Genomic DNA, 72,089 nt, shown 5'->3' with positions numbered 1-72,089 from the left:
CTTAACTACCCTCCAGTTTTCGGTGGGTAGGTTCGGGTTTCCGATCTTCAGTAGCTCCAGGATGGTTTCCGGATCGGATGGCTCTACAGGTATTCTTGCTCTGCCGCGGGGTTTGTTGGGAATTTCACTCTTTTTGATGAGTTGGAGATTCGCTCCGGGCCATACCTCGCCGAGTCGGTCGAGGGCCTTGCCGTACAGGCTGACCGAACGTTGATCCGAGCACGCGATCAACTTGACCCTTGCCTGGAACCATCCCGCGTCAGAGCAGAAAGGAGGAGGCCCTGGGTTCTGCTTCAGAACGTCCAGGTATCCCAACTGGAGTTTTCTCTCCACAATCTTCCAGTTTGATGGAGAGATGAAACCGTCAGGGTGGCTGTTATCCACCACCGCCATGACCAGACTATCTCTGGCAACTTCGCAGAACTTGCGTAATTTGACCTCAGAGGAAGCTTTATGCTTCTTGGGGTCGTTGGAGCTAGAAGGATCCTCTGAAGACCGCTGCCGCTTAGCTGCACTCGGTTTCTCTTTGGACGCCTCATACTTCCGAAGAAATTCCCGGGCCCAACCGAGAGTTGACTTTTGTTGGTCGGACAGCTCCTCCTCAGGGGTTTTGCCGAACTTTTCCGTAAGGAAAGTGGCGCGTCTTCGATCTCTGTATCGACGGAGATGAGGAGGGATGGGTTTTCTGGAGACTTCTGTCCGACTTGTTTTCCCAGTTTCTGGCAAAACAGATAAGGTGATCGATGGGTTCTCCGCAGCCGAGTCGGTTTTGGAGGAAGTAGAAGCCACCTGGGAGTGCGGTGGTGTCTCCTTGACGGTCTTGCTCTTAGTGAGCACTTTAGCCACCGAAGGGGTGGTTTTTGACCCCGCCATAAGTTTGGTGGAGCCAACGGGTCTTCCGCGTCGGGAAGGAATTTTTTGTTGTGTTGTTTGTTTTATGTTAGTTTTGTTCATTTTTGCGGGGCGGTCACTCAGCTGACGAGTCAGCAGTCGTAACCAGAGATATTCGTAGGGAAATAATGGGGTTCGCCACGCCAGAGCCCTATGCCGTGGTAAGTCGAATTTAAACTGGGGTGCGACAGGTGCCCCAGAGTCCGCATACTAGCGACTTAGCTCACCCTAAGCCATGCATCCCTCGGCGTATGCTGTTCCACCTTGGATTGGTAGCCTTTGATATAAGGAAGTGGCCTTCTCCCCGTGAGTCCATGTTTACTCCATTCGTATTAGCAGAGACATGACCTACTAATACGAGTGGCTTCTCGCCTTCCACCGAAGTGGATATGGGTCACTGCCAGCAATTATGGCAGTTACGGCACGCGTGCAGTAACACTGCACTACATGTTTTTCCCCCGACCATAGTTGTTGGTTGACGAGAACTAGGCTGGTTCGCGAGTAGGCTTTTACCAAGGCTATGACCTACTTAACCACAGAAGATAACTGTGGCGTACCCTATCCACCACCTGGGACGCGCCGCAATAGGTGCCCAACCAAAGGGCATTATTTTGTTTTGCTTCCTTTTAATTTATTATTTGATTTTTTTAAATTAATTTTTTCTTTTTAATTAAATATTATTTTTATTTTTTTTATGTTTTTAATTCCATTTTTTTTATTTTTTTTTTTAATTTGTTATTTTTTTATTTATTATTTGCTTTTGTTTAATTTATTTTATTTTTTTATTTATTTTTTTTTTTTAATTTTTTTTTTATTTGTTTTTTGTTTATTTTTAATTTGTTTTTTCTTTTTACTTTATTTTCTTTTTTTTTTTAATTAATATTTATTTTCTTTTAATTTATTTTTTTTTTGTTTTAATTTATTGCATTTTTTTTAATTTATTTTTTTTTTAATTAATTTTTTTTTTTATTTATTTTATATTATTTTTAATTCATTTTTTTTATTTGTTTTTTAATTTGTTATTTATTTTATTTTTATTTGTGTTTTAATTTTTATTTTTTTTTTATTATCTATTTTATTTATTTTTTAATTTATTATTATTTTTGATTTATTTATTATCATATTATTTGTTTTAATTTATTATTTGTTTTTGTTTTTCATGTATTTGTTCCTAAATAGAGGACTCATAGTTGTATATCGTCCTAACGGTAGGTAAGTTTAATGAGAACCCTTCTTGCACTCCTAAGTGCACACAGAGCTTTACCATTGTTTGTCGAGAGTCAATCATAAAGCCACTCGGACAGTTTAGCAATTATTTGCTACTAATTTTATTTGATTCGAAACTTGCCACCTTTCAAGCTACACTTCAAATTTTGAATTATCGCCATATAACTTGCCACCCGTTCATTAGAAGGACTAGCATCTAAAGTCTTCTTAATTATTCCAGCATTTCTCATTTTCTCTCGGTGAACCAAGAATTATCACGTCTCCTACGCATTTGCATCGATTTCTACAACAACGCATTGACTGTTATACAACTGAAGAACTTCACGCCATTACTAGACAAGTTCGACTACACTTCACGAAAGTCATTGGCGCTCTATCTGGTAATGAATGTGCTCGAATTCGAAACTCTTATACCAACAGCTGAACAGGGTGAACACGTATTGACCATCATAATGCCACTAATCAAAGATGAGGAAGTGCCCGTAGGACCCGATGGCAAACCTGTGCCACAACCTGCCAATGCTAACAATGTCGATCCCGAAGAATTCGCCGAAGAGCAAGGCGTTGTAGCGCGGTAAATTTTATTTAAATTTTACCACATACCTGGTTTTAAGAAACCGTAATTATTTTTTTAGGTTCATTCACTATATGAAGTCCGATGAACCCGACATGCAATACAAAATTCTCCAATCGGCACGCAAGCATCTGGGTGCCGGTGGTCCACAACGTATCAAGCATGTCTTACCGCCGCTCGTATTCTCCGCGTATCAGCTAGCCTACAAGTATAAGGCAATCGCCGAAGAGGATGAAAATTGGGATAAGAAATGCCAAAAGATATTACAATACTGCCACAGTACGATCGCGGCGATAGCAAAAGCAGACTTGGCCGATTTGGCGTTGCGTTTGTACTTGCAAGGTGCGCTAGTCATTGGTGAAATTGGCTACCCAAATCACGAGACAGTGGCTTATGAGTTCATGACGCAAGCATTCTCATTGTACGAAGATGAAATATCTGATTCGAAGGCACAGCTGGCAGCAATTATGCTGATTATGTCCACATTTGAACAAATGTCGTGCTTCAGTGAGGAGAACGCGGAGCCTTTGCGCACGAATTGTGCACTTTCAGCGTCCAAACTGTTGAAGAAGCCCGATCAGTGTCGAGGTGTGGTGGCGTGCGCTGCGCTCTTCTGGAGCGGCAAGTAAGTGCTCTGGACAATATTTACTGTAAATATATTGTTAATTTATGACTTCCTTTTTTTTTGTTTTTTTCCTGCTTTGTAGGAAAAATGGCGACGAGATGCGCGATGAAAAACGCACGCTTGAGTGCCTAAAGAAGGGCGCACGTATAATTGCGCATGTATGTAACAAAAAAAGTGTATACTTAATCTTGCCATAAATTCTGTGACAATTTTTACAATGCATACGGCGAGAACAGAGAAATATTCTTTTCACAGATGCGACTGTTGAAGTAGTTGTAAATAAGCAAAACGACGAAATCTATGCTAAAACTTCTAAAGACACAATAAATGTTGTTCCAGAGGTCAAGCGTGGCGACCATCCAGCCTCCGTAATGGTTTGATAGGGAGTGTCTTACAAAGACGTTACATCTCTTCATTTCTACAAATAAGGGGTTAAGACCTCCTACTCCCACTCTTCACGAAACATCTAGCCCCAGCCCCACATCAGCATGGTTTCCGACGAGTGCATAGCACCACCACTGCATTCACCGTCATAAACACCCAGATAAGCAAACCAAAACCGCCCCTGCGAGAGGACTGTCCTAGTAGCTTTAGACTTGAAGAAGGCTTTCGACACTGTCAGCCATTCCATGCTACTAGATCATATTTATCAGTCGACGCTCCCGCCAGGGCTGAAGAGGTAATCCGCGTACTATCTGAGCGGTCGTCACTCGTCCGTGATCTTTTGAGACCAAACTTGCAAGGTGTTCCTTAGGGTGGTGTCGTTTCACCCTTGCTGTTCAACTTCTATATCTCGAAACTCCCGCAGCCACCAGAAGTAGTATCCCTGGTCTCACACGCTGACGACTGCACGATAATGACTTCGGGCTATAACATCGATGACCTGTGCTCCAAAGTGAACAACTACCTCACCGACCCTTCTCGCTTTTTCACTTTCCCCCATTAAGTCCACGGTGACCATCTTTACCACCTGGACAAAGGAGGTCAAACTGCCTCTCAAGGGAAAAGTCTATGACACACCAATTACCAATTCCGACTGTAAACAATCCCAAAATTTTGGGTGTAACCTTCGACAGTTTGCTCTCCTTCTCTGCGCACACAATCGCAATTGCAACTGAAGTCCAAAATCGCAACAAGGTCCTCAAACTGCTTGCCGGAACACTTGCGGCAAAGTCAAAGAATTGTTGCTATCGACATTTACGGCAATAGGCCGGACGGTTCTAAGCTATGCTGCGCCTGTCTGGTCGCCTGGAACCAGTGAGACGCAGTGGATAAAGCTTCAGACATGCCAAAAAATTGCCATTCGGATAGCGACGAGTTGCCTCCTGATGTCCCCCCTTCAACACCTTCACAATGAGGCACAGATGCCCCCTGTAATGGAGCACAACAAACTGCTTAGGAAGCAGTTCCTGTTAGGGTGCTACCGCAGGTTTCACCCTTGCAGACACCTGCTTGAGCGAGAGCCGCCTCCCAGGCACGTCAGGAGACACCTATTAAACTATGCCTACGAAATCCAGGACAAAACTAACGGACATCTACTGGACCAGACAGTGTTTAGACAGATATTAAACGACATTCACCGGGAGACCGTTACCACCTTCTTAAGCTGCCGTCCACGGAATGCCGTAATCGGAGTCCAACCACCACCTACAGCAGCTTCCCCGTGAGACCCGCGTAACACTGGAACAATTACTTTCTGGATATTGTAGTAGGTTAAACTCCTATTTATCCAGAATCGATCCCGACATACCCAACATATGTCCAGTATGTGAAGGCACCCCACACGACACTACTCACCTTTGCACATGCCCCTTAAAACCTACTCTTGTAACACCCATCTCCCTCTGCACCCAACCTGTCGAAACAGCCCGTTTCCCAGGTCTACCTTTAGATGCGTGCTGCAATAGCTAAATGACCTAATCGTTTGAAGGCCTGTGCAAAAGCAAATGCCGATCATTTCGAATGAAAATTAAATTTTTTTAATTTTTCCATGATGAAATGGCAAGAGGGGGATCTGCTATGAATAACGCTCTTACAGAATCGGTATTCACACCATTAGGTGCAGTCAAGAGTACAATTTCCCAAAAATACCTCCGAATCGCGGACTGTAGGTGAAAAGTCCAGACGAAATGCAAAATTAGCAGAACGTTATGGCCCACCTACAACCTCAAGCAATCGTCGGCATTAATAAGAATGAAACGACGGGACGCCTGGAGGCTAACGGCAGTCATAACTGGCTTTTGGTCTATCGGAGAACAAGCAGCAATGGGTATCCCTCACAATACATACTGTCACAGTTGCTAACAACCGGAGAAAAAGGAGACAATCTTGCATTTCCTCTGTGAATGCCCTGCCCTATGGAAGGACAGAATGTTAAACCTGGGCCAACCGCTGTTCGAGAATCTCGAACAACTGTCTGGCTTAGACGTCAACAACCTAATAAGGTTCCTTAACCGCACAGACTGGATATAGTTATGCTGTAAATAACCGTTAAACAAGTTGGTAAAGAGGATGTGGCAACAAAATAGTGCGGAAGCGCTAGTTGGATTCTGGAAGAATCACCACTTTAACCAACCAACCAATGATGAAATAAAACTAACCAACTTCATTAAAAAAAATATAATTTCATATCTATAACGAACTCAACTTGTAACAGAACTTATGGCAGGACCAAGTATGTAGTAGAATTATTTAAATATATTAATTTCTTGTACTTTTCCAGTGCTTGGACATAGGTGTACAAGTGCAATTATATGTCGAATTGCTGAATCATTATCTCTTCTATTTCGAACGTGGTAATTCGCTAATTACTGTTGCAATGCTAAATCAGGTTTGTGAATTTTGTAACTTTAACCCAGACATCGTGCAATGTGTTTACCTCTATCCATTTATTCTCAAAATTTGTCCAGCTCATTGCGAAGATCAACGAGGATTTGCCGAATCTGGAGTCCACCGAGGAGACGAAACAAATAGAAATGCATTACAAAAATACATTAGCGCATATTAGAACTCGCATGGAATCAAACGATGCGGGCTTGGAGGTTTCATTCGCTGGCATTTCCATCAATTAGTAAAAAATAAAGTTATTACTTAAAGCGCATAGGGTGGTGAAACTTGCGTGCGCAATACGGTTTTTATTTGAACTACCTTTATACGCATACATATACCTAAAGTGATCGAATGAAAGGCACCTGTACACCTCCGGCAGCAAGCAACAACAGTCACTCAATTTAAATGCACATCCCCCACTTTATTTTCACCGCTTAAGTTGCGAATACAGCGCTCCTAGTTTCTCTCGTAAATTTAGATTTTTTTATAATTCACTAGAAGCCTGAAACTCTAAATATTATGTTCAGTTAGTTATGATAACATTTATGTAAAAAAAAGTTGTACTTGTAATGATTGTTTACCAGATCAAATTATATCGAAATTCCATTTATTGTGAACCTATTGGAGGAGGATCCTATAATTCCACCAATTATTATATTGATGTATTGTTTATCGTTAAAATTATGCTCGATTTCTACACACATTTATATATATTATACAATAACAATGTGCGGTATTGCTTATTTTCTGTCTCTCTCTCTCTCTCTACAAAGCAACTATCTATCGTTTGATGCTAACTTTTGGTTTAGAGAGTAGGCATAAAAACATATTCACATTCACGATAATTGTTTTTTTTTTTTTAATTAAGTATTAATGAACACACAAAAGCAATGGAAGCAAAATTAAAGCATACTGGAAAAATCCTAGATATTTAAAAGCAAAGCAAAAATACTATTTGGCTAACAAGCGTGCATAACTTGTGCAAAAACTACCGAAACTGTCGTCGGCACGGCTTAAAAAAAATACAAAAAAAAAAAATGAATGAAGCACCATTGCGTGTTGGAAAGGAGATATTTGCTGATTATGATAAATTCTTAAAAATGCTAAAATAAATATTGAGATAACAAGTTTTAGAAAAAACATAACAATTGTGTGCTTAATTTGGATGGTGGCTACAGCAGTTGCAGTGGGAAAAACCACTTCCATTTTCCAGGCGGAGATACACGCCTTAGAGCTGTGTGCCAGAGAATGTCGACGGAGAGGCACGCGCGGTGCCAATATTAACATTCTCTCTGACAGTCAAGCAGCTCTAAAACGGCTGAATAGCTTCTCATTCCAATCAAGGTTGGTCTGGGAATGTTTCAAAATCCTCAACACCATAGCATCAAAAAACTTTGTTACCTTGATTGAGGGATCCGAGATATGAGGGGCACGAAGGGAATGAAATTGCGGACACTTTAGCGAAAAAGGGGGCAAACGCTCCCTTCATAGGTTCTGGACCTTTCTGCGGGGTAAACATAAGTTTCAAAAGTGTCTTTCTACGTGAGCAGGAACAACGAGGCCTAATCGATTACTGGAGAGCCCAATCGGGCATGCGGCAATCGAAAAAACTCGTAGATCCAGAGCAGATAAAGGCAGAAGCAATTCTTAACCTAAGCAGAAAGGACATAAAACTTTACACTGAACTACTGACAAGACACTGTAAACTTAATTATCACATTAAAAAGATAGGTGTGATAGAAAATGATTCCTGTAGAGTGCCTGCAAAGAGGCACAAGAAACAGCAGAACACGTTCTATGCGGCTGCCCACTGTAAACTTAATGATCACATGAAAAAGATAGGTGCGATATAAACGATTCCTGTAGACTCTGCAAAGAGGCACACGAAACAGCAGAACACGTTCTAAGCGACTGCCCAGCAGTGGCACGACGCAGGCTAAATTACCTGCGAAATGGCGGCCATAAGTCCAAACCTCCTGGTAGAAGTTAGGCCTACAGCAGTTTTAGGATTTATTAATAGCGTAAAACTGTTCGAGTAGGTTACATGGCTGCACAATAGATCTATTCTGGACGCAGTGCACAAATAATCAATCAATAATAATAATAATAATAATAATGGCGCATAAGCGATGAAACTGGACCGGACAGCATACAGACAGACGCTAAATGACATTCATCGGGAGACATTTACTACCTTCCTAAGCTTCGGACCTGTGAATGCCGTCATCGGAGTCCAACCACCACCCATAGCAGATGAGCTTCAGCTACCACGAGAGACCCGCGTAACGTACGTTCCCACGACAATCGACTCTACGTAACCGGAACGACCCGGATTTATATCCGGCCAAGGCCTGTCACTTCATGAGCTTGTATGGGGGATGTTTCTGCTGCTGCAACAACAACAACAACAAACCACGTAACTTCGGCCCAATTACGTTCTGGATACTGTAGCAAATTAAACTCAGACTTATCCAGAATTAATTCCGACATATCTAATCTATGTTTAGCATGCGTTACTAACCGTCTTCCTACATGCCCCATCAAACCTACTCACCTAACACCCCTCTCCCTCTGGGCCCAACCTGTCGAAACAGCACGTTTCCTGGTCCTGCTATTAGATGAGCTAGACGAAGACCACCAGCACTGACAGCGTTTAGTAAGTTGCTACAACAACAACAATAAGCGATGAAATTTGTGAAAAATAACGGTAAGGAAGATGTGTTCATGCGAATCAATATTGGAAATGCAAACGACTATAACATTTCCATCTAAAATCCTAATGCGGTGGTAGCTCCCGGAGTACAGAAGTGTTTTCTTTTAAATAAGATGAGAGAAAAATCTTCTCAAACTTTAAAGAATAAAAAAAATTTATCAATTGAATTAAAATCTTAATGAAGTATAAGTCCGATTGTTTGAATGCATCGTAAGGTTAGGTTAGGTTGAAGCGGTTGTCCTGTGGGACACAATCAGGCTCATAGCCCATTGTGATGCCGCGTGGGGCGCTTTCTCTATCTCTCCTAAAACCAGAGCGAGATTTTCAAAAGTTTTAGAATATCTCGGATTTATGCAGAACTGCGATTTTCTGTTTTTTAATTTATAAACTCTAGAAAAGAGCGGAACAGTCCGTTCATTTGTTTATTTTCAGTGTTGTTAATGGCATCGTTGACTGTCCAGTTCTACTGGAGCGGATAAGCTTTAATGTTCCACAAAGAAGTCTCGCAATTTTTATGGGAAAAAACTTTAAGACGAAATTTGCGAGTAATTCACCTATTGCTGGCGCATTTCAGCACTATAATTCAATATCCAATTCCTATAATTCAATATCCAATTCCAGCCTGCTTGAAAAAATTAAACATACAAAACAAGCAAAATACGGTGAAATTACGTATTTATAAAAATTCAGTGAATGGCTCGGTAATATTGTGATTTATGAAATTTGAACTGAGCAAACTAATGAAAAGGAAGCGCCGCTTGTTAAATTGTGAAAGCAGAAATTAATATAAAGCCTCCAAATGCAATTTTTTTTCTTTGTTTTTATACGAAATTTCTTTTGCTTCGTTGTTGTTGCTATAGCAGCAAACACATTCCCCACAAATGCACGGGGAATGGTGCTGGAGTGGCAAGTCTATAGCCGGATATAAATTCGGATCGTTCCGGTTAAGTAAAACCGACTGTCATGGAATGTCTAGAATGTCTCGTGGTTGGTAGTTCCTTTTCACATGCAAGTAATTCCCCTTCCTTTTGTTTGTTTACTCATGTGCTCTGACGACACAGCGAGCTCGGAAGGTGCAATCTTGTATTTTATGAACCCCTGCATTCTCATATACATCTAGATTCGACTACCCCCCACAAAGGCACCAACAGCCATAATTCGCAGCCGCCATGGATGTCAATATCAAAACAAGTTTTTCGTAATTACCAGGCAAACAGCAAGTAAGAGAAAACTGAGGAGGCGCGAAAAATACCATTTAAGGTTTATATGGAAAATTTAGTAAAATAACTGCATAGGGAAGAAGCACTCTTTTTAATTATATTATATGTAGATATTAATTTTCTTTGAGGGTCATTAAAGAAATGTAAAAAATCGAAATGTTGAACTGAACGTGCAAAAATTTAGTTTCCTAAGAAATCTAACTGAAACAATTTTGATAACTTTCGTAGTCAGATTATTCGTCGTTTAAAGGCCGCCGAAAGGGTTGGCTAATGACTACCATTTGATAGTGTTCAGGTTCGAAACCGCAGACATGAAACACGAACTGATGGGAATTTTTTCTGATATCGGTCGGCGCTCGGCAGGCAACGACAAACCTTGTATTATACTTCTGCCATGAAGAAGATCTTCATAAAAAGCCATTTGTCGTTCGGAGACTGCATAAAATTGTAGCTGCTTTCATTTTTGGAAAAACATCAAGACACACAGCACAAATCGAAGGAAGAGCTCGGCCAAGTACCCAAGCAAAAGGAATAAGCGCCAATTATAAGACATGGGCTGAGAAGTCGCGGGACTAACTCATAGATGGCTTTAGTTTTATTGCATTCACATCTTTTTCAGTTAGTACTAACCTTAAAAGGATAGCTGTTAGAATTTCGTGATACTCTACAAGTACTCATTAGTTCGTGAGTTATTGTGCTAAGAGTGACTCAACTTTTGTTATTTCAAAACAATGCATCAAAAATAATTTCGTGTTTTAATTTTACACTGCTTTTTTATGGGGAAAATACCGTTCAAACGAAGAAGTATTTCGAAAATAAAATATTCGCAGTAAAAATACTTAATAACGAGTAATAAATCAGGGCGTCCGGTGTATGAATACACCTTCTAAAGTATTATTGTAACATATTGAGGAATACAGAGATTTCTAAGATTTATTACTAATTTAAATTCCAAAAATCATCGTTTCATTAACGAAATCGATTATAAATATATACAAGAAAAAATTTGGTTGATTCTTCGCTAAAAAAGTTACCATATTTTACCCTTAACTTTCCCTTCAACTTTTTAACTTCCGATCCAGCATTTCGATTTTTTTCCTTCCCTGCGCCATAATCAAATTTTGTTCAACTTCCCCTTCGATCACCTGTTCAAGCATTAAATAAAACTTTCTGCGTCTCCGGCGCTTACTCAGACTTTCTGTTCGCCTGGTGTTCCGACAAAATTAGGTTTTGAAATTTTGCCGATATGTGACGTGTGCTTTGGTGGGTGGGGAAATGCGTGAGTGTGTAAGTGAGTGTGGAGTGTGTGAGATGAGTGGTAGCTAAATATGAATGTAAATGTGTGAGAAAATGTTTGCAGCTAACTGCTGAGTGCTGCTCGCCTGTTGTTTTGTGGGGTGAACAGCTGTGTGCAGCAGCATTTGTTTTCTCTTGAAGGCGACACCTGTTGTTGTGTTCGTATGTGGCTGAAGTATTTATAAAACAAATTTACTTCCTGATCAACAATAATTTGAAATAAAATAAAACGTCACCTACAACTCTCGCATTTTTCGAATATTTAAGGGTAAGGGGGGAGGGGAGACTTTTCATGAGAGCAGCATTCCATACGGACTTTGCGATAAGTTGGATTATTTCAACTGCTGGCCAATGCTTGCGGCCACCTGTTGTATTCCTACACTGTGCACTGTAAAAAAAACATGCAGACATACAATAAACTTAAATTAGCTTCAAAATTGCATAAATCTTGAAATCGGTTGGTTCGCACAGCCTTTCGTAATAAAAATAATATTTAAATAATAATTTAAAAAATATCTTAAAAATGCAAATTCTATTTTTTTGTATCCGAAATTTAAGTTATATGATAAAATGAATTGAATTGATGAAATGATATTAGAACAACAACAACAGCATAAGATTCTTTTAGAAAACTACCGCACTTCGTCTTCGGTTCCGTTACAAAAATTCAATTCGGTTTCCGTGACGCTTCAACCAAGTAAGAGCCGAACATTTCTGTAAATGTTTTATTCAAAAATCGTATCCACTATTTGTTTTTTGTAAAATTTGTTGAATACTGGTACCAAACCCACATTTTTTCAAATTTATATTAAAAATTAGTTTTTTTGTTGTTATTTTTGTTCTATGTTCTATGCTTCATCAGAACTCAGAATGCTTACAAGGAAACCACAAATAATTTTTGTATCAGAAACCAAACCTGGTGCGTGACTACCATTCGGAGATGCGTAAGTTCGAATCTCCAAACACTACACACCAAAATGATAGAAAAAGTTTTTTCTGTAGCGATCGCAAACCTCCGGGTATATGCCATGACAAAGCTTCTCATAAAAAACCATCTGTCTTTCGGAGTCAGCTTAAAACTGCAGGTTCCTTCATTTGTAGAACAACACCAAGACGCACGTCACCAATAGGAGGAGCTCGGTCAAACACCCAAAAAGGGTATACGCGCCAATTATATATACAGGGTCCAGCACTCCAGGCGTAACAAGCTGACCGCTCGAGCAGCTGACGCACGGGCATCTGTTAGTTGGCTTAATGACAGTCCAGAGTATTGTTTATAAGCGCGCGGTAGCATTTTGTCGAGAGTAAACGCGAAAGAAGGAAATCAGTAATGGATTTCAAACGTAATAGTGTGATTGCGTTATATTTGGCTGGGAAACCACAACCAGCGATTGCTCGCCAGCTCGAGCACCCTAAAGTAAGTAAAGTTTTTGTTTATCGCCCCATTACTCGTTGCAAGGATACTGGTAGCATCGCGAAAAGTCATGGAGGTGGTCATCAAGAGACTGCAACTTCGCGTGAAATGGTTCAAAAAGTGAAGAAGCGACTTGAGTGAACTCCCCGACGAGGTGCCAATGAAATGGTGAAAGAACGGAAAATATCTGACCGTAGCATCCGCCGCATACTGAAAAATTATCTCAAAGTCAAGCCTTACAAGACCCAAAAGGCGCATGATTTCACACTAAAGCAGTAACAAGTCAGACTTGAGAGAGCGAAGGAGTTGCTTCCCTTGGCCGAAAGCAGGCAATTTCCGAACATTCTGTTTTCTCACGAGAAGAATGTTTAGATTGAGCAATTCGTACACTCCCAAAACGAAAGGGTTTATTTAACCGACCGTTCATACGATAATTTGATTAATCGATTGGCCACCCGCCACAGGTAATGGTTTGGGCCGCTGTAACCGCAGATGAGCGCTCCCTTACCGTTTTCATCGAGTCTGGCGTCAAGGTAAATGCGAAATATTATCGGGAAAGTATTCTGGAGGTTGCTTTGAAGCCATGGGCAGACAAACATTTCAGTGGCAGACCATGGACGTTTCAACAGGACTCGGCACCATCTCACAAAGCTCGAGTGATTCAAGAATTTCTAAAAAACTACGTTCCGAACTTCATAACGTCCACATAATGGCTCTCAAATTCACCAGACGTGAATCCGATGGATTATTGTCTTTGGGCCATTTTGGAGAGCAAAGCTCGAACTGAAAGATTCACCAGTTTCGACGCGCTGAAGAAAGCCATTGTCCGCAAGTGGCCCAAAATACCTGCAAGTCACATTCGGGCAGCTTCCGATTCGTTTCTGGTCCGTCTCAAGGCCATGGTCAAGGCGAAAGGTGGTTATATCAAGGAAAAGTAAATTGATTCTTAATTTTGTATTATTTTCACAAATTTTCTACTCTGAATTGAATAAATGTAATTTGCCAGACTAAATTTATGGCCTTTTTAATTGGTTACACTTCGAGTGTCGGGTTCAGTTAATATCTTAAATACTTCTTTCTTATATCACCAGCTTAAAATTATTGTATTTTTCCTCAAAATTTGACAAAATATGGCAAGAATCAATATATTGACATCGGCAATCCACTTTTAGATTCTCTGAAAATTATTTTTGTAGTATATTTTAGTCCTCAAATGTCGTATTTAAATGAACTTCTGGGATTTTTCTCAAAAAAGGGAATAAATCGAGACTTGAAAAGGGAAGCTACGGGGCTAAAACGGCTAAATTGATAATTATATTTATTTCATTATTGGGCATGGGAATAAATTTACGTCCGTCGTCAGCCAAAGTTACGAGTTATTTAAAGAATTAAATAATAAATGATATCAAGAGAAGTATGTGCCATTGGAAGCTACAACTTTACTCCATCTTTCAGGCAGCATACGGATTCCTCTGACGAAAAATTCGAGTTCTTTTGACTTCATCCATTTATTGAGCCAGTTTGCGAAGCTCTCGCTTTCCAATAAGGGCTGACTGCATTGATCAGAACAGTTGGTAAACCGAAGGTGCAATGTCTGGGGAATACGGCGGGTGGAGCAAGATTTCCCAATTCAATCCCTCTGAATGTTTCTGAACCTATTTAGCAACGTGTGGCCTCGCCTTGTCAGGCAACAAAATTAGTTTGTCATGTCTACCGTCCCATTCCGGCCGTTTTTCTTTGAGTGCTCGACTCAAACGCATTAGTTGCTGTCGGTAACGATCGCCAGTGATGGTTTCAGATGGTTAAAGGGTTAGGGTTATCATAATAGATCCATTTTTCATCGCCAGTGACGATGCGTTGCAGAAAACCTTCTTATTTCTGCCGAGACCTCACATATACACCCTCAAATCACTAGTATATTACTAGAGCGAACACAAAAATAATATCAGCAGCGACAGCCCTTATACGAGGGCGGAAACTTATTCCCATAGCCAATATAAAGGGTGGTTAAGTTTCAAGGGCCAGTGTTGATTTTGAATAAAATACAATTTTTTTTAAGAAATTGTTGGCATTTCTCTTTATAATGATAATATTGGTATGGCTCAATTACGTATAGAATAATATATCGGCCAAATGGCCGCCGCGGCCTCGGCGGCACACCTCCATCCGATGGTTCAAATTTTCGATGATGCTGAGGCTTAATTGAGGTTCTATGCCGTTAATGTGCCGAATTAACTCATCCTTTAGCTCTTCAATTGTTGCTGGTTTATCGACGTACATCTTTTCTTTCAAATAACCCCAAAGAAAGAAGTCCAACTGTGTCAAATCACATGATCTTGGCGACCAATTGACATCGCCGCGCCGTGAGATTATTCGGCCATCAAATTTTTCGCGCAAAAGAGCCATTGTTTCGTTAGCTGTGTGACAAGTGCCACCGTCCTGTTGAAACCACATATCGTCCACATCCATATCTTCCAATTCAGGCCATAAAGAGTTCGTTATCATCTCACGATAGCGAACACTATTCACAGTAACTGCCGACTGGCCTTATTTAGGAAAAATACGGTCAAATGATGCCGCCGGCCCATAAACCGCACCAAACAGTCACTCTTTGTGGGTGCATCCGTTTTTCGGCAATCACTCTTGAATTATCATTCGCCCAAATGCGGTAATTCTGTTTATCACTCGATAATGATTTTCTTCGAAAATGCGCGATATGCATTTTGAGTTGAACGCCCGTTTTCATAATAAGCCTGAATAACTTTAACGCGTTGCTCGATTATGTATCTTTCGATGGTTCAAATTGAAAAAATGTCAAATTAAATGCAAAAAAAAAACTTTACGCTTAGGTGTGTCACATTCAACATCGGCCCTTGAAATTTAACCCCCTTTTTTATTTTATTTTCATATTTTTGAAATCATCTTCAGGAGTCATTCCATAAAACTTTTTGAAATTTCGACTGAATAAAAAATAAAGCAAAAAATTACTGGAATGCGGCTTTGATCTACAAAAGGTGTCTACTCCTGAAGCAATTTCAGGTTCTGTTCCAAAAATGATGTTTGATAGTTTAAATATAAGTAAATAAGTATCCTGTTGGACGGTGTCCTACAAAAAGGACAAACAGAATTTCAAAAAAAGAAAAAAAAATGCATGGCTTATCAAGTGAGTTCTTTATTTATAGTAAATACTCGTAATTTTTTTTAACATAATAATAATTAATATTAGCAATATTATTCACTTAAAGCTGTATCTTTCATTTACAATGAGTACATTTAACAATACATACAAAGCACACACATATGTAGATATGTATGAACGAGTATACTTATAAAAAGTATCGGGTGTGTAAACTTTAAATATAACCTAAAAATTATTTAATTGCAAAATTATCAAATAAATCATTAATAAAAAAATATAATAAATTTTCAAAAGTCGCTAGTAAATTTAACTGAGAAATAATGGCTGACTTAAATATTTTTGGAATTAACATAAGCAATCACTTAAATGTAGAAATATAATTAAACGATTGATTACTTCTTTAAACTACATAAAGATTTTCGCAGTTGTTGGCAGTAAACGTTAACCACCTTTTTTATTAATGGTTGTTTGCTTTAATTTTTGGTCTCAAGGAGTTACCAGGCAGTTTAATTGTAAATCAGTATTGGAGGAAATAAATAAAAAAAAATGTGAAGGAAAAAAATAAATATTAAAAATGGCTTAAACGCTTTAAAACTACTTAAGCGAAAATATAAGCGAGCAGTCAAGTGTAAAAAATATAAAAAAAAAAACAAATAAATGAAAAACTGAAAAAACAGATTCAAATAAAGATTTAAAAAGAATTGTTAACTTAAAGGCTTTGCAATTTTTTTTTGTTTTCCTTTTTTTTGAGTTACATAGAAGGCGCATGAAAATAAGAAAAAAAAGAAACTTTCTGCAATCACAAAAAAAATTGTTAAATAAATTTACTTAAATCTAGAAAAGTGTTGAATACCGTTAGAGTTTTCTTCTTAAGCCTACCGCATGCGACTAAAGTCTACGCCTCTAAGCGCAAACAACTTTTCACACTCAATTCTAATTTTATGTATTCGGGTTTTTTCTTCTTGTTTTTGTAATACAGTGTTAAAAAAAATGTTGCGCCTTGCGCCTAAAACTGCTTTCTTGCTCCTTTTAGTGTCTAATTTACAAATTTTAACTGGAAAAGTTTACGAGATTTCTTAATTCTTTGTTTGCCATAATTAGCCCGCTTTCACGCTGTACCACGCCACGCTTTCGGGCACTCTCTCTCTCTCCGCCTCTCAGTTCTGGTTGGCCTTGAAGTAGTTGTACACATTGGGCCAAGCGGCTAGGACATATTCCTCAATACCGCATTCGTTGAAGCCGCGCGCAATACGGAAGTAACCGTGCTCACCCCACCAGGGACCCCAGGAGTTGGCAGCAATCTTGACAAGTGAATAACAACAATTACATTTACAGTTAAATACAATGTTTCCAAGCATGGCTTACCCAATATTTGACACCATCGTGTTCCTCACCCCAACCGACCAATTTCACCGAGTGAAAACCAGTCGGACTGCTGCGACTGGCCGCGGTGTGTCGGTAGACACCACCCGAGTAGGCAAAGAAGTCGCGGTATATGCGCATGGTTGCTTGCACGGGACCCGAATGGAAGATTTCGGCCATAATATCGGTTTCATTGTTAAGCGAATAGGCTGGTCCAACTGTGTAAAATTCGTCGCGGTCGGATATGGATGAGGGGCGACAGCCGTATGAGCTGAGCGAACGACGGCCACCATGACGTACTTTACAGGTGTCGCGACGTCCTGTGTATGGATAGCATTGTTCCTCCAAAACACTACGAAGAAAAGAGAAATTTGTTGAAAATTCGTGAGACTTTGCGAACGCACGAACTCTTACCCCTGCTTGTGCAGATAACGCCAGGCGGCGTCCAAATGTCCACCATTGCAACCCTGTTGCTTGCGTGTGCACGACAAAATGTTCTGTGGCGACAGTTGCACAATTTCCTTGCCTTGTGATTGAATGGCAAAGCGATCGGAGGCGACCGATGCAGTCGAAAGCACCCAAGATGAACCGCACCAGCCTACAAAAAGAAAAAAAGCAGAAAATGAAGCAAACAAATGCAAAGTCCCCCTTAATGAGAAACTCAACCGCCGATAACTCTGCACGTTAGTTTACCTTGATCTGGCACGTCGTTTATAAAGCTCGACCATCGGTCCACAGCGTTGAATTGGCGCGGTAATGTGCCAGCCTTATTAGTCAAACGTGTCATTGCCTTAACACGGAATGTGGGTTCTTTGGTACCCAGACGCAATGTTAGACCTTCCGCGTATTTGTGTCCCCACCATTCTTCGTACTTGCGTGCCGCCCAGCCCAATTGACGTATAGAATTTACATTGTTCACCAAGTTGTCATCTGTGAGGCATAGATCCCGATCGCACTCCACTACACCGCCGTCGAGACAGCGACACTGATTGCAATTGTCCGTTGTGGTGTTGTATTTGTTGAAGTAGATGCCGTTGTGTTGGCATCGGATTATCGGATCCGGAGCATTCAGGCAGAACGAACGGTAATCGGGACAACAGTCGGCGGATTGATCGCGATCACAGAACTCATCACAATAGCAGAGTGTGGCTGTGGGTGGAAAATGTTAAATTTGAATGAGTATAGGTACGCTCGGTTTTAGTATGTGAATTTATAGTGCTATTTTAGCTGAAGTTAATTTACTGATTTTAATTTTATTTTTTCTTTAGTCAGCCTTAAGCAAACATATTAGGTGTGCAACTAAGTTCTCGCTGTTTTTTTTATGAAAATACAACTTTATTCTGAAAAAATGGTTACAAGTGAATCATTGAAAGTATTGCCCATCGCTGGCTACTACTTTTTCTCATCTTTCTGGTAGATCTCGTATACCGTTGCGTTAAAACTGTTCATCTTTTGAGGCTATCCACGGATCAAGCCATTTTTGATGTCTTCATATGAATGGAACTGCTGCAGTGGAACTGTTCTGCATCGATCAGAACAGGTGATAATCGGACGGCGCAATATCTGGAGAATATGGCGAGTGGGGTAGGATTTCCCATTTTAGTGTTTCCAGGTAGGTTTTAACGGGTCATGGCGCTCCACGTATTGCGGCCGCTTCTCGCGCAGTGCTTGGCTCAATCGCAGCAATTGAAGTCGATACCGATCCCCAGTGGTGATTTCGCTTGGTCTTAACAGTTCATAATAACATCATCAACACCAACTTGGTCCCACCAAATACACACCTTAACCTTCGCAGCGTGAATATTCGTCCGAGGCGGTGACGTAGAAGCATGGCCGAACAGTCCCCATGACTTTCTTTTCTTCGGATTGCTGTAATGAATCCATTTTTTTCAGCCGTCACAATGCGATGAAGAAAATCCTTTGTTTTTGCGGCTGGAACAGTTGTTCACAAGTCCCCTGTTTCTGAATTATTCCCAAAGCCTGCAATTGCTTGGAAATGGATTGGCGGGTAACTCCTAATACTGAAGCAAACTCTTCTTGCGTTTGACATGGATCCTCATTGAGCAATGCCTCTAATTCAGCGTCTTCGAAGGTTTTTGGCCTTTCTTCCCGCGGCACGCGAACGGTCGTCAACATTAAAATCACCGTCTTTGAAGCGACGGAACCAATCTCGGCGCGTTGTTTCATTTAAAGCAGCATCTCCATAAACTTTTTGTAGCCCTCGATGCGCTTCAGCCGCTGGTTTTTTTTTCGAATGAAAGAGGAAAATCAACACTTCTCGCAAATGACGATTATTCGGCACAAAATCAGACAAAACAAAATCACTAATGTGTCGAAACAGTTTGTTTTTCATATGTCTAAGCTTGGTTTATGACGTCTAGGTTATGTTAGAATCGACTAGCACACTCTGCTGGCGGCATCTATTGACAAACAGCGGGAACTTAGTTGCGCACCTAATAGAATTTGCTGTTTTGTAACGGAAAACGAAACCTGAAGTTTTTTATTGATCCATTTGCCATTGCCAGCGTAGCCGGATGGGTTGGTGCATGATAACCACTCGATAGGGCTTAAGCTCGAAACTCTACCAAATGTTAGAAATGTTTTTTTCTAATATAAGTCGCCCTTCGCCAGGCAATGCCAAAGCTCCAAGTGTATTTCTGTCATGTAAAATCGCCTTAAACTAGCCACCTTCGGAGGTGACATTAAACTGAAAGTTTCTCCATTTGTGGAACAACATCGAGACGCACCCCACAAATAGGAAGAGGAGCTCGACCAAACACTCAACAATCAGTTATAAATAAAATGTCAGGCTATACAATCACGCCTTGATAGGGCCCGTAGGATGCTTGAGATTTTACCAAAATATCTCTGTTAATATCGTTTTTTTAAAGCGCATTTTGTCTAGGTATGACCGCTCAGTCCAGCCTAGTAGCATCTTTGATTTCTTAGCACAACTGAGATTTGTACGGGCTGAGTCCATCCATTTACACACCACTTGCGACCATTATTACAACAACATGGTTTCCAGAAAGCATGATTGTGAGATAACGCTCTAGTAGTGCAAAAACTTTCGAAAGTTTGCGACACAACCAGTTCCCACTTCCTTCAAGGCTCATGCCTGTAGTTGACAAAGCATCTGAGTGGTTAAACTTTTTTTAGTGGATGCATTGGGTGTGCTCCTGAACGTACCACCGCTTCCAATCCTAATTTAAAGGGAAGCTCGCTCGAGTGCCTTAAGATTAAAAGGTATATCTGAACTTAAAAGTGGGGATATGAAAGCACATTTAAAGATCTTAGAAGACTTCCTACATAGTCCCATTCTTCATAGGGATGATATACCATCACCCAAACCAATACTCTTCAGGAACTTCCAAGTCAAAATTAATGAACGCACAGACTGGAGAACTAATTCTATCACTTTCAAAACTGGCTCTCAGCTATGGTTTACTGATGGGTCCAAATTGGAAAATGGTAGAACAGGCGCAGGAAGCAATGGGCTTAAATTCAAAAAATCAATTCCGATGGGACTCTACCCAACAATATTCCAGGCAGAAATACATGCCATCGAAATATTATATGTGTGAGAGAATGCCTTAGCAGGAAAATGAGAGGTACTCACATCTACATACTTTCAGATAGCCAAGCGGCTCTAAAAGCCCTTCTATCAACAACTATCACCTCTAAATTGGTAAATGATTGCCTAAACCTTCTCAACACGTTAGGGAACCTGAACATAGTAACACTAGGCTGGATTCCGGGACATGAAGGACATGAGGGAAATGAAATGGCTGATGACCTTGCAAAACAAGGAGCAAATATGCAACTTACTGGTCCTGAGCCTTTCTGTGGACTCACAAAAGGCCACATTAATGAATTCCTTAGGAAATGGGAAGAAAGAAAATTTGCTGCACACTGGCTAAACTGTGCCGGTCAGCGTCAAGCCAAACTATTCCTAAGTTCCAACAAAGGAATATCTGACAAGCTTCTCTCACTAAACAGAGTAGATCTGCGTCTTTTAACAGGATATCTTACAGGTCACTGCAGCCTGAGGTATCATCTAAATTATATTGGTCTATCTGAGATCAATGTCTGTCCTGCGTTGGGCAGGCAGAGACTTCATCAGCTTGGTGGTATCGTAGTATCTCCATGCAATCTTTGGAACAACGAACCCAAAATTGTGCTAAAATTTTTAAAAAGCCTAAAACTCTAGGGTTACAAAAATAGGCCTTTCACAATAGATCAGCTCTGGTCGCAGTGCGTAATGGCCTTCTAATAATAATGATAGTGGATCAAAAATCTGAGGCCAGACGAGCTTAATACGGGGTGCGCAGAGTAACGTCAAGCACAACAACACAAGTACGAATATATTTCGCAGAGCAGCAACTGCCTATAGCTACAAAGGAGGCTTGTTCGTCGAGAGAGGAGTGAAGTCCTCAATTGCCCACGTTGGATTTCAAGGCTGGCATTGTTATCGGTATTAATGCTGGTTCCTAAATAAACTAAGTCTTTTACAACCTCGAAATGGCCCCACTACATCGATGTTAATTGTGTTCAAAGCGATCACAGTTTACAAAAGCCGAAAACGCAATTTATGCATCGATTGTATGAAAAATGTACGGATATAACTTGAAATGCAGACAAAAATGCATTTAACTGCTTTCAGAATATTTTAAATTACTCTACATTGGTTTATATATTTTTGTTTTTCGAAAACTTGTCTTTGAAACTTACTTGCAATCGGCAAAGCACAACCATCTTCTCTGTTTCGACAGCAAATCTTTCGCGCCGCACAGTACGGACCCGGATAGTCATACTTCAGTGTGTGATCGAAGGCCGCTACTGCGCCGAGTAGGACGAAGGCAGTGAGCAACCGCAGGCTCGTGGCCGCCTTACCAACTTTACGACTCATATTTGTTCAATATTTCGACTGGCTGTAAATGGAAAAAAATGGTTGAAAAAATATGAGAAAAAAATAAAGGTTAGTCATTGCAATTTTATTGCGGAAAAGTGTTAAGACTAAGAGATTAAGTCGACAATGCAACTGCACATGCACATACATACATATTCACATTTATAATTTAACGTCCCTGCACGCTTAATTCACAATTTAAATTTATTACACCCGTTAACCCAATTCCGCTCCAGAATGCACTCATTTCACAAAGAACAAGTAAACATAAACTCTTTATAATCACTGCATTTTGCCTTTTTTCTTTTGCTTTTCTTGATAATTTTCGCTATAAACGTTGCCCATAGCGCAGCTCTTTAACATGTGAAGAGGATTAATAACAACTTAAAAATAAATAGAAGAGCTCTTCTTCTTCCACAAAACGAAAAAATAATAATAATAAATAAATAATTCGTACACCACTTCACACCTTCTTCACAAGCAAAATGTGGGAAGGTAGATGGGTATAGGTAAGTAATAATTGAAATGCCCTTCAAAGGCAAACGAGCATCAGCTTTTGCTACACAGATCCACCGACACACATACATACATATATCCCAGCGTTACGTTTCACTTTCGTTGCAGCAATAAATTTGCAGCTGAGCTAGCACAAAAAAGTGCCAGAAAATGCATTGACTCTGCGCCAAAAGTTTTTTTATTTTTGTTATATTTTTTAAATTTTATTTTTGTTTTTTTTTGTGTTTTTTTTCTTTTTTACAAACTAATTTTCTTCTTTGTTTTAAATTTTTATTTAGTTCTCTTTCTTTTCTTTGTTTTAAATTTTTACTTAATTCTCTTTACTTTAAATTTTTGCTGAACTGATAAGATTTTATTTCCTATTATATTTTCGTGACCGCATTTAGCCGCTCTTTTAATTGCTATTCATTTACATTTTTCTTGTTTGTTTATATTTATTTTCTATTTTGCCGCGTCGATAGGCATTTGTTGACAGCAGACACTTTGGCGGCTGCTGTGATGCTTCGAAAGGTGGGGGGCATCACGTAAGTATCCGTGCATATTTTCTGCTTGTATGTTTTGGCATGTTTTTGTGGCAAAAAGTGTGGCACTTATGGCAATATTTCTTTAGTATTAATATGAGTACGCGCACGCTGTCAACAGCTGAGTGGTGGGTGCTGAATGATCACTTAAGGCAGTGGTAACGATTTGCCGAAATTGTAGATAAAATTAAAGGTGTTCAGAACTAATATTGCACTCAATAAAAAATATTTTGCTGGGCTTTAAAGAAATATAAAAAATATACATCGTCATCAATATACAAGGTGAGGTCCAAAATAAACAAGACTGGCATCATAAAAATGTTTTGGTGAGAGCCTTTTTTTTATTAGGCAGTGCGTTGGAAGTTACATCCCTAGTGATTTCCAGTGAAAGCTTGGTGCCAGTCGGTTCAGTGGAAAGGAAGTTATTGCGTCAGTTTGTTTGTGTCATCGATACAAAAATGAGTTTCGAGCAACGGGCTAACATCAAATTTTGTTTTGAATCGGTAAAACGTTTACCGAAACATTTGAATTGATGACAAAAGTTGATTTTCTATCTCGTTCCAGAGTTCATGAGGGGTTCACACGTTTCAGAGATGGTTGCGAGGACATAAATGACAATCAACATACGGACCGCCCAAGATCAGCAATCTATGAAAACTCCATCGAAATTGTTCGTAAATTTATCAAAAATGAACCGAAATCATCATTGAAATTCATGGAATCGGAGTTGAATATCCAAAACATCGATTTATCGCATTTTCACTGATCATTTGGGCTTACGAAAGGTCTGTGCATGTTTCATTGGGCACAAGTCAACTGAGGACCAAAAATTGATCAGATTTCAACATCCGAAAGACCTCATTAAAGAGGCAAGAAAAGACGAGAAGCTCCTTTACAACTTCCTTTAACTGGTTATGAAACGTAAACCTGAAACTAAGCATCAAAGTGCCGAAAGGAAGGCCACAGACGAGCCACCACCCAAATAATCGCGTTTGGAGAAGTCAAAAATCAATTCGATGCTCATTTATTTTTACTATTCCAAGGGCAGTGTTCACAAGGAGATCATGCCAATGGGCCAAACCGTCAATGCAATTTTTTATCTTGGCGTTTTGAAGCCTTTGTTGCAGCGCTTTCGTGAATTCGCCCTGAATACCGCGAAGGAGGAAACTGGCGCTTATTGCATGAAAATGGACCATCTCATCGATCCACTCTTATGACTGATTTTTTGACTAGAAATCGCATTTTAACCATCAATCACTCACCGTATTCGCCTGATATGGCTCCCTGCTTTCGCCTGCTATTGCTATCTATTCGGAAAATTGTATTTGGTCATGAAAGAAAAACGTTTTGCGTCCATAGAGGCCATCCAAAATGCTTGTACCGACATCCTGAAAGACATTCGGTCAATAACTTGAAACACTCTTTTGAAAAGCTTTTAGATCTCGCAAAACGGTGTATCGAGGCCAGAGGGGACTATTTTGAATAAATAAACTCGAAGTTATCAGAACAAAGCTCCTGTCGTTTCAATTTTAGCTCAGTTGTTTATTTTGGACTTCACCTTGTACATATATGTAAATATATAATTGGCGCTTACACCCTTTATTGGGTGTTTGGCCGAGCTCCTCCCCTTCACCCACAGTTTTACACCGCCCCCAATCGGCAAATCCTTTTGTTTTTTTATGACTAGATATTTCATGCCAGAAATACGCTCTGAGCTTTGCCATTGCCTGCCGAGGTGCGACCGCTATGAGAAAAAACTTTTTCTTTCACATTATAAAGGGTGATCGGTTTGGTGGTAATTTCTCCAATAGGGTTTTTTGACAGATCACGCAGGATTATTGTCAAATTAAATACATAATTTTTCAGTATTCATTGACATTTCATCATGGAAAGACTCTCGCCTCAACAACGTTTGTATTAAGAAAGTCGACGCTCTGTGAAAAGTTCTCAGGCAAACTTATGGTTTTCAGCGAAGAGGACCATTTTTGGTTTAATGGCTGCGTCAATATGCGAAACTGCCGTATTTGAGCTGAAGAGCAACCGCGAAGCTATTCAATAACAGCTATTCAAAACAAGAATTTGATGCGGCCTATGGTCTGGAGGCTGGATAAGGCAGCCTATAAAGCTGGCAGACCACAGCAGTATTTTCCAGGCGGAAGTTTTTGCTGTGGGGAAAGCAGCGGAGCTTGCCTACACTAGAACAAGAAAGAACTCAACAATTAATATATACGTGGACAGTCAAGCAGCACTAAACGCAATAAGCTCATATTGTATTAAGTACAAAAATGTTCAAAGGAGCAGGGAGGCCATAGAAGGGCTAGCCGCAAAGGCTGCATATCCATTGGGTGCCTGGTCACAAAGACATTATGGGGAACGAAATAGTAGATGAGATAGCAAAAAGCGCTGTTAGACTACCATTTGAACAAGAGAACGACATACCAAAACCACTAAATACAATATACAATAAAATGGACGACTACATGAAAAGGCGATTGGAAGCTAGGTGGACCAATCTGGTCACATGCAAAACATCAAAAGTCATGTGTACTCGTAGAACTAACTACAAAAAACTGATGAAATTCGTACTTACGCTTTCGCGAAAAGACTGCAGAACTATCATAGGTATGCTAACAGGTCTTAATCTATTGACTACACATGCGTACAAGATAGGGATTGCTAACACGGACAAATGCAGGAAATGAAAAGAGGATGTTGAGGAAACTTTAAAACACCTTCTGTGCGTCTTTCCGGCATTATTAAAAACGCGTTTAAAATGCCCGGGAGCCCCATTGTTTGATAGTGTAGAAGACGTCTCAACAGCGGATCTCCCAGCTTTGCTTAGATTCGACAAAAGCGCTGACATCCTACACGATATCTACTTTCAGTATTCATAGAGGTCGGTCTCCATCTGGTATCGCTAGGGACCAAAAGGTCTATGCGTGGCTTATTGCCAACCAGGCTAACCTAACCTAACCTATGGTCTGGAGGAATCAGCGGCGTATATTTCTTCTAAGGCAAGGTTGGTGCCAATGGAGCAGTGAATGACGAATGCTATCGTGTCATGATAAACGACTTTTTGATGCCGGAAATTCTAGTCCGTGATCTCCACAACATTTAATTCCAATAAGACGGCGTCGTCACTTGCCACACAGCCCGTGAAACAAGGGATGCACTGCGTCATCGTTTCGGTGAGCAATTTATCTCTCGCTTCGAACCAGTGGATTGGCCACCAAGAACGAGTGATATCTCACCTTTGGACTTTTATTTGTTGGGTAAAGTTGCTGTAAAGTCTAAATGCTTGGTGGATAAACCAGCTTCGATTAAGGCATTGGAAGCCAACTAAAGTTATTCACGAGATACCGTTCGAAGGCCTCCAGCGAGTCATTCAGAATTGGTGTTTATGGTTGGGCCAATAACGGCGCAGTTGCGGCCAACATTTGAAAGGGATTATCTATAAAAAGCAATTCTCATGTATGGTTCTACACAAAAATAATAAAAATTGCCCGATCAATTTGAATTCCCGTTGTTTTATTTCAATTTAGAATCCGATACCTCTAAATTGATCACCCTTTGTTAGCGTTTTCACAATGGACGGACTAAAAAAATGAAACGCCGTTTTTGTTTTCAATTAAAAATTGAAATGCCGCACTTTCACTTGCATCCGTTGTAATGTTGCTCATACGCCCTCGCCAGCAATGAATACTCGTAACTACGCACAAAGATACGTTAGCTGGCATCACAATTTTTGTTATTATCTGCAATGAATTATTCAAAGCATTAGCGATAAAAAGTTGCTAAGCGAACAGATCTGTTTTCTAATATTCCTAAGAACAATGATTTCCGCATTGCGAAACAAAAACGAGATTTTTGCGCGTTCCAGTTTTAGTTGATTTAAATTTTTTATTATTTTTTTTTTTGCTTACGTTTACATTTTCAGCGCCAGTGTGTAAACAAAAAACAGCAGATAAAAAAGAAAACAGCAAAAATAGTATAACTAAACACAGCTGATTGGAGTAGCTTTCGGCGTGTTTGCGTGGGTAATGTCAAAAACAGTCTGTCTGCTGCCTAAGTGGCGTGGAAAGTAAACCGGTTAAATGAGATGACATTGTTGTTGTTATGGCACGCACTGAAACATGCAAAAATATAAAGTTCTTAATGCGATCAGCATTTGCGATAGATCGTTGTTTGTTCACAAACCAGATATGAATGCATTGATGTAAGTACCTATGTATGTATGTATTTATATATGTATGTATGTGTGTACGCATGTGCATACTCATACGCTTGAGTAGCGACTACGCGACCCATCAACTGAGTATCCATATCCACATTATTGATTTTATGCGCTTTCCTGGAAGTCACAAATTCAGCTCCAAAGCTCAGCGCCACGCACTGATTGCTTGCCTAGATGGCAGATAGAAGACGAAAAATAGCAGCGATAAAATGTATAAATGCGGAAAAGGGAATTCGCGTAAGGGGACACAAAATCGATTAATTAAAATGTAACAAACAATTTTTTTGTTTGTCATTTCTCGCTATTATGACCGGCAGGCTAGAGTGTTGATACACTTGACCGTTAAAGCAGACCTTTTATGCGCGCAACATTCCGCAGGGGGCACAGAGCGAGGAAGAGATTCAATGGTTATTCTGTGAAATGTGATTACTTTTTATTTTTCATAGTTTTTATAGTTTGTTTTTTTTTTGTTTGTTTGTTGATTGGAAAAGATTGTGACAGAAGCCGAAAAAGTTTCCCATAAGCCCTTGGCTATGAGAAATTTTTTGCGCGAAAAATGATGTCATGCCGCGCTTTCAGGTTATGCTGTACTTTTGCCAGAAAAACAAAAAATATACACAAAACGCAAAAAACTTTGCATACGAAATTATATTCTTGAAATATATATTTTTTAAATGAATTGAAAGTTAATTCGAAAGATATTAATTTGCATGATTTATGCAGCGTAGATTAGGATTTGATTAGGATTTGATTAGCATTAGTTTAAGCGCAGAAGCTGTACGACAGCATCGATGGTAAACAAAAAAAAAACAAGAAAAATCAATAAATAATTTGTCTACCAAAAAACTCAAGCAAACCCGATTCGACAAACATCACTGCTGCCTGCATTTGCGCACGCGCTCCAATAATTTAAACAACTTGAATATTTGAATATTTTTACGGAGTTCTTCGAGCAGTTAACTGCGTCGCTATTACACACACACACATATGAAGATGTATTACATACATAATGTTTGCCACACCTACATACATATTTAGATTTGTATGTTGTTTTTGCATTTCATAATTTTTATATGGCGTATCATTTAGCCATTCTGTTATAAAATTTAGAACCCGTTGCTTTTAAAAATAATGCTTGAGTCATTCGTTAGTCACATTTTCCACCAACTCATTTCAATGCAGCATTGGCAGTCAATAAATTTTAATGAAATTGCTTTTTGCTAAGGTGCTACCAATAAATTAAACAAAAAAACAATAAACACAAAAAAAAATCTGTTTGGTGCTTAGGTGAACAGAAAGTCAACACTAGAGGATTAGTGCTGGTTTGGAAGCAAAACAAAGTCAACAAATTATGATGGAGGCAAAGCAATAAATTAAATTGAAAAAAATTAGAAATTAATTATGAAATGTCATATTTTATATTGAAGAACCATAATTATAATAGGACTATGAATAAGTTCGTTACGGTTTTACAACAGATGGCGTAACTTGATTATTATTCCATCGATCCACATTTCCAAACATTCATTGGAGAGCTACTGTCGTAAGGCACAAACGTCAGTATAAGTTTTTTATTTGAAGCGTAAACAACAATATTTTTACCACACTTGAAAATGTCGAATTTCGTGCCAAATAATGTGTTTTTGCGGGGAATTCTTCTTCATTATTTTAATATGAAGAAAAAAGCAGCCGAAAGTCATCGTATCTTGGTGGAAGTTTATGGTGAGCATGCTCTATCTGAGCGAACGTGCCAGAAGTGGTTTGCACGCTTTAAAAGTGGTGATTTTGGCTTGGAAGACGAAGAACGCGAGGGTGCGCCGCCAAAGTTCATGGATACCGAATTGGAGGAATTGCTCGATCAAGATCCGGCTCAAACGCAAGAAGAGGTTGCAAAAACTTTGGGAGTTGATCAATCAACCATTTCCAAACGTTTAAAAGCCATGGGAATGATCCGAAAGGTAGGCCATTGGGTGCCGTATGAATTGAAGCCAAGAGACGTTGAACGCCGTTTTATGGCATGCGAACAACTGCTTCAACGGCACAAAAGAAAGGGTTTTTTGCATCGAATTGTGACTGGCGATGAAAAGTGGGTCCATTACGACAATCCAAAACGTCGGGCAACGTATGGATACCCTGGCCATGCTTCAACATCGACGTCGGCGCAGAATATTCATGGCCTGAAGGTTATGCTGTGTATCTGGTGGGGCCAGCTGGGTGTTGTGTATTATGAGCTACTGAAACCGAATGAAACGATTACGGGGGATGTCTACCGACGACAATTGATGCGTTTGAGCCGAGCACTGCGAGAAAAACGGCCGCAATACGCCGATAGGCACGACAAAGTTATTTTGCAACATGACAATGCTCGGCCACATGTTGCACAAGTGGTCAAAACATACTTAGAAACGCTCAAATGGGATGTCCTACCCCACCCGCCGTATAGTCCAGACCTTGCGCCATCCGATTACTATCTCTTCCGATCGATGCAACATGGCCTGGCTGACCAGCACTTCCGTAATTACGATGAAGTCAAAAAATGGATCGATTCGTGGATTGCGGCAAAACCGACCGAATTTTTCACAAAGGGAATCCGTGAATTGCCAGAAAGATGGGAAAAAGTAGTAGTAAGCGATGGACAATATTTTGAATATTAAATTTGTAACCATTTTACGTCAATAAAGTTTCAAATTTCGAAAAAAAACCGCACGAACTTATTCATAGTCCTATTATTATAAATTTGTTTAAATAGTAATTTAGATGCGCAAGCGAGTAAACAGCCCATTAAGAACGGGGGGTAGGGTAATTTGAAACTAACACACAAACAAAAAAAAAAACAAAAAACGACAAAAATAGACAAAAAAAGTGAATAACAAAAAGTCATCAACGAGAGAAAAATAAAATTAAAAAATAAGAAAAAAGTAAAGAAAATTAATAACAGAAAAAAATAAATAAATAAAAAAACAAAAATAGAAGCATTTAAATAACAAAAAATCGGCGACGAGAAAAAAATAAAATTAAAATATATATTAGTAAAAACAAAAGTAAAGAAAATGAATAGGTAGGTAGGTATGTAGGTAGGTAAAATGGTAAGAGTGTCACAGGCCCACTTCAAGTAGCATTTAAGTGCCGTTTTGATACCACAATGTGGACCACTACCTGTGCAAAGAAAAATTATTGGGGAGAGAAAACCTTCTACAGCCATCCAGTGCTGTTGATTTAGTGGAGGAAAAAAAGGGATCTAGGCTGGAGAATTTCTTCAAGTCATCCCCAAAGGGCACGCTAAGGAATCTCAAGCGCCTTGCCGCCAGAGCCGAGCAATTGCAGAAAAAGTGCTCAACAGTCTCTTTCTCTGTAGGATCCCCACAGCTTCTGCAATAAGTGTTGTACGGAATTCCAAGCTTTTCCGTATGAGTACCGATCACCCACTGACCAATGAACACCGCAATGAGTTTAGAAAATGAATAACGGGGGATGCCCATCACCTAAAGCGTTCTGTTTCTTTCGAATTGAGGCCATAGTGTTTTCGAAATAGCAAACGATGAGACAGACCTCCATCTGTCTTGCGCTTTTTTTAGAAAGAAATTGTGTAGTTTCCCTTTAACAACGGTCAAGGGGACACCGATGTCTGAGAGGAGGACAACTGAAACCGGTGCTGTCGACCCCTTCCTGGCAAGCTCGACGGCAATTTCATTTCCCTCTATATTCCAGTGCTCAGGAACCCAGATATGGGAGATGTTTCCTGCTCGATTGAGATGTTTGAGTTCCTCCTTACAGGAGTTCACCAGAAGAGAGCTGCAATACGGCGACGACAGTGCCTTGATCGCTGCTCGGCTATCGGAAAAATTATTCATGTCTCTCTCCCAACAGCGATCTTGAAGCATTTTGCATGCCTGCAGGATCGCGAAAACCTCTGCTTGAAAAACGCTGCTCGTTTCCGGCAGTTTAAAGGAGACCGAAAGCTGGCTGATTTAGAGAAAACCCCCGCTCCTACTCCAGATTCCATCTTGGATCCGTCAGTGAAAACAGAGGTGCCTATAACCGTGCCGACTTTCCCCTCCTTCTAGTCTTGTCTAGCGCTCTGAGCAGCAATGGAGGATTTAACTTGCAGATTCACAGGAAGTAAGTGCAGAATAACGTTGAGCGCAGCAGTGGGACATGTTCTGCAAGCACCAGTGATGCCCACACATGTAGTTCTCTGCACTCTCTCTAGTTTAGTGGTGTTGCAGCCCTTCTGAAGAGCAACCCACCAAACTAGGTAACCGTATGTCAAAATTGGCAGAACCACTAAGTTGCACATTCAAAGTACGACACGTGGCTTGGGACCCCATTTTTTGCCGAGCATAGATTTACAGGCGTAGAGGGCTATATTGGACTTCTTAACTCGATTTTCTATGTGCAGCTTCCAGTGGAGCTTGGGGGCAAGTATTACACCAAGATACTTGACTTCCGATGCGAGTGTAGGACACTGGTTGTTTAGTCTTGGAAGCTAAAAAGGCGGAGACTTGTATTTCCTGTAGTGTAGCCAGCGCACCTTCCAAAATTTCAGCCATTACTGATGGGAAGGAGAAACAAGTCATCGGCATGTGCTACCACCTTTTCTCCTTCCCTGTTTAGGCGAGTTAAAGCTTCATCCATAGCTACTAGCCAATGAAGAGGCGAGAGGACGCCGCCCTGCGGTGTACCTCTATGTACGAACCTAGTGATTCTAGCCCCCCCCTGCCACAGCATTTAATTCCCTACCTCCAAGCAGGGACGATATCCAGAGGTAGATAGGTCTTTCTACCCCAAGCCCATTTAGAGCAATAACAATTGACTCAGCCGTAATATTATTAAAGGCGCCCTCTATGTCTATAAAGGCCGCTAAAGTGAATTGTTTTCCCTCTAGAGATTTCTCAACAGTCCAAGTGCTCTCGAATGTAATAGTCGATCACTCTTTCGAATACTTTGGGAATAAAGAAGGTAAGACTTATGGGTCTGAAGTCCTTGGCCAAGACGTGCACCCTCCTTTCTACTTTAGGAATGAAGACCACCTTGGTTTTCTTCCAGCTTGCAGGGACGTGCTTTAGCGAGATACACCCCAAAAAGATCTTTTGAAGGACGAGAACGACTAAGGTTTTAGTCTTCTGAAGCATTACTGATTTTTAGAGATTCGCCTGCAGATTCAGCCCACTCCCCATTCTTTCTTTTGACAAGAGTTTTACAGGAGTGGTCCTTGGAGAGATCCCTGCTGAGTCTGGCCGAGTCTTTTACGGATTCAATGGATTCGCAGATTCCAAGAGTTGCGCTTCGCATCTCTGATGGCTTTCTTATACTCTTTCAGAATTACTCGGTAATCTTGGAAGTTCCTTATTTGATAATATTTATTGAAGACTCTACTAACCTTCTCTTTCAAGTCGGTCAGCGTCTTAACAAATGAATAATAGACATAAAAAATAAATTAAAAAAACCAAAACAGAAAAATGTAAATAAGAAAAAATCCCCAACGAGAAAAAAATGCAGATACAATTAAAAAATAATAAAACCTATTTTTTTTTTAATAAATAACAAACATAAAAACTAAAAACAAAATCATAAGTAACACGAAACATCACTAAAACATCATAAAAATATAGCCGCTACTATATTTTAAAACCAAAGAAAACCAAAAAAAGTGGTTTCTGCGGTTGAGGTGACAAAGTGCCGCGATTGCCAAATTTTAGGGTGTTTTGGCACGTCTGTCTGTGCGCTGTGTTGAATAGTTTTTTTTTGTTTTTGTTTTGCTTTTTATTTCGCGTTACACTTTCTGTTTTCATTGTGTTTCGCTATTTTTATTGCACTTTCATTTTGTTTACCAGTTGGATTATAGGCGTGGTGCGTTTGCCAAATTCGTGATGAGAATTTGATTTGTTCGACAATAATACTCGTATATGGAGACCTATATAAAGACTTTTGGGTATTTGCTAAATTTTTGAAGATTACAAATTCACAAAAAAAAACCAAAAAAAAAAAGACTGCCATAACTATAAACTTATAAAAATTTTTAGTGAGCATTCAAGCCTCAGGAAATTCAAGTCTCGAGAAAATAGAAAAAAAATTCAACGATGAAATGCTAATTTACAAGTTGGTGCAAAATAGAGCATCCAAACTTGTTTTTGAATTATTTTTTTACTAAATAAAATAAATTATTTTGAGTAATAGACAGACCTTTATGCACTCCATAGCTTGCGAGAAAATAGAAAAAAAATTCAACAATTAAATGTAAATTTACTACTGCAGCTGTTTAGTTCACAAGTGTCGAATATGATTGACGTACGACGCCATGTAAACAGGATGAAAGTATTAACACCCTAATTCATAAAAATAAAAAAGTTTTGATATACTCGCACACACCTTAAAAAGTGTTATGTGAAAAGAAAAATTTTCCTTGTATCTTTTTTTGTTTGATACCCATATCAGACCCTCTAATTAATTTTTTTTAATAATTTAAATTTTTTAAATTAGATGGCAACGCTTTTCAAACATTTTATTGGATTTAAGCTATTTTTACTTATACATTTTTGCCATATATTTTTTTTAATTAATTTATTTATCTCAAATAATTTTTAATTAAAAAAAACCGGTGGCAACACCGCCTAAAAATATATATTTTTTAATAAAACTTGTTTAAACACTTTTCGTTGGAAACTTAAATGTGTGATAAATAGCTATTTTTGTTAAAAAATTCTGGTGGCAACACCATACACAACAAATTTTAAATAAAGCTTTGTTCATTCTTTCGAACACATTTTGTTTGCAGCCCGTATCCCAACCCAACCTCGAATTAAATTTTGTTATTAATTTAACTTTTTTAAATTAGATGGCAAGGCTTTTCAAACATTTTATTGGATTAAAACTATTTTTACCTTTACATTGATTAATGTAAATTAATTAATGTTACAATTAATATATTTGTGTTAAATAGTTTTGTAATTTTCAAAAAAAACACAGGTGGCAACACCGCTTGAATTTTCTTTTGCAATAAAACTTGTTGCAATACCGTTCATTGGAAACTGAAATGTTGGATAAATAGCTATTTTTGTATCACAATTCAGGTGGCAACGCCGTACACATCAAATTTTTAATAAAGCTTTGTTCATTCTTTGGAACACACTTTGTTTGCAACCCGTAGGGCAAAATTGAATTAAATTTTTTTATTAATTTCAATTTCTTTAAATTAGATGGCAACGTTTTTCAAAAAATGTATTGTATTTAAGTTATTTTTACCTTTCTGAACCTTAATTGAAATATTAGATAAATAGCTATTATAGCTATTTTTCTAATAAAATGCAGGTGGCAACGCCATACACAACAAGTTTTAAATAAAGCTTTGTTCATTCTTTCGAACACATTTTGTTTGCAACCCGTATCCCAACCCGACCTCGAATTAAATTTTGTTAATAATTTTATTTTTGTATATTAGATGGCAACGCTTTGCAAGCAGTTTATTGGATTTGAGCTATTTTTACTTTTACATTTTTGCCATATATTTTTTTACAATTAATTTATTTCTGTTAAATATTTTTTAATAAAACAAAACAGGTGGCAACACCACCTGAACATACTTTTTTCATTAAAACTTGTTTAAACATCTTTTGTTAGATACCGAAATGTGTGATGAATTGCTATTTTTGTAATACAATTCAGGTGGCAACGCTATCAGAATCTTTTATATTTTCTTTAGTATCCATGTTGTTATATACTCAAATAACTTTTTTTAACAAACAGGTGGCAACATCTAGTTAAAGTGGTAACACTTATCTGGAGTTTTACTCCACTTGATTTCTCACCCCTCTCGGTCGGAAGGCCTACAGAAATTCCCATAAAATCTATATAGATTTATAGGATATATATATACATAGGATTCCAACTAACAATTATCCCTTTGTTTTATTTTATTTTTGTTTTTTATGTAGTTGGATTATTTACTTAAACAATTTTAGGTAACTGAACTCTTTATCTTTTTTTTATTGTTTCCAAAAAATATTATACCTGTCTACAGATATTTATTAAGTTAAGTGATACTGTAAAGCTATCAGGATTATTGAGGAATAAGCAATTCATCTTTAAAATATATAAAAAAATGTGGATATACTCATGGCTGATTAGTAACTAATTATAGTAATTTTTCATGAGTCATTCGGTTGGTCTGGTGTTTGGGTGCCACTGTAGTTGAGGTCCATTTAAATAAAATTATGAAGGAAAGGGATTTTCGGTTACTATGACCAATTTCTGATGGCGATCCCATGACAGTCAGTTCAATGCTACTATAATCACAATAAAAACGACAACCATAACTTCCGAGACCAATTTCTGCCGCGAAACGGCTACTCATAAAACCATCTGCCATTCGGAGGCGACTGTAAAACCCTCCATTCGCTTAACAACATCAATACGCACGGGACAAATAGGAGGATAAGCCCCGGAAGCTAATTAATGCTAGCGCAGTAAGCGAATTGCTGTCTATGAAATTTTTGCTTATCAAATGTATGGTAGATAGCTGCGCATATCTGGTGATTGAAAAGGTAATTAAATATCTGCATATGTGGCATTTATTAGCAAAATGTAATCGACCCTGAGAGTGTTCAACAACCCCATTACCAATATTTACAAGCTTAATATTTAATATTATCTAAATGGCTTTTTGATAACCGACTTTCATTCGTGCGGATGCGTTGTCGAGTGGTAAAAGTGGCACTCGAAAATTGCATTTGATAAACATACATCCATACGAACATTTTAGCTGTCTCACAACTGCTATTCTCCAAGTGAATTTAAGCAGCTCGATTTGTTGTTAATAAAGAGCGCTAGTAAATTGCAAATAAAATAATAAAAATTTTGTGCGATTTTGGTATCTTCATGGCGAAGTACGCGAAAGCTAGATAACATATTTTTATATTCTTCTCTTAATATTCGTTAAAAAAATATACGATTTCCTATATATGTAAGCTGGATATTTAATTAATTTCTAAAATGTATATAATGTCAAAAACAAAACTAAATGTATTAAAATTTCAAAAATTTGAAAATCTAAAAAACTATTGTACATTTATCTTAAATTTTTTAATAGTTTTCATACTATCATATACAGGGTGCACAATATGAAGAGTTACCAACTTCAGACTGCTGTATCTGCAAAACAGCTCATGACATCAACGTCAAAATTGTTCTAAGGACAGTTCAATATATTGTTTATAAGCCATCAAAAGCATTTGCGTCTCAATTTTGTTGAATTTTTTTTTCTGTGATGGAATTCAAACGTAACAGTGTGATTGCGTTATATTTGGCTGGAAAATCACAACCAGCCATTGTTCGTGAGCTCAGTCACCTCAAAGTGAATAAAATGTTTCTGTGTCGCACTATAAAACGTTACAATGATTCTGGTAGCATTGCAAAACGCTATGGAGGTGGACCAAAAATAACCGCAACAACGCCAGAAATATTTCGGAAGGTGAAGGCTCGACTTGAACGAAATCCACGTCGAAGTGGAAGAAAAATGGCCAAGGAACTGAAAATATCGCAAGACAGCATTCGACGCATATTGAAAAATGAGCTCAAGGTCAAGGCTTCCAAGTTCCAAAACGCACACGATCTTTCACCCCAGCAAAAAAAAGTTCGGTGTGCGAAAGAGCAAAGGAGTTGCTGAGCTTGCACGAACGTGGCGAATTTCCCAAAATTATGAAAAAAATTTCCCAATTGAGCAGTTCATATACACTCAAAACGATCGTGTTTACTTGACCGAACGCCCATACGAGAATTTGAGCCTACGTATAGCCACTCGGAGCAATTTCCCATCGCAAGTAATGGGCCGCAGTGGATGGACGCTCTCCAATCGTTTTTATCGGGCCTGGTGTCAAAGTGAATGCGACTTATTATCGGGAAAATGTTTTAGAAGCTACTTTGCTGCTTTAGAGCCGTGGACAAGCAAATATTTCGGTCGTAGACCATGGACGTTCCAACAGGACTCGGCACCGTCTCATAAAGCTCGTGAGAACCAAGAACGGTTAAAAAATCATGTTCCACACTTCAATTCGTCCACACAATGGCTTTCGAATTCGTCAGACGCAAATCCGATGGACTATTCCATCTGGTCCATTTTGGAGAGTAAGGTGAGGACTAAAAAATATGTCAGTATGGATGCGCCGAAAAAAGCAAAAAGCAAGAAAGGCTATAGTCAAGGCAAAAGGTGGTCATATCGAGCTAAAGTGATTATATAATATGTTAAAACTGTAATCATTTTTGAACAATTTTGTCTTTGAAATTAAGAAAAACTAATTTCACACAAAAAAGTTATAGTGTTTTGAATAGGTTCGTTCACCCTCTATACTAGAGTACCCCCTTAATTTTTTTTTTGAAATTTTACTAAAGTCAAGCCGAAACATAATGTATTAATGTCATGTTTTTATTTTTGTAAATTAAAGCAATTGACCAGCAAAAAAAAAAATTATTAAAAATCATCATTTTTTCGGGCCTCTGACTACCCTTAACCCCTTAAGCAAAAGCATGAATATTTTTTTTGGATTTTGGTTATACATTTTTAAATAAAACATAAATAATTCCAAATATGTAAAAATAGTTTTTATCTGGGCTTTAATTAACACTGCAATATTAATAACTTCCATCAGTACGATGAGCTACGATTTATTTTTTTTTTTTTTTTTGCTATCAAATATCGAGTAAACATCGACTTTTGATTCATGCAGCGTTGCAAAAAGGCGCGTAAGTGTAAAAATATTTGCACAATTATTGCCTCAAACTTACAGTCAAGTCAGCGTTTATTGTTGAAATCTTTCAAGTATACAATTGCGGTTCAGTAACACCGCGCAATCAAGCCCTTTGAAATATTATTTTTTAAAGGCAAAAAAAAAAACAAAATTTTAATAATAAATAAATACAAAAATTTTCAATTTAACACTCCATTAAAAAGCAAAATTCCATTTTCTCAAATATCTTTCCTCGGAGGTGATATCATTTTCCCCACTTTCAAAATTTGATATATAATTGAAAGGTGTTGAATTATAATATGTGGCCCAGCGTTGCTGCTAAATATTTCACATATGCACATACATATTTTAATTTTATTTTTTGCTGCAATTCAGGTGGTTCTGCTAATTTTAGCGAATTTTCTTATTTTCCTGCATAAAACGAGCTAATTAACAACTTAAATTAAAACATCATCTGCGCGGTAAATGGGCTGCCAAAAATATGTTGCAATGTTATGTCAGGGACAACGTTTTTAGGTGTGAATGTGTTAACTATGTACTGCTGCAATTGCACTCAGTGATGGTGAATGATTTTTTGAAAAATCGCTACACAACCCAAAAAAATTCCTTAGTTTTCCTTATGCTTACAAAAAATTTTCCCTACACAATTCCCAACATTTTTTCTCCTGTGTTTACACTATAATGAGGCACTTGCAATGTCAAAATTGAATTATTTGCTTAAGTTTTGGACTTGGTGCTATTTTGATACTTTATAATAAAAACGAATTTTATTTCAAATATATATAAGTACACATATTTATTATATTATAAACACAAATGTAAAGAAAAATTCAGCAAAAAGACTAAAAATTATACTTTTTCATTACATTCAGTTCTGTTTAAAGCAAGGCAGAGTTTTTATTTTTTCAGAATCCAGCACGGTTTCTTTTAAGAGTGGGATAAAATGGTTCACCACTTGCAGCGCGACATTATGCTCAGCGAAGAACAAGCTAAGTCTTTTGTTTCGAAATTTCTGGAACCATTTGGTTTACTCGATTTAAAAAAAAATCTGTTTATTTTGGGTGTCTTTTTTATTGCCTTCATATTTTTTTGGTGCATTTCTGATTCGGCGTGCTTCTGAAAATCAGATTTGCCTCAGTTCAAAACTTTGTCGCACGCAGCGCATTTTCATTTGAATGGATCGTTAGCCACAGCTTCCAACCAGCCACTAAAATTGTCGTCGTCAAGCCACTTGTTATTGAACTTTTGTTTTCGATAGTTGCATTGTTTTTTCTGGTGTTCCTCCGAAGAGTCAGTCGAAGAGGGGCAACTCATATATAAGTATATATGCATTTTAAACATAAAAAAGCTGAAACTAAATTATTTGCAAACTTACTTCAAAAGTGAAAAGCACCAGAAAACTAACAATGTTCGCACAAAGAAAAAATCGCGTTAGCGTTAACGAAGAAAAAAACGGCAATATTGCCGTATTAACGCTTTTAAAAGTATTCTGCCATAAAGAAAAAAAGTGTGGCATGAAACCTTACTGCGGATTTTTATTTTAAATGAACTTTTCTAATTTTTCCCGCTATTTCAAATTTTTTTCTGTCCTTCTTGAAAATTCCTTACATTTACAGAATTTAACAAAATGTGTCCTTTTTTTCCCTACACCCACATTTTTCGACAAAAATCTCTACATGTAGGAAATTTTCCCTACATTTACCATCACTGTGCAATTTGCACTGTGAAGGTGTATATATATGTATATATATATATATGTGTGTGTGTGGTTATTGCAATTCGTTACAGTTTTTGCAGAAGCAGCAGAATTTACGAGTTTATTGTCACAGTTGTGAATAATTTGAAATCGAATGTAATGAGAAGCAGTGGAAAGCAAAAACAAAAACAAAAAATTAGTTCTCAACAGAAATTAAAAAAAAATATATTTAATTTTTAAGAAAATTAAATTTTTTTAATTTAATATTAATACAAAAAAATATTTAATTTTTAAGAAATATTTAATTTTTAAGAAAATTAAATTTTTTTAATTTAATTTTTAAGAAATTATATTCTTAAGAAAATAATGTAAAACCTATAAGTTGATAAATTTTTACTGCCAAAAATTATTTACTCCTTTTTTTAGATAAAATTACTCTAAAATCTTCCATAAATTTTTAGTAAATAAATTTTTATTTCCTAACAAAATTATAAAATATAATTTGCACTACACAAACAAAAACTTATTATTCTATTCTATTATATTAGTTTTCCGCTTTCCTAAAATCAAAATCCTCTAATTGTTGCAAAAATTGTTCCTTGTAAAATATGTCTACCCAGTACCAACGCGGATTAAAAAAAAATTTATAAAGTTGTTTGCGAAATTCATTTATTGCCTCCAAAGCACCAATTAACGATATTAACAAGTACAACAAAAACACTTTTAATGCATTTTGTTCACGCAAAACTTAGGCAAACACTTATTCAGCAAGTTTTCAAAATATCCATGCAAATCTATAAACTCAATATTTCAAGCAACCACATTATTGTTTTTTTTTGTATCTTAAAATATGTATGAATAATTGTCGCCAATAATACTAACTTTTTGTAAAACAAAAAACGTCTTTATTGCTCAATGTTTTACTGCTACTTCAGTAGTATCACAAGTTCGTTGTTTAATTTCCAAATTATTTGCGAAAATTTCTTGTTTCACACTTTTCTTTAAAGTTCACTTATTTTAATTTGTTTGTTCGTTTTTTCTTATGCGCGCCAACAGTTTTTTTTTTTGAACAATTTCAAAATAACAATAAATAAATACAGCTCGCAACTTGCTCCCTTTTTCGCATACTATTTGCGATCGCGTCTCGATATCAACTGAATTCAGTAGCGAATTTGCGGCGCAAGAAAAGTTTAGTGCAAAGTAAAGTGTGAAAACAAAAAGAAATATATAAAAACACAAACTGATGCAAATGTGTGCCTCACTTAACAAATTATGAGTAACAGAAATGTTTGACAGAAAAGCTACAAGCGAAAAACCAAAGGTAGCAGAAAATAAAAGTAACGAATGTGAGCATTTGCGTGCGACCGGTTTAGCGATCGGAAGTGAGTGAGTAAACAAGCAGTGGTAGAAGAGAATGTTAAATTTACTATGCAAGCAAAGTTCACTATGTTAAAACAGAGAATGGGAATGAATGTTCCATTAACAATCACTGGTTCAAATGTTATTGTTGACTTAACAGTTGGCGAGTGCCGAAGCACAGAATGTTAATGCCCCCAATCTATTAACATTCTCCGGCCGAAGAGCAAGCCGATTTAACAGAGCGCGAACTGAACAGCGCAGTGTGGGAGTTGAGTATGCGTTGTATACCTATGTATGAATCTTTGTAAGCATATTTACTGTTGTTTTTGATTCAGCGACGCGGGTTCGCTCCCCAGTGCCGGCACACACAACTGAATGTAAATTGATGACTCAGTTTTTTTTTTTCAAACAATTGAAAAGCATAATTTTTTAAAAAATTTTTTTTATTGAATTTTTGTTAGTTTTCATTTTATTAATTTTTATTTTTTAACTCTTAATTTAGTTTATTTTTTGCTTCATTTGAAAAGCATAATTTTTAAAATTCTTATTTTTATTAAATTTTTTTAGTTTTTATTTTAACTAATTTAAGTGTTTAACTCTCATTTTATTTTTATTGCATTATTGTTTTCAGTTTAGTTTTTGTTTGATTTGAAAAGCATAATTTTTAAAAATCTTATTTTTATTAAATTTTTTTAGTTTTTATTTTAACTAATTTAAGTATTTAACTCTCATTTTATTTTTATTGCATTATTGTTTTCAGTTTAGTTTTTGTTTGATTTGAAAAGCATAATTTTTAAAAATCTTATTTTTATAAAATTTGTTTAGTTTTTATTTTAACTAATTTAAGTATTTAACTCTCATTTTATTTTTATTGCATTATTTTTTTAGTTTATTTTTTGTTTCATTTGAAAAGCATAATTTTTAAAAATCTTATTTTTATTAAATTTTTTTAGTTTTTATTTTAACTAATTTAAGTATTTAACTCTCATTTTTTTTATTGCATTATTTTTTTAGTTTATTTTTTGTTTCATTTGAAAATCATAATTTTTTTTACATTTAATTTTTATTGCATTATTTTTTTTAGTTTTTATTTTATATATTTTTATTTTTTAACTCTCATTTTAGTCAATTTTTTGTTTCATTTGAAAAGCATAATTTTTTTACATTTTATTTTTATTGCATTATTTTTTTTAGTTTTTTATTTTATATATTTTTATTTTTTAACTCTCATTTTAGTTTATTTTTTGTTACATTTAAGAAGCATAATTTTTCAAATTTTATTTTTATTACATGTTTTTAGTTTTTATTTTATCTGATTTAAGTTTTTAACTCCCATTTTAGTTTATTTTTTGTTTCATTTGAAAAGCATAATTTTTTTAAATTTTATTTTTAATTAATTTTTTTTATATTTTTATTTTATCAATTTTTATTTTTCAACTCTCATTTTAGTTTATTTTTTGTTTCATTTCAGTTTATTATTTTTTTTTTTTAATTTAATTTTTATAATTTTTTATTTTATTTAACTTTGCATTCCATACATCCACTTTTCAATGGCCTACGGTTCGTTAGTAACAGCGATATTTTAGTTAAAAATAATTGAAATTCTGCCTAAGCGGTTCATAAGTTGTAAAGCTGAAATAATTAGCTGGTGTGTCTCATAAAATTAAACGGTTATTGCAAAAAATGCAAAGGCATTATTTACTTGTACGCTCTTGCCCCCAACGGTGCCTTTGCTTTTGCTTCAAAAATGCTAATTGAACGGCGCTAATAAGGTTAGCCTAGCTGTTGCCGCGTCACACCTGTACGTTGGGTACAAATAGTTATGCGTGAAGCGATTTAATTGTTTTAACGACATACTTTTATTATTTTTAATAGAGTTTTTCGCGGATTTCTATATGACTGAGCGCAACGCCTATTTATTATGAGATATTTTATGAATGACATAAGTTGTAAAAATATACATTTTATGAATACATACATACATACGTATGTATATCGTCGGATTATAGGGTGAATTGCAGGTATATGCTGCGAGTATGAAAAAGGTGATTCATGCTCCCTCGGTGGCTTTCAATCATTCATAGCACATACATACATACGTACCTGCCGTGTATACGAGTATGACTTACGATTTGGCTGGTTGATTGTTTGTAATGGAGTCAATTAGAGCAGAGGCTACATTTTTGCACATTTTGCAGATATTGGCGTCATAACTTTTGTCTATTTTCTGATTTTTTCAAAGTCTGTTAGCGGGCGTACTTCGTAATTTCTGGGAAATTTTTTCGTTAAGTTAAACGAAGTGCGAGGTGTGTTCAAAATGTATCGCAAATTTTCGCAGGTTGCGTATTTTCGAATTTCGATTTTTTTGTGGCGATATGTTGGCACTCATGTTTCTCACTCATGCCGAGTTCGGCCATTTTGAATGTTCAGTTAATTGTTGACGATTTTTACCTATTCAAAAAAAAGGATCAAAGAACCTGCACCAAATTTTGTTTGAAAAACGAATTAAGTGCGCGAATGCATTCCGAATGTTGACTGTGTCATACGGAGAAGCTACTTTGGACCAAAGCAATGTTTATCGGTGGTACAAAATGTTCTTTGGAGGACGATAAGATGTGAACGACGAAAAGCGTGCCGGACGCCCGAGCACTTCAATAACAGATGAACAAATTAATGAATTGAAGAAAATGGTATTGGCCAATCGTCGAATCGCCATTAGAGAAGTTGCTGAGGACCCAGACATATCGATTGGCTCGTGCCATTCGATTTTTTCAATGATTTGGCCATGAGACGAGTCGCTGCAAAATTCGTACTAAAACTGCTCAATTTCCACCAAAAAGCAGCATCGCAAGAACATTGCTAATGAGATGTTGGACTCTGTCCGCGACGACCGAAATTTGCTCCAGAGGGTCATAACTGGTGACGAATCGTGGCTTTATGGCTATGACGTGCAAACCAAAGCTCAATCATCTCAATGGAAGCTGCCACACGAACCAAGACCGAAAAAAGCGCGCCAAGTTCGGTCGATTGTAAAAGATTTGGTTACTGTTTTCTTCGATTGCAGGGGCGTTGTGCATCATCAGTTCTTACCACAGGGTAAAACGGTCAATAAGGAATATTATCTGCAAGTTTTGCGCAATTTGCGCGAAGCAGTCCGCCAGAAACGCCCGAATTTGTGGAAGAACAAAAATTGGCTCTTGCATCACACATCGTTGCTTGTGCGCGACTTTTTGGCCAACAACAACACACTGTAACCTATTCTTGTTCCCCAAACTGAAAAGGCCCATGAAAGAACGACGCTACGCTACGCTACGATTGATGAGATAAAACGGCATCGAAGGAGGAGCTGAACAAGACAAAAAAAATTAATTTTTGTAGTGCTTCGCAGATTGAAAAAAACGTTGACACAAGTTGGCACATAATATCTCATGGGGATTACTTTGAAGGGGACAAAGTAGATATTAATGAATATATAAATAATTTTTGAAAAACGCGAAATTCGCGATACTTTTTGAGCACACCTCGTAGAACTTTGATGAATAGATGCTTGGAAAAAAATTTAGGTTCCTAAAAAAAAATGTTTAAAAATAAAAAAAAGTAATTATAAAATGCAGTGTACTCCCTCCTAATGGACACCTTTCTTAAACGGATACCTCTCATAAATGGACAGTTTTCCAGTACTTAAAAATTCTTAAGGCGTTTTGAAAACGTTTGCCTCTTGAGCGGCCTTCTCATAACAGGACGCGGACACTGGTTTTCCACTCCAAAGGGTATTTTAATTCCCCATAACCGGGCAGCCTACAACATTGTTTCTACGTTTACTCTCTACCATATTCGTACAGCTGTTGTTAATTCAATAAAACTTATATGTATAGAGGGGAATCCCCTAAATACGAAGAAGTTGTTTTAATGCAATAGTTTCCTATTGTATACCTACGTGAATGGAAATGCCTGCAGCAGTGTTGAGTTGAAAATATAAACTTAATGCCATTGAAATTTCTAAAAATGAAAAACTTAGTGTACGCGAGTTGGCAAAGAAATGTTAGATCAGCAAAACTCAAGCTGCTTACAACATCAAAGACAAAGACCAAAACCAAAGATTGTGGAACACTGACGACAATCCGGAGAGAAAAAGGACTATACTAAAGTCCAAAGGTCTTAATATTGATTGAATTGTGCTACGAATAGCTTGTAAAGGCTTGAAATAAAGTCATTCGTTTGTCTAGAACATTTATCATCAAAATTATGACAATTTTAATGCATCATCCATCCATGAAGATGATGCCAAAAGTTTTACCGAAAAGGTACCATATTTGATTGAAGGACATGATTCGCGAAACATTTATAATGCAGATGAGACTGGCTTGCTTTTCCGCTCATTACCCGACAATACATTTTCATTAAAAGATGAAAAATGCACAGGAGGAAAAATGGCTAAGGATAGGCTCACGATTTTACACTGCGCCAATATGGCTGGTGAAAGAGAACGTCTTTTTGTTATTGGAAAATATGCAAGACCTCGGGCATTTCACTGTATACATACATATGTAGAGTGAATTAACATATCAAGTCAATCGGTAAAGATTTTTTCGAGTGTTGAGTTCGGCCGACGAGAAACTCAAGGATGATAGATTACAAGGTTTGCTGCCACGTCACTTGGGACTAAAACTCTTTTCACCACTAATGACAGAAACAAGATTGCGCCCATCAGAAAATGCGTGGCGTAGCTTTTGCCAAGTTGTGTAATGCTGCCAACCATTTGCTCTTTGCAATAAATTTATAGCTTTTTATATATCAAAATTTTTAAGTGGATGTTTGTTTCTTATTTTTAATTTAAAGCTACCGAAAAGTTAAAACAAAAAACTGTATTATTAAACAAAAGAATGTTAAAAAATGTCAGTCTGAGAAGATTTTAGTGTTAATGAAAATTTGTTGGTTCTTATAAAATTTGATATTTTGAGAGTGTAAATTTAATTTTTTGCTCCTTTTAAGGTTATGCAAGAATATTAGATGCCCCTCTCTCAACTCTTCCTAACACTGGAAACCTTTTTACACATTTTTAAAAGCGTATCAATTTACTGAATGCGAATTAAAACCAAAGAGGTGTAATTGTTTCTTCCGGTCCTCAATCCTTAGTGGGACATAGAGCATTCATTGTAAAAATAAGCAAGTAAATACCAGAAAATACTAAAGAAACCATAACGAGATTTTTACAAAAAGAGTACCTTATCCTGCTACATAACCTCAAATATAGCAAAAATGTTCTCTTAACAAAAAACTCATAAATTAAATTGTACATAACCACAACACATTTATTTAAAAAAAAACGCACATTTTAAAGACAATTTGTCCCGCATACAAAGTTCTTTAAGTAATTCAATAAAAATTTGGTGTTTTATTTTCCTTAAATGGGCATTTTTATATCCAAAGCTAGGCAACACTGCAGCAGTGAGAGAGAGATTTGCCTCCTGAAAGTAGAAGAACTGCAATCGCGGGCAATGCGACCAGATGTTAAAAAAAGTAAAGCGAAATAAAACTAAATGAATTATTGCACCAATTTTTAAAAAATGTATACTTTACAAAATTATAAACATTACTTTTAATTAGAACTGGCTAGAAACATGTCATGAAGGAAGAACTAAAACTCCAAGCCTAAATAACAAAAAACAAATGCTAAATCAAGTTACGAAAATGGTAATCTTGCCTCACTGGTGCTAAAACGACGTAACTCATTGCCAAATTCTCTGATAACAAAGTAACGGTACCACGATAGGCACCATGTCTTTTCACCATGCGTGAAACTTGTATTTAGTTTCGAGGAAAATACGTTTACAGTTTTCAGTACGGATCACAGTAGACGACTGAGAGGGGAACTGTGCCAAAATTCAAAACAAAATTATTTAGACATTTTTCCATTTTTATCTAACGCCTTAACAAATACATACATATTTACATAGCCTTTTGATAACCTTGAGTAATCTAAATATTTGTGTAAATATTGTCATTTTGGGGTCAATGCTGTTATTTACTACTACGCCTCCATTTGCGACGTAGTACACAGCTGAAAAAAAAGTTATCAAATTTTATATTGTATATAACCAAAACAAGTGCCTAGAATTAGATAAAGCAGAGATAAACAAGTTTGCAAATCATTTCATCACAATAACTTATTTACCAAAAGCATCAAAATATTATCTCAATTTTTAATATTCAAAAAATATTTGATTTACTTAAGTAGAGGGTTTATGTTTCAACTGCTCCACATTTCTAAGCAACTTATCAACATTTCGACTTGTCAGCGTGTGAGCAATGGCAGTTGGAGAAAACCTAAGTGTTTGCGTAGTGATAAACAAATTATGACGATTCAAATAAGCGCATAGCAGACCCTAGTGGTTTCTTATGAATCAAAATTAAATTCATTCCAATGTTGGATGTTTGTTATGCGAGTGAATCATTGGTACATCTTGGAAATTACCACATACCCGTAATTTTGAATAAATTCATCATAGTTCTTTTATTACTAATAAATGCGTATTTTTTGCAATATTTGAATTTCATTACGTTTTAATGGCTTATCAATATTACATATTTGCATTTCAGCTGAACATTTGCGAAATGACTAATACCATTCTAATGCGCACGTACACACATACAAAGAAGGAAGAAGGAAAACTATTGAATTGCGAATTGCTTAGAATAACAATTATTAAGGTGCGATCAGACGCCATAAAGAAAAATAAAATAAAATATTTTTAACTCCTGCTGATTTCCACTAAAATTCTCTGGAGGGAGTTGTATATGCTGTATAAGCAAAGATGAAAAACCAAATTGTGAGATTAACTTCGTTTTCCACGTCAGCGATGACTAGGCAGCCGAATTCTGCCCGCTCATTCCACACGTATTTACACACTCGCCCAATCAGTCATTGTTTAGAGAGTAACCAAGCAGCATGAGCGCAGACTGTATTGATTCTTTCCGTCAAACACCAACACCATCTCAGTTTTTTCGTAAAAAAACTGCTTTCATCGCCCCTTTTACGTCAGCCAATCAGCTGATTCCTTTAATTACGCTGAGAGCCGGTTAACGGTCTGATCTTGGCCGCGCGTCAAAAAATTTTGATATGCATTAATGCGTGCATGTATTTTTGTGAGAATGCTTGTGCTTACGGTTATTGCTGGCCCACCTGAGCAATGGGACGCGGTCTCGCTCTCAGTGTCAGCATACACAATTTAATAGAAAATATTGACTCATTTTTTACTAACAGTGGAAAAGCATAATTTCAATTTATTTTAATTTAATTGCTTAATAGAGATAAAATATATATTTTTTGTTTGTTCTACTTTTCTCTTATTTTGCTTTGGTTTTAGTGCTCTTTTAATTTTATTTAATTTTTTTAGTTTAATCCATCTCTACTATTGCCGGAGATTACATGCCTCGGACAAAATTTTCAAGGTATTGTGCTCTGGTAGAGCGGAGTCCAAGTTCTACGCCAATGCGATTGCTATTGCCTAAATATTTAAAAATCTACGAACTATTGCACATGTGTCCAGTATGGTCGACTTCTGCATGTCTTCTAAAAGGTGTTGGCAGTCATTTTTCTTCAAATTTTTGATTAGATGCTTAGGCACCAATCCAGTGGAAGATATAATTATTGGTATTATGTTCATTTCCCTCGCTTTGTACATCCATTTAAGTTCTAGTTCAAAACATGCATAGTCTTGCAAGCCTTGTCTGCAATTGCGAGCAGTTTTTCCCTTCCTGGAACGTGCTGCCAAAATATTCGTATGGTTTTCGTGGGACATTGCTAACGATAACGAATAGGTGATTCATTTTAATAAAATCGGGGAAAAAATATGTCAAATAAAGTTTTCATTATGATTTTATATATTTTCTATACGGCCTTACGAATTCGTATTAGTATATTTTATTTTCTGTGTTTGGCATCACATTTTTCATTGAATTTTTTACTAGTATTTGCTATTGACAGCATTTTACAAGGTGTGACAATTTATAAGGAGATTTTCGCTGCTGCGGATTAAATGTATCAGACACGCGCCAGTCGATAAAACGCGTGAGAGAAAATTCAAACTTAACAGCGAAATATTTTGTAAAAATGATCTGATGTAGAAAAGTGGAGCACAGAGCCATAATCTACTATTCAAAATTAAGTTTAAGTGTATTGACGTTTTTTTGTGTCATTTCAAGGCTTCATATTTTTCCTACCGGGTAATTTGCCAGTTATGCGTTAAAAACTGCTTTCAGAAAGTTAACCTGCAATTCAGATTTTGGGTATACAGAATTACGTTACTTTGCTTGGTGTGACTACTCGTGCAACTCCTTCTGAAAGTGTTCAGTTTGAATGCTTTCCAAAACCAATTTCCTTACCGCATCTGACGGTATCTTTTGAGTTTGACGAGCTGATGGCATCCCCACGTTACTGACTACCGACTACGAATTGAAATGAAGAATCAAGTTTTTTTTTTAATTTTTCAGCATTAAATTCAAAATGATAAAGTATTTACATATAATATTTATTAAATCACCATAACACTGCTGTGATTCATTGAACTTTCAATAGAATTTAAGCAACTTTTCTAATGAAATAACCAAAAATTATATTTAATATTTTACACACATTTGCATATAAGTATGTATTATAAGTGTGAATGAGCTATTAATTTCAGCTCATGCATACGCTTATCCGTATGTACATATGTATTCTCATAACTTACACAGTACTTGTGTGAAAAATGTATGGGGTGAGCCGTTAAGAATGATAGGAAAAGGAATTTAAGTAAACCACAACTAGCGAGATATTAAATTAACTTTGTCTCTAGTTTGAAGCTAAATTCATGTCAATAGCAAATCATTCGAATAGCCTCCTCGAATTCGTTGCCAGTGCTTCAAGCGATCGGATCGATTTGTGATAAGTCGATCCAATATGTGCGATATTATTCGGAGAATACCGTCTCGAATGTTGGTTTTGAGTTCGTACACACTGGTTGACTTGTTAGCGTAGACTAAGGACTTGGCTACAGAGAAAATAATCCAGGAGTGTCAAGTCGAGTGATAGCGGGGATTAATGAATATTAACGTAAGATGACCCATTCGTTGAATTTCTTCTTCATAGCTTCGAGTGCGGCGACACTTGTATGGCCTATATCGCCGTATTCTTGGCATCGCTGCTCGGAAATATCGATGTGTGGTCGAGTTTTGGCCACATAAAGTCGGTTTTCTACTCAGAATTTCTGACGTTGACTGTGCCTCCTTCCGCATTTCGCTAGAAATAAGTTCCCATGATGTCGACATGCCATAATCCTCAGCAAAGGCAATATTTTTGAATGGATTTATGTTTGGTTCAATACTTGAAAGCGTCGATCGCGAAAATAATTCTTTGGTCAAAAGCTTGTATTGCCTAATTACAACTGAGCTAACTGAAATATAACAATGCAAAAAAACAAACATTGCTAACTACTCACCCTCTACATCCGTACTGAACTCATTTAATTATTGCTAGGAATTGATGGAGGTCTGCCAATATATAATATATATGATATCATTAAAAATTTGTAGCTAAAAGAATGCACTTAGGTGGTAAAAATATTTAAAATGCATTTTAATTGTTTGGCCTTAATTTATTAGCGTTACTGGGTGTTTAAAAATAATGAAATATTCACACCGGGAAAAACTAGCAAACGTCTGAAAGCCATTCTGCCATTCGGCTTTCCCACTGTTTTATATTCCAGACGCTTGCCCACCAAGGGGAGTTCGCTGTCAGAATGAATTTTGATGTTTGCCTGCTCCCGGTATGCCACATACAAACACATTCGTGATAATGATGACAAAATGTCATGCAAGAATGAAGTTCATGTCTGCCAGCCTGGATCAGCCAATATGTTGTTGGTTGTGGGGAAAAAATGTTATTTCTGAGTTTATTCCAGCAATGCATATCGATTGTGCATACAGGTAAGTAAAAGAACAGTCAATATCAAGTTTGCATACTTCACCATCACCAATCCTTTTAAACATTACATTACTAAGTGAGTATACTTTCAAATATCGGGAGCACGAGAACTTAAAATGATAATAGAAAATAGTAATATTGTTGGAATGAATTTTCTTTATTATAAACTGGTAGATAATTTCATGGCATTTATTATATGTCCGCCGCTCCTACGAGTTACATTAGATCAGTCCAATTTTTTGACTACTTTTTCAATAAATCTGGCCGTATGGCGTCAATGCTGGCTTGAATATTGCAATAAATCGATTGTTGAGCGCGCTGTACGGCAAGTTGCGCCGTCTTGTTGAAACCAAATGAATTATGAACTTCGCGAACAGACTTATTTGTTTCAAAGTAAATTTCCGCAATATGGAAGAGTTGTTCTGGCGTTAAATAATTCATGATGACTTACCAAACTTCACTGAACAGAAATGTGAACATAGTTTGCTAATCTCAGCTGTCAAACCACAGTTATCGATACCGATAATTCTCATGCATCTAAAACAACACCCGATATATTATATGTTTAAGTGAAGTAGAAAAGGGCTACGCGATTATTATATATTTCCCCCAAAATTATCCGTCACTGACAATGAAAGCAGATTGAAGCAAAATAAACAGTTTGAGAGCTATTTTCGTCAACAGAATGATTTTTTTTCAAAGCCAAGTTTTCAAAATTTGGTGGCAATTTGTTAAAGATTTGCTATTAAAAAAGCAAATTATTCTACAAATTAAAAATAGTACGAATGCGCTAACCGAAAACCGCTGCTTGACCCAGAAGCCTTCACTTTCGAATGCAGCAACTCTCACTTCTGTAAACAAATCAATGCATACTTAGTCCTGAAGTAAGTTCGGTTACAAGTTAAGTTAGATTTGAAAATATAACTTTTTTTTCTTAAAAAATTAGTTTTATTTCATCGTGGAAATATAAAAAAAAAATTATTTTAATTTTCATTCGAAATGGTCACCATTTGCTTTTACACAAGCCGATCAGGCCATTCAGCTTTTGCAGCACGCACGGTTTCTATCGAAATTGACGTCGCTGCTCGAGCCAAGGATTGTTTGAAACTCTCCAAATTTCTGTGAGGTTTTCGACAGACTATGTTCTCCGATTCTGACCATAAACTGCAGTTCAATAAATTCAGATCTGAACTCCCAGTCGGCCCATCTCCCAATCCTCTGCAACTATGAATACAGGGTCATTGTTTTTTAGCCACTGCTGGGAGGTTTTTGCATTATGGGCTGGGGCGGAATCTTGCTGGAAGATCCAACGCTCTCCATTGAAGATAATACTGCTCAAATGCTTCATTACGCCTTCTAAGACATCCTCCCAGTACACTTGTGCTCCGGTCTTTACCCCTTTTTCGAAGAAATGAGTGTCTTTACAAGACGTTACGGAAGTTCGATGGCTACACTGAACCCTTAGAACAACATTTTTTGTGTCTTTAGAAGTTTTAGCATATATTTAGATGGTTTTGTTGCTTATTAAAAACATATTCAACAGTGAAAATTAGAGAAAAAATGATAAATAAAATAAAGTTTGAATAACCTTAAAATTAAGAAGATAAAAGCTGAGGGAGTAGGACAAAAGAAAAGATGATTGAACTGATAAGTAAGCAGCCAATTTTAAGTGTTTCAAATTTGCATCCGATTTTAATTGGTTATTTAAAGAATTCCATAACTATAGAGCCCTAACAAAAAGCATCCTTGACGTAGTCGAATATTTAAAGAATGGCATTTAAGGTTGCAAATATGGTCTGACTGAGCAAATATGTAGTAATTTGGGGGAAAAAATAAGCATCGAAAATTTTGTGTAAACTGTAGTCAATAATTTTGATCGAAAACTCAGAAATGTGGTAAAATGATTGTTTAGAATAAATATATCTAGCAGCATTGTCAAGTAATAACTGTAATTTCTTCGCCGCGGCTCTGTCAGGACAGTCATTTATCAACTCTTTATAGGACAATATTGACTCTAATGTAGTTTAAACGACTATGAGTTTAATGTCTTGGGGAATGCAAAACGCGGTTTTCCATAGTTACCTCACCGCAGAGTACATTTTGCTGACTGCAGAGTTAACATAATCGACACATGTGAAAGTTGTGTTTAAAGACAATAGTTTTAAGAACTTTCTCATATTTAGCCACAATTCCATTTAATAGAAGGGGAAGAAATTATACAGGTCATATGGAAAATAGGGAAAGGATCTCCCTTGCGTTTTGGATACATTAAAATTGAATATATTTTACTTTAGCTATAGATATTCTAGAAATCCAAAGTCCATGGCAAGGCTGAAAGGTGTATTTACGCATCATCAGTACGGAGATGAATAGATAGATTTCTACAGTATCTTTCGATATCGTTGATGTGTAAAGTAAATAAAACAGGACCAACGATAGAACCTTACGGGACACCAGATATTATTGGCATTAATCTAGAACAATTATTCTTGGAAGCAACCATTTGCTGTCAATGTTAAGCAGTTTTATGGTTTATTAAATTTCAGTATAATAAAGTGCAAGTTTGACGTTCCCGAAAAATCTCACTGAATTCTTATTGGATTACATAAACAAATTTCTTATAAGCTAACAAAATTTTTCAAAATTGTGTTACTCCCATTCAAGAGTATTCAATTTAGTCTAAAAATTGAGAGCTACGAATGCATAAAGTAGCTTAAAACTAATACATGTAATAATTTCCAAAACTAAAAAATTGGGATACAAAAGAATATAAAAAACTGCTCTTGGAACAGAAAGCATTAAATTCCCGAATAGATCGAGCGGTAGGATCATTAAATACATATTGAGTTCTCACATTTTCCCCATAGAACGGGGAAAGTAGCGTTAGAGCACTTACATCTGCTTCTTTCCAACAAATGCAATAGTGCAATTGATTACTAGTGATGGTTTTATGGAGAGTAGAAATGCTGAATATAGACCTACGATTTTCAAGAGAGTTCAGCTTTATGAGTAGTAGAGGAGAAATATACGTATAGCGGGACCGGTGCACTAAAATTTAGAGAGTGAAGTGTGAATTTGAGAAACTGTTTTTGAACATGTACAATCCTGTTTGCGGCAGACTGATTGACCAGTTTCCATATAAAAACTGCGTATTCAAGATGTTTCCTAATAAATAATTAATAAATGATGTAAAGCGAAGCTTATACAAGTAGACGAATGAGCGATTTATATGCATTATAATTAGTTGTTCGTGTAGCACTCGAATTTCTTTGTACAAAATTTCGAACTGGTCTTAACCTTATTTGCTCATGAGTAAACATGCAAATTACACTACTCAATTTATAAGCATCAACGCATTTTTTTAAGAAATTAACTTTTTTTAACAAAAGGTATGCAAGAAAGTATTTTTTTCTATTTATTGTATAATTAAATCCTTGACTTGGCTTGGCTACCCACTACCCACTAATTGTGAGTGGCTTGCTGAATGTTTCAAGTACCTGTTTGACGGCTGCTGCAAGTAATTGACGGTTTGATGGCTTGATTGATTAAGAATTTGATTATATGTACGTATGCAAAATTAAATAGCAGCCAATGAGTGATGATTGCCAAATATGATTATATCAATTTTTTGCACTTTTTATACGTGAAACAGAAGTTCGTTTCGTTAAAATAAACTTTTCGAATTACGTAGTTAATTCTTATTTTTAAATATTAAATACATTTTTTTTTAAATTGGTGGAATTTTTCTTTTTCATTTCAATGACGCCTCTAGTCCAAAAGTTGTTTAGTGTTTACCATTTGCGCGCGCTACTTTTTCAAGTGCTGATCTTTCGAGTTTTTTTTTTTTTTTGTTGTTTATTAATATTTTAAACATACCCTGTTGTCGAACTCCCTGCCTTGGAGATTTGTTTTAATATCTTAAATAATTATGATCTCATTTATCATCCCTGTGTGCTTCTTCTTCATTTTATATCTGTTAATTGTGCACTGAAATATTTCCGTTTTTTTATTTTATCAGTTCGTATAAACAAAAAAAAAAAAAACAAAAACAAAAAAACCAAAAAAAGCTTCAAAGAAAAAAACAAACAAGCAACAGTAAACACAAAAGCAGATACACTATCTGCTGACGTTGTTGCATGGAATTCCATCACAAACTATCAAAACAGAAATATGAATTAATTTGTTTTTGCTTGCTTGCATATCACTTGAACGTTAATTGTTGTTGTCGTTGCTTATGCTCGTTTCCAAAATTTCTGGGATGCTCATTTGCGGTATTGTCACTCTCCTAAAATGCAGTAAACATCAGCTCTTAATTTGTGAATGCTTTATGTGCGTCCCGCAATGGTGTTCAGCAAAACTCCTTTTCCCCTTTTTTATTTTGCAACCTCTTTTTTTAAGTTTAAATTGAATGTCATTTTACTATGTTTTTATTTATGGTCATACGTACATATGTATGTATGTGTGGATGCATATGTATGCATGTGTGTGCATGCTAATGATGTTGAGCATTTGCAGTTGCTTGTCTGTTGTTAATTGCTGGTTTTGCAGAAAACAAATTTAATTTTTAAATAAAATTCTGGAATACTCATTAGTGTTCAAACATCAAAATAAAAACAAAAATGAGAATTTTGTTTAATTTATGACAAAATTTTTTTATTAAGGATATATTGATTATAATTTGTTTATGCTTTGTTCAAACAACAGTAATAAATTTTTGATTTTTTTTCTTCAGGTTTGTGATGTTTCTTTTGCTTCATTTTATTGTATACATACATGTATTTTTTAGTGATATATTAAAGGTTTTATATAATATTTTTTCATCGATTTTCATCATTTTTTAATCTTTTATTTAATTTTTATCTATTTCGACTCATTTTTTTTATTATAAGATAGTAGTAAAGTGACTCTTCGATAGTGACTATTATATAATTTTGACATAATTTAAAAGGCATACAAAAAATAACCTGTCAATATTTAACCTAATTGTGAAATTCGTGTGAGTTATTCACTTCACAAAAATTCCAGTAGAATACAAAAATAAATTTGGGAATTGTTTACCGCTTAGTTTTCATTTTGCCTTGCACTCTATGAGAATGATTTGTTCACAAGCAATTCTCGATGAGGCTGATTATGTTTACTTTCTTTGTTGTTGTTGCTATTTTCGTATGCTTTTATTGTAGTTTCAAGTGGTTTCATGTTGGGCGCAAGTTCACGAAAATTCTGTCGAATTTTATTACCAGTACACGCATGAAATTGTTGTAATTGAAAATTTACACGAACAACTTACATAAATGCCATATGTTTGAACGAGGAGTGAAATGTGTGGCAGGGCGTATGTACATAGTTTCTGTGAACTTGACCTCTATTCTGCTCCAGTTAAATTTCGTATTGCGTTTCACCGTACAAACGCAATTGAAAGGGAGTAATAAAAATCAATTTTGTGAAAAATAATATTTGTCAGAGTGTGCACACACGTACACACTTTGTATGTACATACATATGTATGTGTGACTGCTTCCAGATAATTTTTAGAATGCACGGTGATTGATTGTTGTAATATGATGCTGTTTTTTGTCAAAAATCAATTATCAACTAACGGGTAATTTTTTAAGAGCTATAGGAAAGTTGCTCAAAAAAACACACGCGATATTCAGAAAAATGCATGCAATTTTTATTTAAATCGATAGTGCAGTCCATATAATTTAATGTTTGAAGATTATTTCATGCAAAAGTTGACCGCGACTGCGCTTCAAATGGTCCATCCGCTTAGCCCAATTTTGGCATACTCTTTCCATTGTTTCGGCCGGTATCTCACATATAAATGCTTTAATGTTGTCTTACAATGCGTTAATTGAAGCAGGCTTGTCTGAATAGACATGAGCTTTAACATAGTCCCACAAAAAATAATCTAAAGGCGTTATATCGCACGATTTGGGTGGCCAATTGGCAGGTCCCGAACGTGAAATAAAATGTTCACCGAACTCGCCTCTCGACAAGTCCATTGTTACGCGTGCTGTGTAGCATGTGGCACCGTCTTGCTGAAACCACAAGTCAAGCTCTTGCATTTTGGGCAAAAAAAGTTGGATATCATTTCACAGTAGCGCTCACCATTCCCAGTTACGTTACGATTCGCAGCATCTTTGAAGAAGTACGGTCCAATGATACCTCCAGCCCATAAACCGCACCAAACTGTGACATTTTGTGGATACATTGGTAGCTTTTGCAATTCTTCTGGCTGATTTTCACTCCAAAATCGACAATTCTGCTTATTTACGTACCCATTGATCCAAAAACGAGCTTTCGTCGCTGAACACAATTTTTCGATAAAAAAGTGGATCTTCGGCCAAATTTCCAAGATCCCATTCACCAAAAATTCTGCGTTGCGGTAGGTCGTTCGGCTTCAATTCTTGCACCAGCTGTATTTTGAAAGACTTCACACCTAAATCCTTTCGCAAAATTTTCCACGTTGTTGACTAACAGAGGCCCAATTGCTGCGAACAGCGAACGGCGACGAATCAATAATTGATGGTCATCATTAGCACTGGCCGATACAGCTGCGATATTTTATTCAGTTCGCACTCTACGTAAGCGGTTTGGTGGTTTGAAGTACAATAATGTAAATTCGGTTATAAAGTCAGTCACAATAGTTCGAATAGCCGCTTAAATGGGTCGATTAAACTGACCATAAAATGGAAGAAGCGCGCGATAAACTTTCTTAACAGAACACGCATTTTCATAATAAAATTCAATGATTTGCAAGCGTTGTTCGTTCGATTCTCGGTTAAATTATAGACCAAACTGAAGATGTTTGACAGTGAAACAAAACACGGAGCGTGCGTCAGCTGCTTAAACCAACTGTTTAAAAAGATAATAGCTAAAAGATCACCCGTTACTTTGTGCTTATACATACATATGTACAGAATTTGCATTTTCATATATGAAATAAAGTGAAATCACGGAATGCCTCATAAAAAAATCTATGCAACCTGCATTATTTACGCCCTGAACATCTTTTTATTATCGTTTTCGAAAGCGTTTTGCCAGTAAGGACAGCTCGAGGTTGAAATGAAGTGAAATAAGCTGTGTGTGAGATATTAAGGGATTATACCCTATGACCAGAAAGTACCGGGAATGATGAAAATAAACAACAAAGAGTTAAATTTCAAGCAAACTTGTTTTATTTCTTTCAAAACGTGACCCATCTGAAGCAACACACATGTGCCAATACTTAACCCAGTCCTCCATGCATCCCTGGTAGGGTGGCCTTCAGCTCCTTCGTCGCATTCTGTTTGATCTTCCCTATCGACTGAAATCTCCTTCCACGAAGTGGCAACTTCAACTTGCGAAACAAGAAGAAGTCGCACGGGGCCATATCAGGTGAATACGGTGCTTGTACGATGGTATTTACGCGGTGTTTGGTCAAATAATCCAGCACAGTTTGGGCTCGGTGCGATGGCGCGTTACCATCATGCAAAATCCAAGAATTGTTACCCACATTTCCGGCCGGCCAGGCATACACTAATGATCCGATGACGCTAAAACAGTCCTACCAACATAAGAAAAAATATGGGCCGGTTCCCACGTGCGCGGTTCGTTTAAATTAAACCATCCCGGTACTTTCTGATCATAGAGTAACTATCAATCATAGTTTGGCTTTCACATGAACTGTTTTCATTGACTAGAAAATACTACAATAAACCGGGAACTTGCACGGAAAAAATCAAGCTCCGAACTGGGTAGATTGGGTTCGATTTCGTCAATCACTTCATATCCATTTGTAAACCAAAGTCCTTTCCTCCAATCGCCTTGCTGTAATATTATGTTTAACTATAAGTTGCTATGGCTGTTTAATTGACTTCAGTAATTAATATATATATAAACATATAATATATACATTTAAGCATATTAATTTTTTTTACACTGTGCCTCCGGCATAGCAAAGTTTAATTAGGCATTAGTCAAATCAGACAATTTATTGGCTCTGCTCTGCTAATTAGTAGAGCGCCACCCTCTTATTTGAGTAATAAGCGAAACGTACAGATACATGAAATTTTATACCATAAATAGTTTATGATCATTAGCACAGAATTAACAACACAATCGACAATCAACAGCCAACTGCTGCGATATCATAAATACTGAACAAGTAACGACAGCAAAAAATGTGCCTCGGGCAGAATAAGTCCTAGCATATGAAAAACGAAAAATTCGCATTCTCACCATGTTCAATGTCACCCATCCTGTGCTGAGTACTTAATTTATGCGTAATTGTTTTACGACCAAATAAATTTGTATTTAAAGCATTTAAAGTACAATTAGTGATTTGAATATCATTTGAATCATAGCGAATTGACGAAAATGTAGGCCGTTACTACTAATTTGGCATATTAATTTTTAGAATCTTGCTAATGAATTTAACTAAGTAGTGAATTTTTTTTTTTTTTCATACATTAAATGCTGGCATTTTTCATGCGTGACAGGTAGGTGACGCCAAGCAAATTGTTTGCTCGATAGTTTGTGGGGGTGACATAATGCCTTTGGTATTTCATCGATTCGATTGCAATTAATATGCAATATATGAAAACAATAAACCACAATCAAGTAAAAATATGTGGCATTCAAAAGGTTTGCTTGGACAAGTGTGCCAATGTTTGTTTCATTGCCGATTCGAAACGGGAAAATAAAAGGGCTGAGAATGTTTTGTAAACAGATGATTTGCGTACCTTCTTAATTATATTAACTATATTCATGTGTAGATATCTATAACTGCACTGTAAATAAAACCCAATAAATAAAAAATAAATAAATAAATAATCCCAATACAAACATTGAATTCCGCGTGAGGGTTTGACGCAGATGGAAATAGAAAACTGGAAAACCAGAAACGCATTGAAACTTTTCAGGTGAACAAATCTGATTCAGCAGTTGATTCAGGTCAATAACAGTCAACTGACTTTTTCCATCCATAAATAGTGTTTATGCAAGTGTATGTATTTTTGTTTTTAATAAAACTATTTAAATTTTAAGGGGTTAGGAGTAGTTAGAAGCTCGAAAAAATTATGATTTTTAATAAATTTTTTTTTGCTAGTCAGCTGCTTTATTTGACAAAAATAAAAACATAGCACTAATACATCATGTTTTGACTTGACTTTCACAAAATTTCAAAAAAAAAAAAATGAATAATTGTAAGAGTTATCGCGGTTTGTGTGGAGCCCGTTTCTCCAGAAGTTGCTTGCCGTGATCATCACAAGCCCTTGCAGATTCATCTAAAATCCACCGGACAAGAGAAATTAGTTTTATTAATAGATGATCTTGTGCCTGGTCAAAGCTTTTTTTTCAAAATTAACAAGAAAATATTTTCAGATATCGAGAAAAAAACCGACAATTAATTGTAAAAAAAAAATCTAAATTTTTGAAAAAAAATCCTTCGATCAGGCACGAGTTTTTTATGTTTTTCTAAAGCACTATTCATTTTATTGAAATCTACCAAGCGGTTTTTAAGTTACAGTGATCACCAGTTCAAAAAACATAGTTTTGAGAAAAACGCATTTCAAGTTTTGCTATTTGCTCCGGATGCCCGAGCGCCCTTTGTTAATTGCTGAATAACTCGAAAAGTACTTATCGCATTCCCTTCAAACTTTCACACAGTATTTTTAAGATATTATACCTACTTTAAGAAAATGTAAAAAAAAACATAAAATATTTTGAAAATTTTGACTACCTCTAACCCCTTAAAAGTTTCAGCTTTAGTTGTCAAGATTTTCAGTAGTTTTCGTAAAAAACTGCGTCCGAGCACCAAATTTCCGCATGGGGAAGTACTTCAACTATGAAAACAAACCGCAATCAATACTTAATACCCAAAAGGCATTTGAGATCTTTTTCCATTAAAGTGAAAGTCTTGCAGTAAGTGGCATCAAACTCGAGCACCAAATGGATAAAACTAAGCTAAACAAATTGACCAAAACCATTAGCCGTAAATAAATAAATTCCAAAATGATGGTTTTTCTCGTCACTTGCATCCATTGTCCAATGATCGTCGCGTGGATTACTCCTTGTAAAAGGTACTGAATACTTAAAGAGGCCACAAGTGCACTGTGTTCCTCTCAAGATAAAAGAAGGTAATTGTGATAACAACAATTCCCAGAAAGCAACACACAGCCGAATATGGGAGCAGACTGATTTTGTCACCTAACTTTCTAGCTAACTCTAATAATGTCGCTCAAGTGAGGGATATCTTGACTGGGGTCCGTGGGGGTCGTCGTACCCGTCACCTCCTTGAGGGAGATGCCATTGGATACCAGTAGTGCTCTGAAAATTGCGATCGCTGAACGTCCAGACATATTTTTAGCGGTATTCCAAACTTGCCTAAATGAAGGTACATTCCCAAACAGGAGGAAAATGCAAATCTTTGGGCTTTTACCCAAAGGAAACAAAGATCCTAGACGTACCGGCTTCGGGAAATCTCGCTCAACAGTGGATGCAATCAAATACGTGGTGGAATTAGCAGCAGATGCCATTGAGGGCAAGAGAATACTGCACTTTGGTAACGATAAAAGCGCTTTTAACACAGCGCCCTGGCAGCGCATACTAGAAACCATCATAAAAGTAGGGGCTCCTAGTTATATTACCAAAATAATTGGGAGCTATTTTTCGGACCGTAAACTGAGGTTTAGAACCGACAAAGGCATTGAGGAGTACAGTGTAACAGCAGGGGCTCATCAAGGATCAGTTCTGGGCTCACTGCTATCGAACCTTATTTACGACGGGGTACTTAGACTAGATATGCCACCCAGAAAGAAACGTCATTGGATTCGCGGATGATATGGAGGTGGTTAGTTGCGAAACACATCCAAGAAATTGAGAGTATTGCCAGCAAATCAGGATCATCATCTTGATCAGTAGGATCAAGACTTGGTTGACGTGCATGAACCTGGAATTAGCTGAGCACACAACTGATGTAGTTTTAATAAGCAGCAGAAAGGCAGTAGAATCAATGGAGGTGAAAATTGGGCACGTATCTATCAATTCAAAATACGTCATTAAGTACCTGGGGTGATGACTGATATAATATGCCGTGAAGAAGGCATCAAGTGTGCTGCTGGGCACGAATGGTGTCAAACAACGGTGGCCCTAGTCATAGCAAAAGAATGCTTTATAGTAGGATTGTCAGCTCGGTCCTTCTGTATGCAGCAACGATCTGGGCTGCTGCAGTGCTACATATCATTAGCGCTTTGTAGACTATCTGCGGCTTCCGCACAATTTCTGACGGTGCATCGTTCGTCATTGCAGGACTAGTCCCAGTTGACGTTTTGGCTAAAGAAATGCAGAGAATATATATATATAAGGCTACCAGAACTCGACGAAAGAGCAATGCGTAAAGAAATCGCTGAAGAAGAAAGGCGTCGCTCTATCGCCCACTGACAGGATCAGTGGATTAGATCACCCAAGGGTAGATGGATGAATGAAAGGAACCACGTGGGAACAAACTAGGTCAATTCCTTTCAGGGCCGGTGTGTTTAGAAAATACTTCTACAGATTTGGCCATGATAGTTCACCAAACTGCCCAATCTGCACGGAATTACCTCAAGTCCTTTTTGCGATGGATGTATGGGGGATGAGGTGGAATCATCTCAGTACTTTCTCCTTAGCTGCCCTGCTCTGACGGGTCTAAGATCCAGGCATTTTGGCTTTTACTTCTTTGCTGCGCCTACTGATACGAGTATAGCTGGCGTTGGCATTCAAAATCTGAGCACAAAGCGGTTGACGCTAAAATGTATCAAGAGAAACACGTCTGTTCACAATTAACGGAAGAATGCAAGTGACGTTTGCTGCTAAGCATGCTACTCATCATACATTACATCTTCCCCTTTTTATTTCTAAAATCTAATGATTGGTAACAATCAATTGGTTTTGCACGGCGTTCGCTCCTGCGTAAGGAATCAGATATCGCTAATTGATTGTCACCACTTATAATTACATCTTCATGTTTTTCGATTTCTTTGTTTTTATAAAAATCATCCTGAATACAACTTTCAGAATCATGCTGAGATCTCACATTTTCCTTTAAATTTACAAATTTTTTTGAAGTTTTCTTTTTTCGTATTTGGTTTACATGAATGTAACGAATATGATTATTTACTCTTATTAAGTACCTTAAGTTAGATATCTTTTTTTCAATGACAGCAGGTATCCATTTAACAAATTCTTTGAAATGGTTTAAATAATATACTATATTATTTCCCCTACTTTATAATCATGATTTGCTCTTTTTACTTTGGATTGTGTATTATTCTTATTTGATTTACAATTTCTTTTGTTAGTGTTCTTAAGCTTAAGTTTTTTTTTTTACTTTTCAACAAATCTAATACAATTCTAGGCTTGTATGCGAACAACATTGCTGAAGGTGACTGACCGGTTGCTGTAGTTGGTGTATTACGATAGTAAAGCAAGAACTTTTTTACTTTTTGTTCCATGGATAGTGAATTTTCTTTACTCAAGCAATATTTTTTGAAAACTGTTTTTATCGTGCGAACACAGCGTTCCGCTAATCCGTTTGACTCTGGATGATACGGTGGACTCTTACACACATTAATACCATTGTTTCTACAAAACTGAATGAACTCTCTACTTTGAAATGGTGGACCATTATCACTAACTATATTTTTAGGATAACCAAAGTATTCAAATACACTGACTAATTGATCTATGACGTGTGATGCTATGGTAGTACTCATCACTTTTATTTCACAAAATTTCGTAAATGAGTCTACTATTAAGAAAAATTTTTTTCCTGCGAAATCAAAAAAGTCAATATGGATTCTCTCAAATGGAAATTCAGATTTTTTCCAAAGTGTTTCGGTTTTGAGTTTATTTGGAGTTCTAGTTTGTTGACATACTTGGCAATTGCTAACATATTTCTCGATGTCTTTATCGCAATTATTCCACCAAACATAAGATCTTGCTACCATTTTCATACGAATAATGCCCATGTGACTCTCATGAAGTATTTTCAACATACGATTTCGCAAACATTCTGGAATAATTACTCTTGAAAAGTAGAACAGACAATTGTCTTCAACTGACAATCTGGATCTATTAGCAAAATATTTTTTATAATTATTTGTCTTCAACTTTAATTGGCCATTTGTTTTTAACGAAATAATAAATTTTTGACAAAATTGGATCAACCTTTGTTTCATTGGCTATTTCTGTTAAATTTAAAGGTAATTCATTGGAAACATTTAAAAAATTAATTGAAATATTTTTTATTTCCGTTTTTTCATTTTCCAATGGTAAGCGAGACAATGCATCTACATGAGACATTTCCTTAGCACTTTTATGTTTAATTTCATATTGATACATAGACAATTCAACCGACCATCGCTGCAAACGTGCCACTGCCACCGCACTATTCAACTTTTTTGGGCTGAAAATTTCTTTAATTACTGAGTTATCTGTAAAAATGGTGAATGGCTGCCCAAACAAATACTTATGAAACTTTCGTACAGCAAAAATAATTGCTAATCCTTCACGGTGAACTTGTGAATAATTTTGCTCTGCCGGTGACAGTGTGGATGAAGCAAACATGACCGGCTTCTCAATACCATTTACGATATGTGAGAGAACTGCACCCACGCCGTAAGGACTTGCGTCAGTTGATACAACAATAGGTTTCTTAGGGTCATAAAGTTCTAATAAATTATTTTCAACAATGAACTGTTTACTTTTTTCAAAAACCCTTTGACATTTCTTCACTCCAGTGAAAAGGAGTTTCTTTTTGCAGCAGTCGATATAAGACATTTAGTTCAGCGGACATGTTTGGAACGAATTTCCTATAATAATTTATAAGACCCAAGTACGACTGCAGTTGTTGCAAATTTGTTGGTGCTGGGGCACTTACAATGGCCTTGACTCTATTTGGATTCGGTTTGACCCCACCATCTGTTAAGCAATGACCCAAATACTCAACAGATGTTTTTAAGAAACGACATTTTTCAATATTAATTTTAACATTGAATTTTGACAGACGATCGCAGACTCTGTAAACATTTTCAATGGCTTGTTGTTGATTTAAGCCTCCAATAATTATATCGTCCTGAAAGGCTCTAACGAATTGCAAACCATTTAAAATTTGGTCCATAACAGATTGAAATATAGACGCAGCGCAGTTTACTCCAAAGGTTAATCTCTTGTAAGCATACAAACCATTTTGGGTATTAACAACCAGAATTTTTTTAGAGTAATTGGATAATTTCAATTGTTGGTATGCACCCTTTAAGTCTATAACAGAAAAATACTTGCAGTTTGCGAATTCCGCGAATATATCTTCTACCAAAGGTAAAGGATAATGAGCAAATTCGAGACATTTATTTAGCGATGCTTTTCCATCGAGACAAATCCTTATTTCCCCGTTCGGTTTCGCAACAATTACAACGGGACTTGCCCATTGGCTATATTGAACAGGTTCTAAAATTTCTTCTTTACACAAACGCTCAAGTTCTTGACCGACCTTTTCACGCAATTTAAATGGAACAGTATACGCGGCATGAAAAACTGGTGTCTTATTTTCTTGTAAAACTAAATCCACCTCAAAGTTTCTAATAACCTCATTCATTTTTTCATCGACTATATTCGGATATCTGCTTTTAATATTATCAAATATATCATTATGTTTGATCAAGCTAATTATATTGGTTTCAAACCTTTTACGCCAACCACTAAATAATTTATCCAACCATGGTCTGCCCATTAGTGGCTTGAACCTTTTTCCAATATTGACGACTGACATTTTTAGACTGACAACAACATTCCGATGGCACACTTCAGCAATGAATGATCCACATTCTAATATTTTCTGACCTGAAAAAGTTATTAAATTATTATTTGATTTGACCAATTCGACATTTTTAAATTTTTCATCAAACTCATCCTTTGAAATAATTGAAGTGCAAGCTCCACTATCCACTTCCATTTCGATAATGATTTTGTTGACGTTGACAGTAACGTAGCAAGCTTCACTGGCACCGTGGATGTTGTTGATGACTTTGATCGACTCAGATGTACAGACTGATGAAGTGTGACCTTTACGTTTGCATTTAAAACATTCCCAGTTGACCGCGGGACACTTCTTCTCGTCGTGCTTTCTTCCACATCGTTTACATTTGTTGAACTTTTGTACTGAAATTTCATCAGATGGCTTTTTAGACTTCTGTGGTATTTTTTGATTTTTATGCTTCCAATCAGACTTCTTTTGTGACGATTGTTTCTCTTTGTTTCCGTTACTTTCATTTTTTAGACTATTTACTGTATTCGAACGCATTTCGATTTGACCTTGTTTGGTTAACTCTAACTGCAGTGCAATTTCACATGCTTTGTCAAAATTTGAGGTTAGGTCATCCATTAATTTCTGTTGAATTCTTTCACTTCTAAGACCTCTTATTAGCTGATCTAATAATTCCTCATTTAGGTGCTTTTGTTGTAAATAAGCAACATCTTTAGCATGTTCATTTGTAATAAAATCACCAAACTCACATTCTTGCGATAAGAATTTTAACCTCACAATATAATCAGAAATTGTCTCACCTTCTTCTTGCATGGCATTAAAAAACTTGTACCTCTCCGAACGCTTATTCCTTTTCGGTTGATAATATTCGCTTAGGATTTTCATCAATTCCCCGTATGTTTTCTGACTCGGTAATTGAGGTGTTGTTAGCTTCTTGCACAGCTCATAAACTTCGGCTCCGCACATGGTGATGAATAGAGGTGCTTTAAGTTCATCGGAAACTTTGTTACATATAAAAAATTGATCCATTCTGTCCTTGTATCCAGGGAAATCGCCACCGGGAACAAATGGTTCTATAAATCCAATAAAACTATTTGACATTGTGATTTTATCACTTTTATTTCTATTTATTATTGCGGGCGGGACACTTGTATTGTTGTTTTCGCTAATCAACAGCGGACTTGCTTCACCTTCACTATTTTTCTTTTCTTCTAGTGATAATTCTAAATTTTCCTTTTTAGGTGCACTAATACTCATCACAATTTATTCAATAAAGGCAAATTTAATTTTTCTTTGCACGTTGGTTCTTTTTACTCGTCGGCATAAAATGTATCAAGAGAAACACGTCTGTTCACAATTAACGGAAGAATGCAAGTGACGTTTGCTGCTAAGCATGCTACTCATCATACATTACAGACGCCAATGCGGCACAATCATCGTTCGTTATCCACACACTCTAAACCCACCCTCCTAACCATCCCAGCACCACCTCTCCCCGCTCTCTCCCTACATCCCATCGGTCTTCCTCCTTCACCTCACCTCCTTCATAATGGTACCACAAAGGACGAAACCGTTTTTTCTCGTCCAAGTGTGCTCATTCCTTCGGCAACTATAGCAACCTAACCTAATCTAACCTGCACGGAGAGGGAAGAAGATGTTGAACACGTCTTGTTCCAATGCCTACGCATCCAAAACCTCTAAAATTTTAAACAGAGAAAATATTATGGATTCTATGCTGAAATCAGCTAATAACTGGAAGATCTAAGACGCGCAGAGTTTCGCAGGCGTCAACAATAATTACCTTTGAGCTAACCAGTTCCGTGAGGTAATAATATACTTTTTTGGCAGTTCCGCGGGGAGAGTGGTAGATAGGGGAAAGGTGAGTGTATATATGAACGCCAATCAGAGAATTCAGTTGTGACATCGTCATCACTTTCGTTTTCATCAGTACTATGGGTTTCAGGTTGCAGGTCTTTCGTGCCACCGAGTGCACCTTTTCGCGCTTCAAAATTCATATATCTAGACCAGTGTTTCATTTGGTCATTGATTTCATCTATATCACGATCAAACACAGATTCGATTTGATCTCCTGCAATAATTGCTACAAATACGTAGGAAGCCTCTCTGATTTCGCGTTGAAAACGTTTCCATTCGTCAGTTAGCGGATCTTTGTACTCTGCATTACGAATCTACGCATCTTTAACGGGGTCGTCAAAGACCTTTTCGGGTAACAGCATATCGATTTTATTTGTGGATGATTTTTCTGGGAAGGAACTGTTGTTGTAGGTGTCACTGAATTTGGTAATATTTTTTGCGTTCCTATGCATTCACTCGATTTTTCCGCTTTTTAGCAGCTATTTTAGTTTTGAATCAGCTTCAGTTGCCGGTCCGCTTTAAATGTCGATTTTATCTATCTTACAATCGATATGTGCTCTTTGTGCGTTGGTTTTGAGTTGATATGCACCTTCTATAAGATGGACTGTTACTTTGCATCCCAGAAAAAAAAATCTGTATACCAATGACACCTTTTTTTTAACGACACTGACAATTTAATGACAAATTGAGAATCTGTTAATAAATCGATCAAAAGTCGTTGTCAAGTGTTTGTAAAACTCGCAAGACCATTAAATGATTATTTCCATATTGTGAAAATACATGACATTTGGCAGCCGATAAAAGCCAACAATGCGCATTCAATACATTTTCAGTATTAGAAATAAATCACTGTAAACGCTACACTTGTGAAACTGTCAACGGTAATAACAACTTTAAAATCACAAATGACAAATCTAAGTAATAAAATGCGCACTGCTCCAGCCATTTAAAACAAGATAATCGCAAATTGTCAAATTGCATGGCAAGGCAGACAATGTGAGTTGGTTTTTAAAATCAAGCAGCTGCCAGTCGCTTAGCCAGTTAGCGGTACGGCCAATAAGCCATGCGATCGACAATGGATTATTTATCATATTGCATATTAGTATGTAAATATGCGCACGCACGCACGCACGCTCAAACATTTCTTAGTATGCACTTACTCGTATAGACATGCATACATACATACGTAGGTTTATATGCATGCACATTAAGTCGGATGGGTATCCAAATGAAAAATTATGCTCGATCGTTTGGCGAATTTGCTTTCATAGTGTCATCAAAGAGAGAGAGAGAGAAATAAAATAAGTAAATGGGGAACTTGCGGAAATACGGTGGGTATTTCGAGTTTGCTATTTTTTAGTTTAAAAATTGATTATTTTATGTTGTTGTATTAGCGAATCTTGTTGTTACAAACGCCATAAAATTTTCCTAATTCCTAGCGTTCATCGTAGTTAAAAAAAATTAAAAAACTACTACTTTCCGGGCAAAATTTTTTTAAAGTTGAAATAAAGGGTGGTTAAATTTCAAGGGCCGATGTTGAATGTGAACCACACCTAACTGTCAAGTTCTTTTCTACATTTCATTTGACATTTTTTAATTTCAGACTAACTCAATTCGAACCATGGAAAGATACAAAATCGAGCAACGCGTTCAAGTTATTCAGGCTTAATTTGAAAACGGGCGTTCAAATCAAAATGCATATCGCGCACTTCGTCTTCAGTGATGAGGCACATTTTCACCTTAGTGGATTCGTCAATAAGCAGAATTGCCGCATTTGGGCGAATGATGATCCAAGAGTGATTGCCGAAAAACCAATGCACCCACAAAGAGTGACTCATGCGCCAGCGGCATTATTGGGTCGTATTTTTTCCAAATGAGGACGGTCAGGCAGGTACTGTGAATAGTGTTCGCTATCATGAGCTGATAACGAACTTTTTATGGCCCGAATTGGAAGGTATGGATGTGGACGATATGTGGTTTCAATAGGACGGTGCCACTTGTCACACAGCTAACGAAACAATGGCTCTTTTGCGCGAAAAATTTGATGGCCGAATAATCTCACGTCGCGGCGATGTCAATTGGCCGCCAATATCATGTGATTTGACACCGTTGGACTTCTTTCTTTGGAGTTATTTGAAAGAAAAGGTGTACGTCGATAAGCCAGCAACAATTCAAGAGCTAAAGGATGAGATAATTCGGCACATTAACGGCATAGAACCTCAATTATGCCTCAGCGTCATCGAAAATTTGGACCATTGAATGGAGGTGTGCCGCCGAGGCCGCGATGGCCATTTGGCCGATATTTTGTCCCATACGTAATTGAACCATACCAATTTTATCATAAAAAAGAGAAATGCCAATAATTTCCTAAAAAGATTGTATTTTATTTAAAATCAACACCGGCCCTTGAAACTTAACCACCCTTTATATGTATCACCTTTTGTTTGTACTTTTTCGGACTTCCATTGAGGCAAGTAAATTTCAATCAAATAAGGTTCTTCTATGTCAGTAGTTCTTGCGACCCACGCTAATACTCAAAGTTATACAACACACACACACACACACACACACACTTATGCGTCTGTACGCCAAGTATTATAGTTAGAACAAGTGTTGGCGTTTGTGGAAAAGAGAAGCGAAAATGTGTGCGAGCTGCCTGCGCCGGAGTATTGATTGCACTTGTTGTTGTCATTGCGTTTTTAAATTGATTGCTGGCAAGTGAAGAATTATGGCAGGCGTGGCAGGCACGCACAATTACAACCAGAGCGCATATCGTTGCACAAGGTGCGCGGTGCGGGAGGTATACGGACTATTGACTGTCAACGAATCAATTAGGCGTGCAAAACTTGTGGCAATGCAGTGCAGTAGGCCAATATCTGTGAGCAAAAATTAAATATATGTATAAAAAATCAAGTCTACAAAATCGCTTGAATGCTTACAAACAATTATTTAAATACAATAAAGGTACATACATACATACGCATGCACTTGTTTGTGCGCCCAATGCTCAGGCAGACACACCCGCATAGTGACGCGTACTGCAATCGGCAATCGCATAAGTAGCGCCACCGCATTGCATTGCATGGCTTTCCATAGGCGATTTGGTCACGTTCGCGTGCAACATAAGAATTACACATGTACGTATGCATGTATGCATGTATGTATGCATGTATGTAAGTATGTATGTATAAAGCAAATATATCGTTTGGCAATGCCACTGGCTGAATCGTTTGGCGCGCTTCAAAGCAATTAAAATGCAGTCCAAACATTTTGTTATTGTTTTTATTTTCATTTTCATCTTTTTTTACTTTGATTTTTACTTTTCATTTTCTTTTGCTATTTGAGTTATTTTTATTTTTCCTTTTATGTGTATTTTATATTAATTTTTATGCCGCCATAAGCATTTAAGTAAACGGCTATTTGGTTCTTGCGAGAGATGTGACAATGAAATGTCAAAAATACTTGTCGCTGTCATTAAGTTCTGGCATTTTATTAAGCGTTTGCTATTGAACTCTTAATTTTGCATTCTCGCACAAAAAAAAAGTAAAAAATTAAAATAAAATAGGAGGAGGAGTGTAGATCATGTCGGAATTTTTTTAACTTTGTTTTGTTGTTGTTGTTGTTAGTGCTTACCGCAATCGCTGAATTGCATTTTTTTTTGTTTGTGGAGTTTTTCTTAGTGTGCATTTAGCACCACGTGCTACTCTACTGCACGTACACACATACATATGGGCGCACATTTGCAGCACTCCAACACTTTGCGTGGGCGTTTAAAGAGGCGCAAACGTCTGTTTTCAATGCATCTTCCTTTTTTTCACTAACAGGTGGCGCTAAAGTAATCCCCCTATTAGAAAATGCTATAAATTTTGCGATTGGCCCCTAATGTCAGTTCTGTTTTGACATTTGTGTAGTAAACAGATGCGAAATACACGTTAATAAACAATGTTACGCTACACTGCTCCAGAACGCGGAATATTGCTGACTGTTTATTTGACCAATAATCGGTCGGTGACTTTGGCACAACGTGAATTTCGTCGCAGATTTCCTCGCCGTCCAACGCCTAAATAAGCAAAATTTACGCTTCTGGGGCACTGAAAATCCGCGTGTAACCCACGAAGAGCCATTACACCCGCTCAAAGTTACTGTATGGTGTGTTGTTTTCGCTGGAGGAGTCATCGGACCTTTTTTCTTCGAAGACGTCGCG

At 36.9% G+C, this 72,089-nt stretch overlaps 2 protein-coding genes across 5 annotated transcripts in view; one reads left to right on the top strand and one right to left on the bottom strand.

The window, feature by feature from the left end:
* The window catches only part of LOC128868747 (vacuolar protein sorting-associated protein 35), a 17,812-nt gene extending 10,923 nt beyond the window's left edge, over positions 1-6,889 (top strand). For 3 of the 4 annotated variants that reach the window (XM_054111205.1, XM_054111202.1, XM_054111201.1), the window contains 6 exons: positions 2,071-2,103; positions 2,339-2,692; positions 2,754-3,317; positions 3,400-3,475; positions 6,040-6,147; positions 6,227-6,889. In XM_054111205.1, the coding sequence (XP_053967180.1) occupies positions 2,071-2,103; positions 2,339-2,692; positions 2,754-3,317; positions 3,400-3,475; positions 6,040-6,147; positions 6,227-6,388 (1,297 nt within the window). In that variant the 3' untranslated portion in view covers positions 6,389-6,889. The remainder of the gene's footprint in view (positions 1-2,070; positions 2,104-2,338; positions 2,693-2,753; positions 3,318-3,399; positions 3,476-6,039; positions 6,148-6,226) is intronic. The other variant, XM_054111204.1, reaches the window with a different exon arrangement.
* A 9,713-nt stretch (positions 6,890-16,602) lies between these two features.
* Positions 16,603-41,074, bottom strand: LOC128868757 (tubulointerstitial nephritis antigen-like). Its single transcript, XM_054111225.1, has 6 exons — positions 40,788-41,074; positions 22,022-22,221; positions 17,984-18,439; positions 17,705-17,888; positions 17,294-17,642; positions 16,603-17,229 (listed from the first exon to the last, which is right to left on the bottom strand). The coding sequence occupies exons 2-6, from the start codon at positions 22,197-22,199 to the stop codon at positions 17,086-17,088; spliced, it is 1,311 nt and encodes a 436-aa protein (XP_053967200.1). The 5' UTR covers positions 22,200-22,221; positions 40,788-41,074; the 3' UTR covers positions 16,603-17,085.
* Positions 41,075-72,089: the final 31,015 nt, after the last annotated feature.

Source organism: Anastrepha ludens, chromosome 6, assembly GCF_028408465.1.
Source record: "Anastrepha ludens isolate Willacy chromosome 6, idAnaLude1.1, whole genome shotgun sequence".
Taxonomy (NCBI): Eukaryota; Metazoa; Arthropoda; class Insecta; order Diptera; family Tephritidae; genus Anastrepha; species Anastrepha ludens.
This window is presented reverse-complemented; position numbering and strand designations above follow the sequence as displayed.

Bases quoted from the DNA above. Each gene is read 5' to 3' on its own strand.
- LOC128868757 (XM_054111225.1), bottom strand. From the start codon at position 22,199: ATGAGTCGTAAAGTTGGTAAGGCGGCCACGAGCCTGCGGTTGCTCACT. The intron at 18,440-22,021 runs GTAAGTTTCAAA...TTCCACCCACAG, and splicing joins TTGTGCTTTGCCGATTGCAA to CCACACTCTGCTATTGTGAT. The intron at 17,230-17,293 runs GTAAGCCATGCT...TCACTTGTCAAG, and splicing joins ACGATGGTGTCAAATATTGG to ATTGCTGCCAACTCCTGGGG.